The sequence below is a fragment of the Tigriopus californicus genome, chromosome 6 (assembly GCF_007210705.1).
Source record: "Tigriopus californicus strain San Diego chromosome 6, Tcal_SD_v2.1, whole genome shotgun sequence".
Taxonomy (NCBI): Eukaryota; Metazoa; Arthropoda; class Copepoda; order Harpacticoida; family Harpacticidae; genus Tigriopus; species Tigriopus californicus.
In genome coordinates, this window is record NC_081445.1 from 11,179,463 (window position 1) to 11,243,600 (window position 64,138).

Below are 64,138 nucleotides of genomic sequence, written 5' to 3' on the forward strand. Positions count from 1 at the left end.
AATTGAGAGAGTGGATCGAATCCCCTTGACTTTCCCCTTGGAAAAAGGAACCAAGATGCTCAAAATTTGACCACAAAGTTTACCTGATAAGAGTTTTCCATTTCTCATGAGTAGTGTTCTTAAACTAATGCAAAAACAATTTATTTGCATCCTGAACCTTTATTTGCATTATTTGCATTGTTGGTACGTTTTCACAGTTTTATGCATTTTAGGCTTTTTTGACTGCTATTGTTTGGGCCAAAACTTTGCATTTTCGTTATTTTGATGGGAAATTGGCACCCCTAGGGTATGCCTGCACTTGACAATTCAGGGTCCCACCTGCCATCTCTTTCCTAGGACAACAACGATTGTACAACACACTGGAAAATGTTGAATGAGCATATTTTATCAAACAAAACCGCATAAACAGCAGCCCAGTGAGACTTTCAAAGAATGGCATTGGCTGAAGTTGACTTAAAATAACAACAAGTAGGTTTCCTTTGGTATAAAAAATCGTGATCTCCGGGAGTGACTTGAATGTTCCTTCCATGATGTGATCTCAGTACCTATGCCGGACCTCATGACACCAGCCATCCAAACTTGACGTGTCCTTACTGGCTTTTGATTACTTAGGGGGACAAGTCAAAGCTGTCTGTCGTATTGACAACACCTGTGATTTTTATGAAAGTTTTTTTTTGTATTACTTTTCAGAGCATGTTGTTAGAAAATATGTGTCCAGCTTAACAAATTGCTCAAGATATCTTAGCATGCCATAACAATATAAAGCATCTTTGAAGTTGATTTGCATCCTTACTTGCATCCTGGGCTTGCTTTTTTGCATCTTTATTATATTAAGGGCCTTTTTATGCATAATTTTGAGAAACTTACTCATGAGACTGCTTGTAAGCCTTCTAGGAACCAGAGACGTGTTAAACATGTCAGATTGACAAAAGTTTGAACCCCTATTGGCCTTCATTCAATAGATGAAAGATTTGAAATCCAACCTTGACCACTCCTGTGCTTTAGCCTTGCATACAATTTGACTCTCGAATCGTTGATTGGTTTGATTTTGCAAATCAATATATGCTTTCAATTTTGAAATACCGTTCCAAAACTCATTCATAATTGTCAAACTTCATATTTGTATTTCAATCACTTCACGTTTTATCAAATGAAACGTCAAGTTTTTAGAGGGACATCAGCTTTTTGGCACCCTGTACCTGCACGACTAATTCATTCAAATTTGTTCGCTTTTTCGCTTTTCAAAGGTGTTCTCAGGCAATACATTTCTAAACTTATCCAAGCATATTGTTAGTAATTCACCGAAGTTGTGGAAATATCCTATGCTTTCATCTAAAATCTAGAAACACCTACCTGCAACAACCAATCAATATCTAAGAGAGAAACCAAAATTGTCTCAGTCTTTCACTAATCTTGTCATTGTGCATTTTAGACCACTCAATCGAACAGTTTGAATAGTGACAGACATCAAAGCCAGAGAAGCGTACTCTACAACGCATTCATATATGCCACTTGGAACTATCCAATGATAAAGGAATTTTGGGCTTCCCACCTTGAAATCGAGGAACTTTGATCCATTCAAGATCTTGATCGAGCCTACAAGAATCGTCGAACGCAACCGAGAGATCCTATTTACATCCCAAATCCCAGATTACTGTTGAAGTATCAGACATGCTATATCGTAGAAAAAGAGGTCAAAGCATTTCCTGAGGCTTAACGCAATCCAAACAAGATTACATATCGTTCTAGAGAATGGCCCATGGAAGATGGGATTGCTTGGAACCGAAGTGGGAACAAGGCGCTTATCCACCGAATCCCTGCCAAATGTCAGTAATGTTCGATTCGATGGGCAAAGCCATTCCCCAAAGTGGAACAAGATGGCATTTGGTTTCAGCACAATTAGCTGGGTAAAGTGGAAAGGTTGACACTTGAGGAAATCTGGAACTCCCATCAGCTCGACATATGTACAATATGGTAATACAGGGTCGTCCCAAATTAGCATCCCAAGCAGAGCACACAGGTACTCAAAACATCTTTTTTTTACAGCACACCTTTGTTGATATTGCCATGATAATATTCTGACGAAGTCTTTTACTTATTCCTTGACACTTTATGAAAATTTAATAAATAATTATTTGCATAAAGTGGCGACCCGAATTGACAAAATATTGAAGATTGTAATATATTTTTCGATACTCTTACACAGAACCAGGCTTAGTTATAAATTTAGTCAAGATATATGGCTAAAAAAGGAGTTATTGTACCCCAAGGGGCTATTCGAAAAAGGCCGCAATCTTAGGTGTCGTGGGTTCAAATCCCGGTGACAGTTTCCTAGTTCGAGAGGGATTTTGGGTTCGATTCTCCTCACCGAACTTTTTCACAAAGGAATTCTTCGACATTAACTATATTAGTGACGGAAAACCAATCTGATGTGGATTTTGGCACTGCCTATCAGAAAAAAATGGACGATATGATGGCTGGCTTCGCTGGCCGGGGGAGTCTCTCACTTGCGTCCCCAACACCCACCAATCAAAAAAGCAATGGGAGAATGCTACTTCTAGGCTACCGTGTACAGTGTGTAATTTGTGCAACGTGGTACAGGGTATGGAAAAAGTTGTTTGTGCTGTTTCTGAGCGAGTAATATTTAGGGGAACATTTTCAATCGTTATATCCTCGAACAATTTCTGAGGTAAGCGAGAATCTTCAAACTTTTTTTTTGTTCATGGAATTTTTCAGAAGTATTATTTCAATAACCTTACGTCTTGTAGCTTTTAGTTTTAAGAAGATTTGTTCGTGCTTTTGCTGTTACACTATTTTCAAACCTTTGGCCACCATGCGACCAAAATAAGTGGAAAAAAATGATTTGGTACTATTTCTGTAGTACTCCGCACAATCAGCAAAGGTAAAATTACTAAGTATGTGAATTACTTACTACGCATGTTCGCAAAAAAGTAGTACCTATTCCGTTTTGTCTGTTTTTTTTCAAAAGGGCAAACCCTGTAATGTTAATCTCTCTGCGTTAAACAACAATTCTCATTCCAAAGGAAGCCAAATTACATTGTCCATCGAGTACTTATTTGGAACTTGTATTTTGTAAAGTAACCAATAAAAAGGCCGGAAGTGATCTTTCTCCCAATAAACGTCTTGAGAAAAAATCCCAAACGGGGCTTTCAAACCAACTATGGCCCCTATTCAAGCAACCTTTCTCTTGTGCGTAAGCCATGGAGGCCATTCACAACTCCTGCAACAGCACTTTTTTTGAATGGCCCATGCTGCGAAGAATGTTCCGAACTCTTGGTGAAGGTTCACGTTTTTACGGGACACGCGGCACGAGATCTTGACGAGAAGCCAAGTCATAGAGTGCTCCTGCGCCCAATTGTGGGCCACTAAGTCGAATAAAGACATCTACAGTACATAGAGTCTGCTCGCTCGTATGTGTATGTGTGCTTCTCAAAGTGAGTCTAGATGTGACGCAGTGGGACGGATCTCGCTCAAGAGGATGTGGTCCATAAAACTGCTTGGGACGCGTCGAAAGCCAATCTGGGACGAAAGGGGGATCGTATGACCTTTTCATGACCAAACAAGGTCGGAACGAATCTTCACCTGCAGAGAATAGAAGCTTCGTATCAAAAGTTTATTGGATGTTGGAGAACTATAAGATTTGCACCGGCTGCGAATCATGTTCTTCTCTCAGATGCGATGGAAAATGCAGGAAGTAAGGTCAAATTCAAATAATAAATTCGAGTGGAAATATCGATTTTATCTGTTTCATTCCACATTGAAGTTAGCTTGGGTAAGAAGGAAGAATGGCAGGCAATAACATTTTGCGTTTAGAATATCACACTGAGGATGAAATCAATCACTAAATTTAAGCGAAGGAAATAAAAGTATTGTCCAGAAGAAGAGTTTTTATAAGTTTTTTTTTGTTTAAAATTATTGATCTGATGGGAGAACCGCTTTGTATTTTGATGATATACGGTGGTATTTATGATTAGAGGGTGCAAAAATGCGGAAAATAGCAACAAACGAAGGGATCCAGAAATCGGGCCATCTTTGATATGAAAACTGGTTGTGAAAACAGGGTGTGAAGGTCAAAAGATCACCAAAAAGACCCCATTCCATGCGGCTAACGGGAAACATTTTTGGCACCCTTCCTCTTCAGGGCGGTATTCTCAATTTGTAATTGGTCTTGAAGTGCTGACTTAAATACAAGCCCCTACTTGAAGTGCATCTAACAGAAAAAAGCGGTATCCTTGATTCGAACTTGAGCTTATGAATTTGAATTTGAAATGCAGACTAAAACACGGTATTGTCGACTCAAGGTGCAGCTATCAAATGCTAAAGGTGCTTAATATAGAAAGATCAGCAAAGGTCAGCTGATTCTCCTTCACTCTGATTAGACGATATTTTTTCTCGAGTTCCTTGTTCTTATTGGTCAAAGGTTTTCAACGGCTGCCGTTACGTATAGTTCTTTTAAACAAAGATCCCCATCACTTCTTGAGTTGAGGTAAAATTGGGAACCCTGCAAAAAGACTCCAGCGCAAGAGCTGTTTCGATTTTGACATTTGACTCTCCGAATCTCGAACACCACGCAAACAGCTCAAAATAATAATCACGCTGAAGAACCTTAGCAGGGCTCCCAATTTTACCTCAAGTGAATGAGTGATGATGCTTTTTGTTTAAGAGAACTATTCATAACGGCAGCCATTGACAACCCTTGGCCAATAAGAATAAGGGACCCAAGAGAAAAATCGTCTGATCAGAGAGAAGGAGAATCAGCTGACCTTTGCTGATCCTTCTATAGGGCTGGTCATGTGAACGCGTTCACGAACAAGTGATGTTATTCCTTGGAGTAAAATCAAAGACAACCTACCCAGTCAAACTGCACTGTGCATGCATTGAATTTTGACTTTTTTTTTTCATTTTGCCTGCTGGTCTAAGCAAACAGCATTGGGATATTGAGCCACTTTGATAATGCGTTCACCGATCAACACCAGACATGTACATTTTGTATCACTGCTCACTCAAAATCACTCAATGATTGAAAATTCAGTGAGCAAATGGTGCGACTTGACTGTGATGTTTGTCTTAGTTCTCCCTCCCAAAAATGCCCAAAATCAGGGTGTCAGACCGCATTTTTTTATTGAATTTCGTTCACTTGACATGCCCTATATTAAGCATCTTTATCAAGTGCGAACTTCAAAGAGCCGTATTCCTATTCACCCTTAATTCAACTGACAAGTGCAATCTTTCAAGATTGATCGGACCAGCCTTGGGAATAGGGAATGACGTTATAACATGCTCAAATGTGGATGAAAGTTGGGTTAAACAAGAAATTGAACTCACAGGGAACTAAAACCCAATTCAATTTGACATACAAGAAGGCATCTGGGCTCAAAACGATTTGTTTGACTGTTTCTTCAAGTTAATTCTTATCCCTGAAATTGGCCATGCTGCAGGAAAATGAGGACTTTGTTGCCGTTTTAGTCAAAATGCATGCACCAAGTTCAGCTTGGCCAGGGACAACTTAAAAAACTTTGAGAATATGGCTTCAAGACTAATCTTCATCAAGTCTAACTTTGGTGCTTAAGACTGAACTTTAATCCTGCTTCAAGTGCGAATTGAGAATACGGGCCCAGACTTCAACATCTTGGACATTTCCATAGAGCCCATTCTTGGGAGGAAGGTTGGGGTCAAACCGTCCTCCATAGGGTATGCCAAGTGAATGAAATTTAAGGAAAAATGTGGTCCAGAACCCTGATACTGGGCATTTTGGGAGGGAGAACTAAGACGAATATCTCAATCTCAGTCAACTCACACCATCCGCCTATTGAAATTTCAAAAATCAATTATTTTAAGTGAGCTGTGTTACAAAACCCAAGAAAATTAACATGTTTTGCGTAATTTGGTGAACGCACTATCAAATTGGCTCAATACCACAATGCTATTTGCTTAGAGAAGTAGATAAAATGAGATAAATGTCAAAATTCAGTGGATGGACAGTACGGTTTGACTGGGCATGTTGTCTTTGATTTTACTCCATAGAATAACGTCGGCTGTTCGTGAACGGGTTCACTTGACAAGTCCTATTGTCGGTCCCCTCATACTAACGTTAGAGGCTGATTTGGCCGAACTCGATCCCGACAGCATCCGTCCACCTTGCCAATCAGTTAATGGAAGACTTGATGCTGCTGTGAGAGCCACCAAGTCCAGTCAACAAGATGTGTGTCCTCGTCTGCAGAATTGCAGAATGCTATGGCGTTCCAAGTTGAAATGATCATTCCCAGCCTTTCATGCCATTTCGTTTCGCAAAGGGGGCTCATCTTTGTTTTCATCCAATTCTAGGATATGTCTGAAGTCCTTAGGACCTCACTTGAACGGAGTCAGCACGAATGGTAATGGCGATTCCCTCACTCATGAACCACTGGAATATGGACAGGGATGCTAGGGTCGAGAATCAACATTCTTGGACGCACGTCAATGCATTGCGTTGTCCTTCAACTGAGATTAACTGCAGGTTGCGACAATTACGCGTACGTATCGTAATATTCAGCTTGATCAAACGATTTGATGAAAAGTAAAGCGCTCTCAAAACGCAGTAGTACATAACGAGGCACGCAATGAATGAAGAGCCCTCTTCTTGTAATCAATTGTCAGAAGATTGCTGATTCATTCATTTTGAATAACGTTGACCAACGAACTTTAAAGGGGCATAACGTTAATCCAATTGTTCGATCACGCTAAAAACTAAGATATGTAATTGTAACGACCTATGGTCCGTCTGATTTGAAGGACAAAGAAATGCGTTGACTCACTTCCAAAATGTTTATTGCTTGGAATGTTTCCTTCTGGAACACTTTCTAATAATATTCGAGAGGGCAATGAGAATATCACTTCCAAAGGTAAAAATATTGTCATGGTAAAGCCTTTTAATTCCACTCTGAGCAATAAGTTCAAAATTTGTCCCAACGGATCATCTTTCAGGACATCTTATCTTGAGACTTTGAATATAAATGTTCAAATTTAGAGTATTGTGTGCCCTCTCAGCCATAGCAAGCCATGTTTTGTATTTTGAGAGATCTTGGCAGATATTTCAAGCTATGAAAATTCAAGGAGAAACACTTGATTCATTGAATGACTTTCTTCGACGGGTCTGATATGATCTTGGAGGAGTGCAAAGTTGAGCTTTGACGGTGCTCAAGTTTTGAGGACGATTGCAAGATCACGTTTTTACCATTCATGAAATGCACCTCGCATGTCTTTAAAAGTGGCGGAATGAGTCTTTTGTCCATTAAGACTTTTTTAGGACCCGATGAGTCCGGTCTCGAGCCCTCAGCTGGATTTGAGTCCAGAAAAAGACTCGTATTGCTTTTCATTAAATCAAACAAGACTAATGCAATCACTGGTCAAAGGCAATTTTCAGGACTCGACTCCTTTCTTAAAGAAATTTCTTCATATTTGAATTAAAAAAACTCGAGTGCGAGTCTGGCCTCGCCATAAAACCTGGTCTTTAAGCAGCTTGTCCATGTTAACATCTTGATCTGTAAGCACGTTGGTCCCCAGTAGAGTAAACTTCCGACCATGCCTAGTCAACCCCCAAAGTCGAAGCATGAGTACCCTCAAGAGAGATGCCCACAGTTTTGGCAATCTTGATTTGTAGTCCAGAAGCCAAGAGAAACGCTTCAAATATGTCAATTGATGAGATTATCGATTGTCATTGTAATATCCTCCGCATCTATGCATATCTAAAACATGATGGTCACTAACGGGGAGGGCCTTGATGGCTTGTTTAGGTATGTGACATAACATAGAGCCTTCGGGAAATCGACCCCAAGGAGAAGGGAATTGATTTGTCTTCTGTTAACAAACTTAAAGACATCTTGAACATTGTTCAGAGAATCGCTAACATAACGGTTCTTTTTGGCCTGGACGGATAATTCTGGAGATCACCGGCTTCCGCTTATTGGTAATGTAGGTCGGAGATTCAGCCTATACCATTTTTTGGAAATTACGTGATCCTTCTCAGATTTTGGAATGAGGACAATTTACCCACCAGGTACGTACGGAGGGTCTTAAAAACGTGTTTTTTTGCAATTGTATCACAATCTGGGAAGGTGATCGATCTCTTCAGGACTGACTCTTTTATTATCTATGATGTATATATTTTTATTGCCCTTTCCTTGTAATCCTTGCAAGTGTGTCCGTAATGATTGTGAATGTTTCGTCTCAATTTCTCTTCTTCACCGATTGGTTGGCACTCTTCGTTTAACATGACTCCAATAAAGTATGTTTTCTTTGCTTTCTAAGAGGCGGAAATAGCGTGATGGTTTCTCACCATACAGATTAAATGTAGTTTTTCATCGTATTTGGGCCCTTTCGTAATTTATATTATACACTGGCTCTAATTTCACTTTTATGGAGGTTATAGTGAAGTTAGGGCAAGCTCTGGCAGGCTCGTTTGTTTGCTGGCATTGGAGTTTACCAAAACGTCCAAGTTATTTTTAAATGGCGACCATAGCGTACATATTATGACCATGTTTTGTCTTTGGCATTTGGTTTTCTACATAGAAGATCGGATTTTTTCTTCTAATCTTAGGGGCAGATAGAATAACTATCAGCATTATCTTGGCGATGAGTACTTCCCAGAAAGTGGAATCATTTACAACAGATAACGCATTTTGTTGGAAGGAGATATGTTTGCTTCTGAAAGATATATTTTCCTTATTTTGATCTAGATAACATCCCTGAACATCTTCTACGAGACAGTTAATGGTGGTTAAAAGTGGCTGTACTGAAGAATTGGCTAAGCTGAATCAAAAAGAACAGATCAACAAACACGATTCTCTTACTCTCCCTTTTTTGCCATACTCACCTGCTATGTGGACTTCAATTTTAGAAAGATGAAACTCCATTGGTTTTTTTAAATGCAGTTATAATGCTTCAACACGGAAGCACACATTGGCCTAACCCTTTTCTGTTTTATGACGAGATAACTCATCTATTCATGAACCACCACTTGGCCATGCAACATGGCGCAGTCAGTAGGATCAACTGATGCCCTCTGTTGATGCTCTCCTGTCATAGGGATTCAGCAGGAGGCTATCCCCATGAGCAGGATTGAGCATGAGGCTCTTGCCATGAGCGGATTGGGCAGATTTACCACTGGTACGGTTTTGAATTGCCTGCTGGGGGCCATTGGATGGATCAGCTGATACACTGGATGGTCGGGGCAATGCCCTGGATGGTTGAAGCAATACCTGGGATGGTCAGGGCGATACCATGAATGGTTAGAGCCCACCACGTTAGAAGAAAGCCCACCACAATAGATGAAAGCCTGCCACAACGGACAAAAGTTCCTCACAAATAATGAAATCCGCCACAACAGAAAAAACCCCTCCTCACTTGACGAGAGCCAACCACTGCAAACGAGAGCCCACCACAATGGATGAAGCCCGCAACAACAGAAAAAACCCTCCGCACTTTGACGAGAGCCCACCACAACGGACAAAAGTCCGCCACAACGGAAGAAAACCCACCGAGCTTGACGAGAGCCCAACATACCAGACAGGAGCCCACCACAACAGATGAAAGCCTGCCACAACGGAGGAAAGTCTGCCACAAGGAATAAAGTCCGCCACAACAGAAGGAACCCACCGAGCTTGACGAGAGCCCACCATCCCAGACGGGAGCCCACCACAACGGATGAAAGTCTGCCACAACGGACAAAAGTCTGCCACAAAGAATGAAAGTCTGCCACAACAGAAAAACCCTCCGCACTTGACGAGAGCCAACCACAAGGGATGAAAACCCGCCACAATGGAAGAAAGTCTGCCACAAAGAATGAAAGTCCGCCAAAACAAAAGAAAACCCACCGCGCTTGACGAGAGCCCACCACTCCAAACGAGAGCCCACCACAATGGATGAAGCCCGTAACAACAAAAAAACCCTCCGCACTTGACGAGAGCCAACCCCAAGAGATGAAAGCCCGCCACAATGGAAGAAAGTCTGCACAAAGAATGAAAGTCCGCCACAACGGAAGAAAACCCAGCGAGCTTGACGAGAGCCCACCATCCCAGACGGGAGCCCACCACAACGGATGAAAGCCTGCCACAAAGAATGAAAGTCTGCCACAAACGGAAGAAAACTATTAATTTGATCAAAGTCCGATTGAAGAACGTGATCAAATATTGGAAATCCAACAAGAATTGTTTGTATTCAGGGGAGCACTGGTTGAACTTCAGTCACATGTGTGTGCAAGCAATTATCATTTGGTAATGTAGGATACTTTTAAACTGAAGGTCTTGGTCGTAATAGACGGATGGCCGGCAGGAACATTTTTGAACACAAACTTGAGAGAGAAATTCTAACTAGTTGATTGTTGTTCCTCGATCTCCAAGGGCGTCCAGTAATGCCGCTTTGAGTACATTGAGGTCAAAAAAAACGAGCTATCACAATTGTGACTGATCCAGAAATGATGTAAAGAATAAATCATTTTCAACCCATGGTGATCAAAATATTATGATTCAAGTTACAATTCCAGGCAATATGCCTAGCAAATAACTCATGTCAACTTTTCTCATTTGCCACTTGAAAGGACAGCTTGGAGGATGTTTTAAATGGCGGGTCTGAAAAATAAGCTGAATAGGGATAGCTTGAGGAAGTCTATCTTCCATTGGAAAATAGTAACTTTTTAAACATGAATTAAGCCCAAAAATGAACAGTGACACAATTCCAGCTTACTATCTTCTAATAGCCCCGGTCTTGCTTATTCATTACGAAATACCATTTTGCTCCCCTCTTCCATTTTTCTAAATTAATGGATTTGGGCACCGTGTTCTATCAATCGGATTTTTGCCTTCTGGTTGTTTTCTTTCACGTGGGTAGGGGGGCCTTATTTTCAAAGTCAGACAGCCCAAACGAAATGGGAAAGACGCACGCTAGATTGCTAAATAAACTATTGGTAACATGCCATAAAAGCAATTTATTTTTTCGGACTATGTGAGCTTTGGGTCATTAATTATGCTATATGCTTAAAATTTTAATAGAATTTGCCAAAGACAAGTCAAGCACATTATAATTAAAAAAACAGAAATCGGCCCAATTGGCCCTATATTTTGTGGAGGCTAACTGACAAAGCGCCCTCTGGAGTGCAGAACGCAAAACACATTTTGTATAGCCCATAAAGTGATGTTCCAAGTCCACGACTACGTTAAGATCTCCTTGAATTTTGACGTCTTGAATCTCACGATCATCTTTAAACTTGTCAGTCTCGATATTGACGGCGAAGAAATACTGTCCTGTGCCTTGGTGTTACATGAAGAATTTCATTCTTTTCAAGAAATGCAGTTGAATGATCTGTCTGATGGAGTGCGCTGTCATTATTTGATACCTTCCAAGTGTCAAACTCTCATAGTAGATTCATAGGAGGTAATTCTAAAGACTGAATGTCGGACGACCGACCACTCGGCTGGCTAAAAAATACAATAAATAGTTTGCAATGAATTACCAGGAGACCTCCATTGCATTGCTACCAACAATTTATCTTTGGTGTGCAATCGTCCAAAGGGATCTTTTATCTTTTTTAACAGCAAGAAGATTTCACGGATCACACATCCTTTGGTCGGATGTTCTTTGAACTCTTCCAACAAGATTCGTGGTATGGTGTGCTTCAATCTCAAAGTTTTATTGGTGGCATTTTGGACCAGGTCCTTCCTTCACGCCTCTCGCCAACCCAAACCTATCACAATTGCACCGGGTTTTCTATCCATTGTTGTCTTTCCAATTCTGTTCCCTCCCATTAACTTTGGCGTGGGTTCAAGGTAAAAATCGCCTAGGGGTTTCTTTCAGATGCTCGCAAAAGTTTGGCTCGTTGTCTTTGTTGGTTTAATTGGGTGTTAGTGGGAGTCCTAAGAGGGTTGGACTTCCCTTTACTTCCATGATGGATCTTCCAAAAAATCAATCGTGAGAATCTAATGTCACTTCCATCGACCTTGGATGGCTATAAACTTGTCAAATTTTATTGGCCTTTATCGGGGATATTCCGTGGCTCAAGGTCTTCTTGCTTTTGATGTCCATCGTTTTGGTGGCAAGCCTCAGAAATTCCGCAAGTTGTGTTTTTTTCTTTTATTGGTTGTTTCTAGTTCTTAGAATGATTGGCTTATCCTAGATGTCTCTTGAGTTTGGTCTCTCTTGTTTTGAACACCGTTGAGTTCTTTTTTCTCTTCAGTTTCATGAGGCATGGAGTTCAGACAAGTGACCAGTGATCGTCTCAATTCAACTTGTGGGTTAGAACCAGTATTTCACCCCAAAATAGCTTTTATAATAGAGCCTGATTTGAAGACTAAAATTGATTGTTTAGACAATATTTGTACCATAGTAAAGCCCCGTTATAGTGAAATTTTTGGGATGCAGCAAAATTTTCATTATAACGAGGTTCCACTTTTTGAGGTCGAAAAAGGTGCACAGATGTTGAAATAAGATTGGAAATTGTCAGCCTCTTTGTTTTAATTATCAACATCATTATCAACATTAAAATCTTATAACAGGGTTCTGAGATTATTTTTTTTTCTTATAACGGGGTCGCTATAAACAGTATTTACATGGTTACGAGTCGGTTTAACAAAAAAATTTCATTGTAACGGGGTTTTTACTACAACGGTGTTAACTATAGCTGGGTTCCATTGTATTAGAAATTCAAAGGCACAATTTGATACCTGACCCCGACTTCAACGTTTTTCTTTTAACTTTGAATTTGGGAGACATAAAAACACATTATTGTTGGGCAGATTTTATGGGTTATTATTTGATCTGTTCAAAATATGGAGTCAAATTTGTTTTGACAAATCAACAAGCTCAAGATCTTTGGTATAGCTTTGGTTGAATTATTTGTGTCAAAACTATAACCACACACTTTAGAATTAAAGTAAAAAGCGGTTAGAATTTGAAATTATTGTACGTTGTCCATTTCATGTGCGTTTAAAAGAGTCAATTACACAAAGTCAATTCCTAAGCTGGGAACAAAGTTCGGGTCAAAAGATTTGCCTCAAATACATTGTTTATCAAAGCATTGAACTATTTTTTTAGCCACCACAGATTTCACATGTTTCTTATTCTAAAACCGATTTTTGCATTCCTTTTTACGACCTGTTTTCTGTCCTTGGTTGTCTACTTATGTATTGAAAAGTTTTCTACACTTCTCTTCCATCTTCTTGACACTTACTGCGCCTTTGATTGTTGGCTACGGTACATGAAATTGGAATGGCGATGAAAAAGTTATTTTACTTTCTGGATCTCGCTTGGCCATTGGCAGAACTCCTGCACTCTATCTAAAAATGCATTGGTCCATGGATACTCTCTTTCATCCATTTGATGTCCACTATCTGTATTTGGCGAGGATTGGATCATGGCTAATGATCTGCACAATATACTCCTGGACCGAATTCAGGTTGTTTTCATCTGGGTGATGAGTAAAGGGCGGATTTGTAAGTGATTCATTTTAACGATAAGAATTATTCTTGTTTGATGCAAATTTACGATTTATTGAAAAAAAGCAATGAAAGACTAGATGCTCAATTACGTGGCAGATGAGGGCCAATTCTCCATTTCATGCTGCAACTGTGCTTGCAACTTCAAGCACAGGTTCTATTTTCATAGTCTACGGTATATTTACTGGACATGCTTGTATCAAGTTGCCTTTAAAATATCAAGTTTTTAAAAAACACATTGTGTCCGGCTCTAGCAATGTTAAGCAGAAACCTCACTCCGAACAAAATTATCTCATCATGTTCTGGTGGCTTCCCTGTTATAAGGGATCAATTTCCCGCGGTTTGCAAAGAGCTTTAGTTGGCATCTTACCAAACATTTTATGGTAGTAATTTCGTCTAGCGTTCACCTCCAATACAAAAGGCTTATTTCCAAGGATGGTCATGCCTGGCCGCCAAAATCCGGGCAAAATTGATATGAAATGAACTTTTTGTTAAGGTGAGGAGAAAATATGTTACCTTGGACACTACAGTACTCGTACTGAATTTTTGAACTCAACTGAAATGAGGAATATACCTGATCCTTTATCCAAATAAAACGCCACCAAAACGTTCATGGGAACATCAAATCCACTGCAAAAAGCTACAAAATCGAACACAAAACTTGTTGTGGCAATTTTCAACAAATCTGGCAAGAATTTTCACTTTTAAAGTCTGCCATGTAAATTGATGGAAAGCTTTACTTTTTTAGGGAGACTACTCCTGGCTGACAATAAACCATGGTACAATAGAGATACACTTGAGATAAGAAAATACCTAATGTCATTTGCCAAATGTTAACCCCATGCGGTTTTTTAACTTAACAGTGAAATTCCAAATATGATTGATACCACAAAACTGAGATATAATAGATGATGTTTACAAAAGACTCGAGTTCAGAATCGTCAACAAAAAATATTCATTTTTTCTTAGAATTTCGCAAGATGAGTCTTTTTTACTAGAACGGACCAGTAAAAGGCTCGAGTCCATTGCTGGACTCGGCACCATAGGTTCTCCAATTCGCAGTATAAACTATTGGCAAAGTACCTAGACAAAATGCGTAAATATATAATTTTTGTAACTTTTGGAGTTACCTGCTTGGAATTAGCCATGTGAATATGCTTAAAACGATTTCTGACATGCCTTAAAGTGTAATTACTCTTTTATGCCAATTAAGTGCTTTTTGTCAATCAAATGATTGCTACAAACACAGTCGGTCAATATTTTTTCAAAGAAATATTGCTTGCAGAAGCGTGTATCCTAATAGTTAATATCAACATATCATTGTAGGAGTATTTTTCTTTATTAAATTACGTTAACTTGTACAGTGTCACTGATAAAGGTGGAATCATGCCCCTTTTTGTCTCATGACAAATGCTTCCAGCAGCTAACGTCACACTGTACGCACAGGAAAAATATTAGAAATGAGTTTTCGTCAATTGCGTCAGAGACGATACCGCTACAGTTGGGCAACCAAGCCTTAGAATATGATTGACTTACCAGTTACCAAAAACGTGAAGCCATTGAAATTGGTTTGTTTCTTTTCTTTCAAGGAAGAAGATTGGTGAATTATTCATGAACTTGAGATGTCCTTTAGCTTTAGGCTTTCTGAGAAATGATCTTTTACGAAAACAACACCACTGTAAGCTTGACCTAATCAACCAGAAAATAAAAGAAATGTGATATTCTTCACACATTCTTTCTGCAGTAGTAAATAGAGCTCCTGACCTTGAGTTCTGTATTCTAAAGAATTCTGATGTCATTATTAGAAAATCGGGTGGGTTAAGAACGTGATCTTATGCATGATTGATGATAGTGCATTAAATGGAATGGACAAATAAAACTTTTAGCTTTGTTTGGCATGTTATATATTTGGAAAAGAAGAGCGTTACGAGACTTAAAAAAACGAGTACGTTCTTGATTCACTTTAAAACAAAGAAGCAAACATGTAAATGATACTAGTGGTGAACCGAAGTTAAATCAAAAAGTGTTTAAAGCCTTACTCTTTCCATCTAATAGATTGATGAAATATCTAAACAAGTCAAAAACCGTTAAAAGATGTAATATGATGGAATGTAGACAGAGTTTCCCGTTCACTTTATTTGTTTCATATCGATAATACATAATTCTTCTTTCTTTCGAGTGGTTCAAAATTTCGCTTTGAAAACTTGTAAAAGATATCATAAGGGTGCCCATAGGGTAACTTAACTCTTATATTAATCTTTGTAGGCACAAACGTTGGTTCAAATGCGGTTGATTAAGACATGGTAGTCCCATACATGAGTTGTTTTTGGACGAAATTGAAGGTTCAAAATTTCCTCATATTGGGCGCTGAACTCACTCGTAAAATGACGTCATCATTGGGAACCCTACGTTTGTATAGGGGATGTCAAGTAAAGGAAATTCAAGGAAAATGTGGTCTGGCACCCTGATTTTGGACATTTTGGGGAGAGAGAACTAAGACAAACATTACAGTCAAGTCGCACCATTCGCCCATTGAATTTTCAATAATCGAGTGTTTTTGAGCGAGTTGTGTTACAAATCCCTACTAAATGATCATGTTTGGTGTTAATCAGTGAACGCACTATCAAAATTGTTTTGGAGATGGTTGTAGCGCAATTGATTAACGCGCGACCGAGCTATGCTCGGGTTCATAGGTTCGATCCTAGGTCTCCCCTCCCCCCTGCAGTGGATCATCGCCTCGAATGGCGGACCCTGAACCCTAAATAGGACAATATATATGTAAAATTGAACAGATTGTAAAAACTATTGTGATCCAATGAGAAAAATAATCTCGCAATAAAGACTTACAAAAATTGGCTCAATACCACAATGCTAATTGCCATGACAAGCATGTAAAATGGAAAAAATGTCAAAATCCAATGCATGCACAGTGCGGTTTGGCTGGGCACGTTGTCTTAGATTTTACTCCATGGAATAACGTCAGCTGTCCATGAACGCGTTTACTTGACTAGCCCTATACTTTCTGAAATACCCTTCACTGGACCATTCACCCACGGTGTTCAAAAAGCCCTATCAAGATTCCAGGGAAATTTCCAAACAAATCTTTGCATATTTCTATTTCAGAATTATAGGGAAAACTTTGAATTTATTTCTTTGTGAAATTCTAGCCTACATAAAAAACTCACATGCTTAACAACATTATAAAAGTTGAAATGTTCAAAAAACTATTCAATGCAAATTGTGAACACACTTAGTTAGCACTTGATTATACATTACGATATAATCTGCTACACCAATGCTTAGTTACATGGAATATAGTGGTTCAGATTTCATTATTTGTGGGCCCTACATTGTCCCAGTTATATCTTGATTCAATTTCCCAAAGAATTAGCATTTGTTTTCAATATGGAAAAAAATGAATCTTCCTTTTTCTTGCATGATTTCAAATTGACACAAAATGTTATACAATCACATCTCAAACCTTTAAAAATAGGTTTTTGAAAAAATATCCTTTTTAAATCCAAAGAACACTTCATTGAACACTTGTCAAAATTTTTCAAAATTGAATAAAGCCACAAAAAAGTTATATTCAATTAGTTTCAACAAAGTCTTCAGTAAAGGACTAAGTATATAACATTGTCTGTTGTATGTATTGTCTTCAGAATTCAATGGAATGGGTAACTAATAGTACTCATAATGATAGTAACACACATTTTAGAATATTACACTTTTAGTGTGTTTTAAGTGACATTAAATAGCATTTTGAGATTTTGTGAGACTATGCCTGAAAAAAGAAAAAGATGATAAAAGGATCAAAAGTGTAACAAAAAGGGCAAATAAAAAAAGCAGGGATATTCAAATCTATTTTCCTAAGTAGTACGAATTTGAAAGCACCTTCTTAAAAAAACGAATGTTGACTCAATTTTGGACCAAATTGACTGAACTTTCTTTGAATTAGGTCAAGAAGTGCTTCCCCTTACTTTTTTTCTTAGTTTCCTAACAGTAGATCTGCAACATTGATTTAGTTTTTACATTGATCTTACTGAAGTAAAGTTGAGATTGTTCTTATGAAGAAGAGAAGATAGTTAGCCTGGAGGAGGTACGGAAAGTGTCTTTGTTGCGTTTCTTGGGCAAGCTTAACTACCTCAGCCCCCTGCTTAACTTGTCTCTTTGAGCTTGAAACTGGCTCTTTTCATTCCCTTGTTTATCAACCAAAAATACTTTTGGTCAGCACAATTTAAAAACTGACGTCAATTGTTCTTAATTCAGCTTATCATATCATTATTTTGGCGGCAGTCTTTAGTTTCAAATTTTGAAACCAAATCTAACGCCCAGAAAGTTCTGATTGCAACCAAACAGTTTTAGGCCAAATGTTCAAAAAATGTGCAGGTAAAGTTGAAAAGTGCAAATGTGAAAAAAAGTGGGCCTTTTGTGACAGAAATTATTTTTACATAAGTTACAGGTCCCTAGTCATCACACCGATAGATTGGGCAATTTTGCTCCTCTTGTATTCAAAGAATTCACCACTTGCGGCAACACAATGAATAAGACGATCACAAAACCGTGCACACACCGTCTTTACAGGTGGCGACATTGGAGCCCAGCCCTGCGCCTGACCTCGTTGTCGTACAATAGGACATGTCGAAGATCGAATGTCTTCTAGCGAGGTTTTGTAGATCTATGCGTTACCTCCTAATCAGATGCACTAATCAGATACTGCGAGAGTGTTCAATGTGCTCAATGAATTCCATCTTCATGTTCAGGTGCTTGATTAGGAGGTAACGCAAAACTGAAACGTCTTCTAGCGAGGTTTCAGAGAGCTTTCCACTCCACTACTACCGTACTCCATGAATAGGATAGGACATCCTTGGATAGGATCACACGATCAGTTTGTTGGTCTTTTTTGTACCCCTTTGCGCCTACGCGCAATCTTTCGGATAAGTAGGGATGTGTCAAACGTAAAAATAACACCGCTTCTTCAACCAACAATTACGCTTCTGTATCAAAGTGAGCTAAAAGTTTCATCTTTTTATCGTTTCTAGCACAATGCTTTGTTGCTTTTTATGTGACAGCTCCACAATTGTAATTGACACATGCCACAGCCAAACCCGTGTCACATCCCTACGAAAGCCAAAAGGGGGCGCTCAAGTGCAAAGGGGTAAACAACGACCCCCGTGAGCATGTCCTATTGGTTAATGCCATAGAAAACCATAACTAGAATGCATAAGCTCAACAGGAGCTGTACCTGATGAGCATGTTTTCAGGTCAGCTGGCGCTGGTGGAAAATGGACGAAGATATTTCGTGAAATAGGTCCTGGTGAAAACAAGCTTTTGCTTACCCAGAACCTGAGGAATTACATGCTCATGAAATTTTTGATGTATCAAGATGCTAACGCAATGATAAAATTCCGACATTATTTAATCATGATCAAAGTGTTCCTGAAATAAATCTATCTATCTATCTATCTATCTATCTAAATCTTGCTTCAGGCAAGTTGAGCTATTCTCATGAAACGTTTGTTATTCCTCTTTAATCTTAATTTCTTTTGAATCTTTTAAATATACAGATAGAAAGAGCGGTAGAATGATAAAGACATGCTTTTTGGGGCATAATACATGTAACATGTCAAAAAAAGATTTGGACATTAGTGGAGCAAATCACGTACTCTATTGATTCCCTTGTTTAGCAACGCATGTCGAAAGTGTAACAAAATGTATCTGAAATTGCAATGCAATGATGAGGCATTAGGAATTTTGTTTCAATCTCCCAACAATGTGCTTGAATGGGGGCAACATGATTGCACCTTTACGTAATCAAGGTCATTCCGACAACTCTGGAGGTCAGCCTGAACCCAGGGTTGTTCCTTGGGTTTAAGTTAAGTATTTCCACCACACGATGAAAACTTTAACTTGAGCCTCATTTTAACCCCTTCAAAATTTGGTTTTTAAAAATGTGGTCGGACAACTTACTCAAACCCGTTTTATGAAGCGTGCTTGACGAGAGTAATTGCTTGACAAGGAGTCGTATTAGTGGTTTCTACTCTGAAATTGGACGAGCCGTCAACGATTCAAATTTGTACCATAGTTGTCCTAAGTAACTTGACTACGAATGAAACATTTTGCCCACCAGCTACAGCTGAGACGAAAACAAGCGATCGCAGCGCCTTTGATCAATCTCTATATGAAGTTATCTATGGTTAATGTCTTGCTCAGTACAACGCTACAAATGCTATGATCGAGCGAATTAAGATGGGGGCTGAATGGGGGCAAAAATGATTTGGGGCAAAAATTGATTCCATAAAGTTCTAAAAACTCTGAAGTGATACAGACTGTGTTTGCGGGCGCAGAGTCTTTTTGCAAGGCGTATTGGGCCCAATTCCGAGCCGCAACAATATCCAGCATCCACGGTATGATGGTCTTCCGCAAGGTTTGGATGTATTTACCAGTAGTGAGCCGAAAACCCTCAAAGTAGAACATGACGGTCGCCGGGTGCTTTATTTTTGTCACATATGGTTTCCTCTTGGTTTCTTCCTTATCTGGGAGCCACTGTTCTTCGCCCTCACACGGATCGGTTGTTCTGGCCATTGTATGCAGCATCCACAAAAAAGTTTTTACGAAAACCACGATTTCGTCTCTCTTACCCATTATATTTGATTTATGATTGACAAGAAGCCTTACACATTATGGCAATTTCAATCATACCCCGGGCAAAGACCCTGAGCGGAAAACAGGTGATATAAAAAGGCGCCAAATTTTAAATATGGCTCCTGCAACAAGTATCGCATGACTTTTGGACCACCCTGAATAACTAAAGTTAACTTTGCCGTTCCGCTAGCAAGTCTATAAATCATTCTCAAAAAGTTAGCACGTTTGATAAACTATCACGAGTTTGCACCCACCTATACACTGGGATTAATTATGCCCTACTAAAAGTTCTTTTTCTCGACAAACAATCAAAACATAATGCTTCACAGTCCACTTTTTTGGGTTTATTTGGTTTGTTTTCTCACGGGCTTTTCTACTTGTTACAGAGAATATAATCCCCAGTACTATTAAAGTGAAAAGTTATAATTCGTCAATTCATTACCTTTTAAACTTTATATAATATTTAGTCTACCAACGAATTTGATTTGGTGGACCGAGCTAGTCCTTGAATGTAGGGTGGATTTGGAATGCTATTTAAAAATTTAAATAAGTGTGACTTAAAAGATGCTACCGAATCAATAAGGCCTTCGTATTTCCTACGAATATTAAAGGGAATCAAATTGTGCAATGAACACGTTCGAAAAAGAATAGAGGTGAGTTGACTTCATTGTTTGAACTAGCATAGATCAGGGACTTCTAAAGGTTCTATTCCAGACTTCTAATTCTAGAAGTCTGTGCCTAGATTCTCGAGGGCATGGAAATGTTATTCATTCGACTGAAGATAGAGTGAGTACAATACAGTTTTCGATCTTCTTGGGAATGGGCTTGTGGCACGCTTTATTTGTCTACTTCATCTTTCAACGAGAAAGCCTCGAATGTTTCTTGAATGAAATTGAAGTCGGGCAAACTGTGCGAAAAGGCTAGAAAATGGAAAGAGGTCTGTACGTGCCTTTCAAACTTCGCAATTGCAAAAAGAATAAGGTCACGAATCACGGCTATTTTTCAAGAAGAAAATGTGCTTTGTCGCCCTTCGCGTCACTCCTCAAAGTGATCGTGAAGAAAGCCTAGTGCTCAATTGGTCAGTGAAGCTATTTGTCGTTTCGATGTTTTAGGATGTTTGGATACTTTCGATGTAATTATAATTGAAATTTCAATCAGACTAAAAAAGCAATTACTAATAGTGATTATTACATTGGTGCTCAAAGTAAGCATAGTTGGAATTAATAACGTGTCAGGGAAATACTCGTGTCTTGGAAAATTACATTTTGCTCGAAAACGCCATGGCGGCTTGGGTTTTCTTTCGGTTATGCACAATATTTCGTATTTTCTGCTTCCAACTATCCACTCTATTATTATTTCAAAGTTGAAAATGCGCAAAATTAGTTAGCAGTACATTGAAAACTTTTCCCTTGAACTCCAAGGTTTTGAATATGCACTTCCGCTTCCATAAATGTGGGTCTCGATTCCTGGCGGTAAAAAACTGAACTAGATATACCTTTTGAATAAGCTCAAAGCTTAGCTTAATAGGTCAAATGTATTAGGTTGGTTCCTTCGACCTTCAAGGTGCGACCTTTTTTAAGACCCTTTCAATTAACGTTTATTGTTGCTACCACTCGAAAACACAATTTGTAAGAAAGAGTATGGGCATAAAAAACACCATATGATCTAAAGAAGGTCCAAGATTACCGCGAATCGGTCCCCTACGGTTATCTTGATAAACAGGGTGACAACTATATGTTGAGACTGCTTCAGAAATCTTAAAATGTATTTGAGTCCTAGAAAGGCAGGGTCAGGTTTGACACTTGATTAAGCATTTCTTATCTCACTTCTGTACCCTCTTGGGCTAAAGATGGGAGCCCTAGCTGAGATCCTTTAGACAAAAAGCTGCTTTTGTGCTTCAAAACACACCACTACTGAAGAGTTGAGATAAGGGTTAATATGTCAACCATTTCCTGAGCATGAAATTCCTCAGGTTCTGGAAAAGCAAAAGCTTGTCTTCACGAGGACCTGGGCAAGACATAGTGAACATGATGGTCAATAATGTTACAGTGACCCAGTGGCAACATGGGAACATTAATTGTAAGAATATAAAAAGCACTGAAGATTCAAATGAGAACATACAGGTTCAGATTATGAAGAAAGAAGGGACAAGAAAAAGAAGGAAGAAGAGCATGAAGAGAGAAAGTAAAGTCAAGCCCAAAGATTATTTGCGCATGTCTGGGAGAAGACAGTAAGGCCATTTTGTGTTCCATACACAATTCAAATGAACTTTTCTGTTTACTCCAATTTAGAAAGGAAGGTAAAGAGGTCCATTCCTTTTAGTGCTAGGGCAAGTCCGGCAAAAGTTGGACTTGTTTGAGTCCTCTGATTTTTTTTATTTTTTGGCAAGGCTCGCCCAGTCCAAGAGTTTGGTCAAGCAAAAAGACCCATCTTGGGAAATTTAAATAAAAGATCAATATTTTATTAACGAAGGAGTAAGAACTTGAGCCCTTTCCAACCAACTCGAGTCCGGCCAATTGCTCCAAAATCCAGTAAAAGACTCAGGTCTAGTTGGACTCGAATCTGGACTTGCCCCATCACTAATTCCTATTATCAGCGACCCCAAGATAACATTTTTGACAAAAAAGGACAATCTTGCCATGGAATACCATGTCTACCACCTCTGCCAGCCCCCATAAACATGTGAAATTTTAAGTGGCGGCAAAAGCTGGATCTATCATGTAGGACTTCATAAAAGTTATGGTTCAAGCTCTTCTGACCATCTTGATTAAACCTATCATTGCTGAAATCCAATATTCAAGGGCGCATTGTCGTTTGAAAGTGCTCTCATACATAGTTGTCACCCTGTACGGGGCTTTAAGTATGTCAAATGAACAATGGCGATCTAGTGTATATTGAATAGGTATTAAACAAGATCATCAATGGCTTTCCATTGATTTAGGATGTTGTATGGCAAGTCATGACAATATCAAGATGACCCTGCCATTGGTTTCCAAAATTTGGTATCTTCACAGCAATTAATAAATTGCTTGTTTCCATCACATCATTTGGTATATATGTGACAAAAAAGATTTGACGAATTTCCAAAGATTGGGTCAAAATTCATTTGCTCTTAAAGCTGTGCTAAGTATTGGGAACTATACAGTTAAAAAGACAAATATGTCCACAAGAGTTTGTGCACCTTATTAATTTGGTGCCCTATTCAAGCCATTTCTGATTAGAAAAGGCGAGAACTTTTGCTCTACAAAAGGAGTGCTGCATGGTCAATGTATTCCGTTTTGAATGTGAACACCATATCTCGGCCAGGAAGCTGACTTAACACTTCACGCTCAACAATCTGGCCGTCCTTGACTCCAAGTTCAAATTTCCTTTCCGTCACCGGATCTTCAGCGAGGCAATCCCCCTTCAAACATCCAAGAACTAATGCCAAAAAAGCGAGAGGTGGAACAAAACGCCTCTCGGAGGCTCTCCTCTTTCTTTTTGAGATCTCTTGGCGGCCAGTTTTTTTCGGTCGACAAGGGACCGATCAAATCCTGTGTTCCATGGGGTTCGCTCTCAGTCACCAATGATTGTGCAAGGATTCGACGGGCCTACTCAAACAAACATCAATGAGCAGAGATTGCTGTGAAAGTGAACGAAAATGACAAGTGACTACATTAAGAACATCACCGTTCTTTTGAATTGGTGAGCTGTTTCTTTTTTTATTTATGGGGGAACATTTTGGCAAACTAAAATACGTAAAGAATTTTGTAAATTGAGAGTGTGGTCGAGGTTGGAAAGTTTCAGTTGTATGAAGTGATCACGCTGCTTTTTTTGTAAATTGGATTTAGGTTGTGGAGGAAGTGCAAAACATACCGTAGAGTTAAATCGTATTCTTAATTTTTCATCAATAGATGGCGAAGAGCAGAGTTTAAATTATCTAAATATGCTCACACAAAGAAAAATTCATATTTCAACCCTGTTTATCATCTAATTTCGAATTCGCATAAGCCTGGCTATGATTTAATGACGGTTTGGAATCTTGTGTTAAGTCACAAAGTGAGGGCCAAAATTGGGCCAAACTGTTATAAACATTTATTTTTCGCCACATTGTGGGAATGTTATGGATGGCATGTGTCCACTTAAAACTGCACAGAGATTACAATCAGCTACTTTTATTGTAAGATTGTGAGGTGATACCTCAGTAAAATGCCTGGAGCGCCATCTAGGTACAGTGCCTTGGCATGCAATCACGATAATATTCCAAGTGTTTTCCTTACCTAGTGAATAACTCTGCAAACACCGTGAATGAGGCAAATACCAAGTTGTGTCTCTGAAAGGCATTATCGATGGAAATGCGTTCTTGAGAGGGATCATAAAATCCCTTATTGTTAATGAATATGAAGATATATTTCCACAGTTTGGCATTTTTCAACAGCAGTCGGTCTCAAAATCAATGCATTAAAAGCCTTCCTTAGCACATGCAGCTCATATATAGTAATCGACACAATATTGATTGTCTACTACTCATTCATTGCTTATATAAGAAATAAAACTAAAAAAGGAAACGTGGAACTTTTTAAGCGGTTGAGTTTGACGCATGAAATGAGTTCTTAAATGACTATTATCAAGGTTATGATTTATGGTCTTTCTCACGTTGAAGTGAAAATATAGTTGAGGGATCATGCTGTACGGACTTCCACCCTTGCAACGGTGGTGATATTAAAATTTATCCTGGACATTTTATCAGTGCCGAATCACTTACGATGAATGACTTTTAGACTGATGGTTTGATGTGCAAAAGAGCTGAAAAGAGACCACTTAGCTTGTTGAGCAGCTTTATTGGCTAGTTGAATTTCTGGGGGTTTTGCAGGTAGTCCTTAAAGATAACCGTGTAAAAGTTGATCCGCAGCTGTTTTTCAACGAAAAATGGAGTTCATGAAGATGTAGATTAACTTTGAACTCAAGCCTACCGTATGCGATCACTAACAATACTTCAAAGTCAATGCCCAAGGTCCAACCTTAGGTATATAATTCTCCGGCAAATCTAAAAAAAAAACTTCAAAAGCCTTCAAATCTTGAATATTTGAAGACAATTCTAAGCATAGTCGAGGTTTTGTTAAGTTAAAATTGGTCGACTTGATGCAATTAGATTAGACAAGAATTATCCTTGATTACCAGCATACATTTGCTTTGTCATCTATTCCAATTTGGCTGCTTGTTGAAGCGAATAGTAATCTGATATTGGACCAAGATGTTAGTGCGGGTTTTTGAAAATTCAATTTAATCACGGTGTGAGATGGCAGTGATGTTTGTCTAAATTCTCCCTCCACAAAACGCCAAAATCAGGGTGGCGGACTTCATTCTTCCTCGAATTTCTTTTACTTTACATGCCTAATGGTGTTTTGCTATGGAGCATGCCATAACTTTGGGTACTTAATGGCCACTGGAATGGGTTGAGAAGGATTTTTTTGGAGAGGCAAATCGAAATTAAATAATAAATTAGATAGTCGCAATCAGCCGGGCTGCGCCTAATCATCATCTCACCAATCCAATGAAGCAATATTTGATCATTATAAAGTTATTCAGACCATAAAATCAAATTCATACTCGATTTCCCTCGAATAAGGAAAGTTTTGAATCGTTTTGCTGAATTCTTACTGTTTTTTTAATAGGCAGTGTATTTTCCTTCCTTTTCACGAAAAAGGTCCGCGCATGTCAATGATCTTATTAAATCTAACAAAAAAGGTTGTCCCCTCCCCAAGCATAACAAGTGGGATATATTCTTTCACTAAAATTCAATTTTAACTATTCTAAATTCTCCGTTTTTTGATATCGTCGTTTTCTAAGTGACAATTTTCCCACAGGTCGCTTCCATCATGCAAGCCTTTTTCCTCATTTTACGTCCCACCAAAAAATACCAAGGAGCAAAGCTCTTTGCGAAAAAACTCTAAAAGGTCAAGAACCCCGACATTTGAGAAAAACCTTGCCTTTACGAAGATGACATTAGACCCTATTCTGGCAAAGAAAAAAGTAACTACTTTTCCGCACAAATAGAGTTCCAAAAGTTTCGCCATAGTGGGACGGTGGGTCAACTGATAAGATTTCTAGTACACAAAGCCTAGAATTGTAAAAGTTTCCTTCATGGGGGCATGAAATGGAATTTAAGTGTGTAAGTTCAGAAGATGCATTTCCTATTTCATTTTCGGCGTTTATTGCAATCTGATCTTTAATGGGAAATTGGAATATAGGACCTCTGCTAAAGCAACACCAAAACTAATGGAAAAGAATCAAGTTTGCTTGAATTGGCAATGAATGGATGTCGGTTTTGAGCATTATATGTACATAGGTGTGAGTGGAACACATGCTATAGACTAAGAAACCAGCAATAAATTGTAATTATGTGTTGTTGTGGAGTTGAACCTGAACATTTCATTTGAAACAGATATTTGACCCTTACATGGAATTAGTTCTCTTTTGAATGTTTTCAAAGAACAGATTTAAGCAAGGAAAGTCATCTTGAAATGATTATTGATGAGTAAAATAATTCGAATTTCCGCCCTTTAGGTTCCTTGGATGTAGGGTTGATTGGATTAAAGAAAACGTCTAGATGCGATTTAAAACCTGATAATGGGTTGTCTAGACATGGACGCCTTGGCAAAGGTTGTAAAAAGTGCTTTTTAATTTGGGATTAGATTCAAAACTAAATATATAAAAACAAAAAAAATATAATAGACATTGTAGCGAGTTACCAACCATTAATTTTGAGAGAAATTTGACTTGCTAAGCTAGCTAATAACGCTATGAAAATTACGTACTGTGCAAGCATAATTTGGAGAATTTCAAGAAAAGCAAAATTTACATTCGATTTTTTGAAACATATTTTTACAAATTCATCATCTGAAGATCCAATTTTTTCCAAGTTGACAAGAACATTGCAATTGTGTATTGTTTTGTCAGTTTTGAAAGTTGCTATAATTCTGAATTTAAAAGAGAAATTGAGTTTCATGCCCTCTATTCATCTTTAGGGCGTGCTTTTTCTACTCACTAGCTTAATATCGACAATGAGTCAGGGTTTCTATGACATTTGTTTCCACCTTCAGGGAAATGACTCTAGGTATATTATTGAGAATGTCTTAGTGCTATTATTCTGATCCATTAATCCCTTTTTGAAGGCACCACCATTGTTCCGAACACATAAAAGCAATAAGTTAAAACCAGAATCTTACATTCCCACGTCTCAAAAATAAGACACAGATGGGGTTTCTCAAGTTTACTTGGCTGAAATGAGCAGCCTTAAGATTACTTACCATCTCAGATTCCGTCAGTCTTCGAAATTGATCGATCCCCTGAAGGCAACGTTTAGGAAAAAAATGGCTTTGAAGTCTTAGAGCTGAAACGTAAAAATCAAAATTCAGGAGCGTGGTTGAACTTTTCGGATTGCGAAAAAGGAGGGTACTTTTGTTCTTTCCATTAGAGACGCGCTCGTAAAATGTTTTGAGATCAAGTTAGAGTCCGGCAAAAGACCAGCTGAAGAAGAAGTTCAAGTTATCGTTTTTTGATCCCCATAACCATTTGTTAAAATTGCATTTGTTTAGGGAAGTTACAAGCTGGCGATCATAATTTACAGTAGAGATGGAAGAGTGCCAAGAACAACCAAAGTGAGAGGGAAGCAGGGTTGGTAAAATGGCATGGCATAAATTCGACGTTGAATAACGGATGAGTACAATTATGCAATCGAGAACAGTAACTCATTTCTTTCATTGTAAATCGAAATTTGACAAAATGAATTCCGTTCAAAAGGCTAGAGCCAATTTCTTCAATTCAAATAAAAGACTATTGTCAAAAGGCAAATATGGTTTATGCTCTGTACTTCAGAGGCCACTTTACCAATGCAACTATAGGACCAATTCCTCTTTTTTGAATTATAATACGTTTGAGTTGTATTTGGCTAATTCTATCAAAATCTTATGTATGATTAGTAACCCAAGCCACATAATGTCCGGAAAAGAAATTGCGCTTATGGCATGTTACAAGTAGTTTATTTAGCAATCTACTAATCCTCTTTGCCTCTTTGCTTCTTTGCTTGGGATGTCTGATGTCTGAAATAAGGGCCCCTATGCCTCCTGTTAAATCCGTGTTCTTTTCTAGTTCGTTAAAGTTGCTAGCTTTGTATGTATGGCACGTCAAGCAAATTTTCTCCCACATCTTGAATTGCATTCCTTCATTGGTTTAGGTTGCATTTGAAGGGGTGATTATTTTTCCTTTAGTATTGTGGACAACCAGTACTAGGGATAGGTTACAAGTTCTTTTCACTGGCATGTCGGTTTCGCTGCAGCCTTGAATATCATGATTAGAATCTTCGTCAGTATGAATAGACACTTGTGGAACAATTTTGAATGTTACTTTTAATCCAAAGTTGCTCCTTAAAAGATGAACAACGTAAAAAAAGATTTAACTTGGATTGTTATGAAATAAAGAAATTAATGGAGAATAGAACTTCAATGCTTTTATGTTTCTTAATGCGTCGTTTATAAAGTTCAAAAGTCAAATTTTGAGGTAAAATAATCGAAAAATATTTTAAAAGAATATTGTAATTCATTTTTGATGTCGTATGTATAACAAAAAAATGGTGAACTACTTTTGATTCCGTCTGAGCTTTCAAAAATTGTTGAACAACCTCTCCAGTTTCGGCTTTTTTGCTACAGTACTAATTTTTTGGTCCAGGTGGATGCAATTAGTGGGGGTATGCACTAAATCCCGTAGGCCCATAAGGATGCAGCAAAGAGCCTTATTTAACCAGTCGCAACTCAAGGTCAAACTCAGAGAAAATGGAATGTTTTTTTAAACTTTCTCTTAGTGACCGACTACGTACTGCAGATATTTCTTTCTATTTCCCATGATGTATTGTCATGTGTAAAAGAACATGACAAATACATTGCACACATTGACTTAGAAGCCATAAAAAAATGATGGAATACGAAGCATAAATAGTTTAGTCGTTAGGAAATCCTGATTGTGGGCAATATAGTTTTGCCAACCCTGTAAATCTACTGCATTGTTTTTGGCTCAAAACGTTCCAGAATAAATCTTGGCTATTACTCGACTTTTGATATTGACAAGCAATGTTCAAACAGGGATTAAGATGCCAATCTTACCAGATCTACCCTCGAAATATCCGATTACAACAAAAGTGACAGAGAAGCATCAAATCGAATTTTCTACTTGAAAGCATCAATGACGGATGTTGTTTCTTGCCAACACTTAATTTTGCTTTACAGTTTAAGACATTAATATGAATCCTGAGTCCTGCGATTCAGCAGTAGTGAAAATGGGTCCGACTATCCGGTTGGTAACGAGAACCATATCAATGGGATTTTGTACTTTCCTGATCTTTTAATCCATCTCATCTCTTGGAAATTGGGACCAATTATTGCTTTGACTGATCATGTAGGAATAGTTTTTTCACCAATAAACGATTATTCAATGCGTTTGTGTCGCAACAAATGAATTGAAAGCCTTTTAAAGACGCTGGATCGTTTGTACTTTGATGCTCTTGACTGAATACACATAATTGTAAATGGTTTTCCACAACTCATTTTCTTCATTCTCATCCCGAGTCAATTAGATTTTGACATAGTACTTTAGTTATCTGGTTGTAGCCCACTGTACCCTTTGGGTTGGTAACTAAACTGAATAAGGCTCTTATGATCCTACAACAACAAACTTTCTCTGGCATTTGTCAAGGCCAAATGGGGAATAAAGGTCAAGAGGCGAATCTCTCAGTCAGTAATGAGTCAAAAAGACTTGATATATTAATATTAACTTGCAATGAACCCTGATGAACAAAGCCTTTCAGTAATTATGAGCTACACTGATATTGAGTTTAAGTGAAATGACCTTTGGCAGATGTGGAATTAAATGCCAATTCCAAAATTCGCCAACTCGAGCATTTCTGGATTTGTACCCTGTAACCTTTTTGTGCACATGGATGGTTGCCGTGGAAAGTTTCATTGATTTGCTTGGGAGTCAAGTCAAGTATACATGGAATGGTTTCAGCCACAACAACATCAAGAGAAAGTACACTTTCACGTGGTTTGAACTTTGAAGTATCTGATATCATCGTGAAAAATGTACCAAAGTTTTGACATTTTTAAGCCTTGGTTGGGCGTTATGTTTCAAACAGAAGGCTTCCCTCAAGAGTTGCTTCAAAAACCAACCTCTTTTGACCTTGATATTTGACTCTGGTCCAATTCAAGAGATCACTTAGAGTGTTTCAGAGGAAGCTTAAATCGGCCATGTGTAATTCGCTCGATATTATGGGCCACTATGGAGGTGGAAAGTAAAAAAAAACTATATACATTAAAAACCAAAAGTAATTTACCGTAAATTTTGATTTTGAAAAAGCAACCTTCATTTCTTTCGATGCTTTTCAGGATAAGAATATTTTGGGGGTCGATTATGCGAATTGTATCATTTTGGCCAAAAACCAAATGGTCCTTGGAAATACCAGTGCAATATTGTATTTTCTGGGCTTCGATAATCGTGAATGCCAAACATTTTACAGACTTCAATGAGAGAGAAGAAGAATGCCCTTTCAAAACTAAAACCAACTCAAAGCAATACGTTGAAAGACATATGGATAATCTTGACAAGTTTGAGCACTGAACAACCTTTTTGTAAAGTCCAAACTTAAGCTACGACCTTCAGGTTTTGGCAATAATGAAGTTAGCTTTGCAGTCAAACTTGTGAATCTAACATAAAAACAACATTACTTCTCTAGAACGATTTGCATTACTTCTTGCAAGGGTGCATATTTCTGCAAAATCAGCATCAGAGGCCCCCCTCTCCATGGTCAATGAGATGACTTTTCTCTTTACAATTGTTTGAGTCCACTCTATTTTATATCATGCAAAAATATATACATTTTCAAATCCTATCTTTCATTTTTTAAGTTCAATAATTAACTCACTTTTTCATTTTTTCACCATGTAAAAAGGTGTTCTCTTCAAAAATTGATCATGTTAAAATCCCATCCCCAGCAATTGTCCAAAAGCCCAAATTAAACTGCTTCACTTTTTGCGATAACATTATTGGTACTCACTAAATATCACTCCATAAATCAGATTAAATAATAAGCAATCCATGAGATGATCTTTCATTTAATACGGAGATACGAAAAATTCCTTTCCTTGACCTTTTTCAAGGTGCTTTTTGTCTCTAATTCACACCCACATAATCACTCGGGTTCTTGGCTTAGACACGGCTTTCCTGAAAATTTTGTCTTCAGTTCCCTCGATACCAAAAACCCGGAATCAAGTTATAAGCACAAAACCCTACGCATATAGTTTCATACAAAATTGGACCCATTTTAGGTATTGGGGGATTGGAGTTTACCGGCCTTTTCTAACCGCTACAAAAAATGTGATCCACGGCAGCTTAGATGTAAAATTTTAAAATTCGTTCCCACCTTATAATTTATAAATGATATTTGCTCTCCCAACGAGTTTGAGTTGGCAGACCGGTCAAGCCCTTTAATGTAGGATTGATCTAAAATCCTTATCCAAAAGATGATTCTCATTGTACTTCATGATTCGGTTTCATTTTTTCTAACTTTGCCGCATCACGAAAAGAGATTTTAAGAGCCATTCTAACTCTAAAAGATGCTTAATTGCGGGTTGTCACTCTTAACCTTTCGCTCAATCGAGATGGGAGGAGACCCTTAAGCTATTGCCATTCCATCTCAAAGTTGTTTCGGATAAGATTCCAAGATATACCATTCATAAACGTCTTGGAGTGAGCTTCACAGGAAAAAGTCCCCAATTACAGTGCATTTATACTGTTAAACAACACGTTCACAGTACAATACTGTACATAGGCTAAAACACGTGGAGACGGTAGCGTGACCTTGGTTCCCGGTTCAATGATTAAACACGCAATGCACGTCAACGCTTTAAGCAATTCATTATTTTTGAATAGAGTTATGGCAGACATTGGTACATAGCATCGTTAAGATGGGGTTTTATTGCTTTATATTGGTTTTTGGTCGGAGACAGAATTCTTGATATAGACAAATATATCTTATTTCAGGAATACTTTGATCATGATGAGATATTGTCCGCATCTAGGTTCTGTGGGTTTACATCTTAATATATCAACTCTTTCATGGGCATGTAATTCCTCAGGTTGGGTAGCAAAAACTTTTTTTCACCAGGACCTGGGCAAAATATAGCAGACATTGATGGTCAATAATGTTAGAGAGACCACCCTGACGAGGGTTGGAAGAAGACAAAATGAGTTGAAAATTCGAAGGAAAACATACAAGTTCGAATTATGAAGAAAGAAGGGGCGAGACAATATTTGGTGAACGGTTCTTTTTTTTCAATTGTTTCATAGTTTAAAACTTCGATGGTAAATCCAGGCGTTATTTTTAGTGTTTAGTGCCTGATATTTTTAGCGAGAAAACTCTTAGGCTTTAAATTCAAAGTCACAAAAGGCGGTTGTTTGAATAAACAAGTTACGTAACGTCCTAATGGGAAAAATGAGCATCTTTTTGGGTATCAAAATGATCCTTATGCTGCATTAAAAACTGAAGTGTGTATTCTGACCATCAGAGGGTGCTTCCCTAACTAGTCTCCATATTTATTATTAATGCATATTAGCTGCCTTTTATTTTTCATAATCTATTCAATTGTCATATGAAGTTAGTGTTCTCGGTTGCAAAATGCAAAAAAAAGGTTTATTTAGGCTCTGCAATTTGGATCAAAGATTACTTTTTGATCGTGAAGATAAAGTTTTGAACTAGTTTTTCATATTCAATCGGTTTCTCCAATCTCCTACTGACATAGATAAAAAAACAGTTTCCTCAATGACTCCCTTGGGTGCTCAAGATCCAATCTCCAATTTTCAATTTCAATTATGACGAATTCATCTCCATGGTCTCAAATGGAGTTTTGCACTCAATTAGATTGATTCCCCTGAAATCGAATCTCATAGAGGCTCTGTTCTGCTTTCCAGAGTTTGGAATGGCTTTGGGCGATTTACCCAAGACTCTTGAGGCCGTGATCATGTCAACCACATTTTCGAGCACTTCAGAGGGAACCACGCTTTCTCCGCACGAGGAACCGAGCAAATGCCCAACTGAAATCCAATATGACGGTAAGCAAAACACCACAAAAAAGACACACGCTCGGTCTCCTGACAGGAGGTTGAATAATTTACCACTAAGTCAAGGCCGACCTTGAAGGCCAAAGAATGGCGTCTTGGAGCTTTGGAACTCGAGCGAGGACCCTTGAGTGTTTGAGCCAGTTCCAAGAATCACCTCCTTCACTTATAAAATAACGAAAATGTGCAGGGATCGGGAGGTGCTTGGGTTAAATAATGGCTTGGGTCCATTACATATGCACGCCACCCAAAAAATGCATTTAGCACGGTGTTGTTCAAATATGGTAGGAATTTTCGGCCCTTTTTTTCCTTGAGAACTTTTATCATTAAAGCACGAATAGCAGAGGTGAGAATGGGGAATGAGGAGCGAGAATCGATGAGGAGTGATCCAATCAAGCCCACCAATGGACCATTCATAATGCATCCGTTCGTTTCAGATCCCAGCTTCTGTCCCTCTGTCTACGATGGATTTGTTTGCTGGCCAGCCACTCCAGCTGGCCAAAACGTGGCCCTTCCGTGTCCGAAGGGGGTTCCCGGATTAGTGGAAAACAGTGAGATCTCATTATTGCCAATCAAACTTTCCGACATAATATGATAATCTGACATGAGAGCGAAACGTGTATTCTGATCATTCAAACTGAAGCAGACGTGGGAATTGGATCATTTGATAAGTTTCAAATACTCGGTTTACATGTTCCAATCAGGCTCCTTAACTTACATAAGGATTAGGTCAGATTGTCTCGAGAGGTCATCTCGATATTTATTGATGTTATATCACAAACGAGACGGGTCTTTATTTTAATGAACGAAATGAACACCAAATACATAAAATCCAGGGATCATTCAGCTTGAAGGTTCACAAAAAGTTCAAGATTGGAATTGATGACATTTTATTCTCCAATAGCTTTGGGCAACAGATAATCTATTGTAGAAGTCCAGCTCTCATTGACTTCGCTTATGAATCTTATCTTCACTTTCTTTCACAACGATCTATACTGCTTTCATATTGAGTGTTAGGATTATAGTACATTCAATTGTAACTCTCTGATGTTGAGAAAAAAATACCATTTTGAAAATCATAAAAAGCTTAAAGGTGAGCTCAACAAATTAAAAGATTGTTCCCATTTTGTTAAGACGTAAGATATTCCTTTGTCCTAGATTAGGTAATTTATCATTCTCTTTCTCTCATGTCATAAAACACTTGTACTGCACTCATATTTATTATGTATACGTAGCTGGCTCTATCTTTTGTATAGTCAAGTTCAAGGCTTAAGATATTAATGATTCGATGGTTTAGCAAAGCAAAATGTAGTACTAAAAGTTTCTTTCTATTAGCCCACACTTGAAGTAACAAAAATGCCAAAATGAGCTGATTCAAAGAACCTTCAGCTTTCGTAGCAACACTGATTAAACGTTTTAATGAAATCAAAAGTTCAATTTAAAGGAAACGCTGTGATTCAAAATAATCAATTCATGACAATGGTCCCGTCATGTTCTGAGGCCTAAAGGTCACTTAATGGAGCAAGAAGGCCTTGCATCTTTTCAAAGGTTTTTCAAAATGGACAGTATTGTCGTAGGCTCAAAGGCCTTGGAAATTCACAAGTGACTCTTTTTTTTGTATCAAGGACAAATATGTGAAGGTCGCCTTTTGAAATATCACGAGATATTTGAAAGAGTTTGGGACTTCAACATCAACTCTCAATGTTGATTTAAAGTTCAAATCTGACATCCTTGCCCTTTTTCAACAGTGTGTAACTTTGAATTAAAATGATTGTTGATATCGAGGAAAATTGACTAATTCAAAACAAGATATGCAAAATGAAACCATAAACTTGACCACAATTACTCAAGATAATAAAGATATAAGGACAAACAAAGGTTTTGAGTTTCACTTTAGATCTTTCCGTGCTTATCAAAAAAATAAAGGAAATGTTTGGGAACTCGGAATTTACCCGGCAAAAATTATCCTTTTTGACTTAATTGTGTATGATTGATGCTTTTGTAATTTGCCATTTCTAATAATTGAAGGAGCTTTAAAATCTTGAAATTAGATTTAAAAATCCTCTCTTAAATATAACTTTGAAGTTGCAACACCAAATCATTCATCATGTCGTAATGATTCTCTATTTGTAAATTTACACAATGCGGTAGATTAAGTGGACCAATTACCATACATAGAAACTGATTGTTCTTCAAGCGAGCAAGATATGTCTTACATACCTTTTAAAAATATCAAAAAGCTCAAATTAGTTTCTGTGAATTCCATCTGAATTTCAAATACCATACCATGCCTAATCGGAATTGAGCTTGTAAATGTCTAATCATAGGGGGTGTCGCGTGTTCCAGATTTCGTTTCGAGGCATTGCTTGAACAATGGGAGATGGTTCAGCTGCAAATCTGCTTCTCCGGATCAACTTAATACCACTTCTTCGCTCATTGCGGACAACGACACCGGGTGGACCAACTTCAGCTCCTGTCTCACTGAGTCCACTCGAAAGCTCATGAAAGACTTAAACTATGAGGCTGGATGTCCGAAGGATAACCTGCAAGACGATAGCGAGGTAAGACCATAGAATAGAAATCCTAAGAAAGGAGGAGTGACTGTCATATCGTCTATAAGGGCCTTACGTTGCATGAAATATGGCTTATGTTCTGGACTTCAGAGGGTGCTTTGTGAGTCAGCCTTTATCAAAAAGAGCCGATTAGGCAGATTTCTCTTTCTTGAATTATAATGCGTTTGTGTTGCTATAGGCTAATTGTATCAAAATCTTGTTTTTAATTAGTGACCCAGGTCACATAATGTCCGGAAAATAAATTGCTTTCATGGTTTGTTACAAGTAATTTATGTAGCAATTCACCGTGCCTCTTTCCATTTTGTTTGAGCAGTCTGACATTGCAGATATGGGCCCTTATTGAGCATTTGAAGTGATGAAACCATTTACACTGTAAATGGAATCCTGAATGATCCTAGATGAGACTATTCAAATGCAGTAATGGGTATCCTTTAAAAAAATGATTTGCCACCCAACCTTAACAATGATACAACTTATTACCCAGTCCATTTTGGGCAAAAAGCTCTCTATCTATCTCTATGGTTAAAATATAATATTCCCTGGGGAGTGTAATTGTTAGCATCATATTGATCCTGCGTTTGTGGGCGTGGTTATGATAATTCAAAGTTTCCTTGATAAATATTTGGGAACACAATCATACCAAAGACGTCTCTTTTGGTGGAAAGTTATGCTAGTCATTACAAAAGATCTCCGACTTGACTTTTCCTTGGTGTGCTTCACATCACTTCTCCAATTACTGTCTGTGTTAACCTTGAAATGTAAGTGAGCTTTGATTGAACAGAGAAAATAAACATTTAGTGACTTAAATAGATCAAGAGTTACACTCAGAGCAATTGGTTGGTCTGCTGATTTAAACATATCAGAGGCTGATTGCAAAAGTCCATATTGCCAATACATAACTGTACATAACTGTACATAACTGTAATGTAGACTGACTTTGGGTTTGTTCACTGGAATTGAAATCTTTCCATATTGGTACTCAAAACGCATACTTTTAAAGATGAGCTTGCCCAGGATCAACATTGAATCTAAATAAGTTTTCACAAGTGGGCGGGTGGGCATACTTTTGCAATCATTGTGTATATGAGAAAAAGCAAAAATAGATTTTGATTGAAGCTTGTTCTAACCAAGAACTTGATACTTTTTTCTAGTTAATGTGAAATTGCGTGAGTGTAAGCTCAACAAGTTTTGGAAATGTGAAGTTGTTTTCCACTTCAATTCAGCACTGATAAGCAGATTACAAATGAGTTCAAGAGCTTTAGATGGAAAGAACCTTGTAAAAATTGCAAACCAATCATAAACCAAGCAATAACAAATCTAATAGCAATTCAAACTTGATATTTTTGTTCAGCAGGTTTCTTTGCTTTCCAGATAATGTTTTTTCAGCCATCAAAACTCATTTCAAATACAAATTAGAACGCATCTGTAGACCACTTTTCATCACTAAAATATCATTCCCCCTCACTTTTTGATTGGGGTTGGCACTATGAATTTGATGAGATGAGTCACCTTGGGCTCCTTACTTTGTGGCGAAACAAAGAGGACAAAATAGGCCCGACCCCATCTCAATTGCTATTGCTTCCCTATGTGGTCTTGTTTTAAGATGATTCTATGGCCTTATCGCTGATCAATCTTATTCCTTCCTTGTGCTCTATTGCCCTGTTCATCGAAAATCCCAGAGCTGCTGACTTTCATTCTGGAGCCACCACTTGTATTTGCTCGATTTGTCGGTGAATCCCAATGCCTCTCAGGACCGTTAGGTTCGATCAATCCACTCTGAAAAAACTGTACTTAAGAAAGAGGGTTCAATTGCGTTCCAAAATGGGTAGACTACATTTCTAACGCATGTTAACTTGTAGAGTCATTTACATTGTTCGATTTTTATTTGTGTTTGATGCAGTATTATGTCAGGTGAGGAATCTTCTTTTCATTACATGCTGCTTAAATGTACGTTTGCGCAAAAATTCAAAGTATTTCTAAGATTCGTGGGCAGAATAAAAAAGCAAATTACTTGCCAAGAACAAGAATGTCAATTACCATTTCTGAAAATGTGGGGAATGCGCGTTACCACATGAATTTTAAAAGATGTCTCGAAATGCACGAATGGTTTTAAACCTAATGTAGCAGAAGCATCCCCAAAAAATGCTTTCAGATATGTGATTCAATTCTTAATTCAATTGGATCCACATTACTTCTAATTGTCATTTTTACAACCTTGATCAATTTGTTAGCGTTAAGCCAATTCAAAAGGCTAACTAATATTCAAGTAAAAAGTCATTTCTCGCTGAAAAGGATGTTTTTCCGTATGCAAACCTTCTGTTTGAAGGTTTAGTATCAATTGCGCAATTTGAACAAAATCAAGAAATATTTGCTTCTAACATGACTAAATGTTCATTAATCGTAGTAACTCTAGTTGCGTTGCTAGAAATTTCAATCTCTGTAGAAAGACAGACCATTTCAAATGGCATGTAAATCTGCTCCTCTATAGCTTCGTTCTCAGTGTGTTGAGTCTTCCATCGCTAAATGTAATGCTTACTGGATGCACTTGAGAGGCGGAAAGCGATTCGTGGCCTGAATATCATTTCCGGCAAATCCCACTCACTTCCCTATTTTTGACCATCCGCAAAGCGGATTTTACGATCCGAATAATCCATTGGTGCAACGGACCATTTTCCAACAGGAAAATGGATCCGAGAAGAAACGGCAAAAAGATGAATGCTTCCTGTTTGATTCCGGGATATCCAGTGGGTTTGAATTACCTTGAGTGCCTATATCAATGCCATTTATTGCCCGAGGTTTTAGGAAAAAAAAAACGTTTCGATAAAAAAGAATCCGCGCCAACTTTTACAAATGTCCAAAAGTTTCGGCTAAGTCTAATTGATCCCATTTGTTCCTGTGAACTTTGAAACATACCATCTAGTTTCACGTCTACAGAAGGTCAACAAAGACAACAACTTTTCCCAACGATCGATGCTACATTCTTCGGTCTAGTGACACGTTTTTTGGATTACCTTTCCGTATTTTGAGCATCAATTGGTCCAAGGAAATTGATCGTCGTCAGTGGATCAATCCCTTAAGGCAGCAGGTTTATTGACACACGACAACGTCAATGTTCCCCCAAGAAATATCTAAAGGACCCGATCTATGTAACAGCTCTGGCTGGCGTTTCCTTGGACGATTGAGTGATGGATGTTCGGCAATTTTGGGCCTCAGCTTGCATGCCTAATGAGAGCTCCTCTTAATTGACTTGGCCGAGAACCATAAGCACGAAATGGATCCTCTACTTCAAAGAGATTCTTCCTTTCAATCGGTAGATTGAGTCAAGGTCGGTGGAACAGAAGAAAATTGTCCGACAAAACATGTTTACTATGGCCTTGAGACTGTGGAATGTCATGCAATGTCAACCCTATATTTGGACATTGAGATCGAGGACCCTTCAAAAGGTCAGAAGCGATGGAATGAAAGAGGCTTTAGCAATTGTTTTCAATGCTTGAGAGAGACGAACATGTGGGATGTTGTACAGTGTGTGCTCTGGGGTCTTTAGGGTGGATAACGTATTGTCCGTTAATGGGAGCGGTAGGTGTGTGAATGGTAGGATTAGAATAACGTTGACGTAGATTCAACATATGGAGGTAAACAGTCTCTTAAAAGCACCTGCTACCAGGAACACCTTCCAGAATTGGGGAGAAATGATTTGGAGTTACCTCATGGGGCTGTATGCATTAGTCTTTTACTCGATTTTGGAGAAATTGGCCCGATTCGAGTCTTTTAGAAAGGGGTTGAGTCCTGATTCGTCAAAAATGTTTAATTTTGCAAGACGAGTCTTTTTGTTAAAACTGACGTTAATAAAAGACTCGAGTCAGGCAAAAGTTCAACCCCCCACTTTAAGACATATTTTTCTCTAATGATGATCCGACCGTCAAAATAACAACTGAATTAGACAAATGTTTTTCCAAATCAAGCAGGGCAACAGGCTAAACTAACAACCTTGTGATCTTACTCTGATGGATATCTGAGTACAATAGTAACCTTTTATATGCATTAAAGTATGGTTGAATGCATTTATTATTTATGATTTATGCACGGCAAGCAGAGTTAACTAAAAACAAAAAGCTGTAAGCTTAGGATCAAACTAACAAAAAAATTTAATATTAAGAGCTTGAATATGTAAAAAACAAGAGAAAATGAACCAGGGAGAAGCAAACATTCCAATTGAAGAAGGGTGTGGATATTTATACGATAAAGAAAGGCAGTGGATGAACTCAATATTCAGGAATTGGTACAAAATAATCATCAAAGCATTTGCAAAGTGCTTAAAATTTTTGTTCAACAGTTCTGAAGACCAGACCAAGTAAAAGATCTGGATAATAATATTCATCAGAATTTTCATATTGGCTAGCTATGTCCATTGAAAGGTGTGCTAGTATCTAAATGCACATCTTTTGAATTTTTTGAAGAATAAATCCCAAATCATAAATTAACCCAAAAATATTTTTACAAAATTTTGTATGAAATATATGTAAAACGCGTGATACGGCGAATTTTGCTTCAAATAACCCCACAAGTTATTTCAACCGAATCTCGACATGACCAATCCAATTCTACCCAAGTCTGTTTATTTGCCCAAATCACGAGCGTCAGTGCAGTTCAGCTGCTCCTTGAGCAGATTTCCCACGACTATCTGTTCCTTTTCTAGACGTGAAGCATTATTGAGTCTAGGCAAGAATCGATGCGAGATGGCCCTCGAAAGTAGCTGTGTACGTGCTATGCGTAATTGGAGTCATTTCCTTATCGACTGATCATCAAAGCAAAACACGAACTGCCACAGCAAAGCTCACTTTCCAAACTTCAAATGAGGAAGATTACTTTCATTCAATAACAAAAGAACATCAACAATGACACACTTGAATGCCCTAATGAGACTGGCTTTTCACGTCTCAGAATTCACTTTCTATCCAGTCCAACCAGAGCAACCATTGGTAGCAAAGATGGCCTTGTTCGTCAATTCCATTCCAAGATGAAGGCCACGTTTTCAGTCTAGCATCCCGATCGTTGGACCAGGTCTGTGGCGTGCTCCAATGGTCGTTGGCACCAAGGAATAACCAAAAGGTTAGGCACGAGGAACAATGATCGGAATGCATTCATCATCCTCAACATGGACTGCCAGAGGCACAATGGTGCTTCGAGGATTGCGCAGTAGCCTTTGGAACATGAATCTTGGGACTTGGAGCCGATTTTGATGACAATCTATTCAATTGAGCGTACATCGATTCCATTATTAGATCTCGAAGTGTGTGAGAGGAAGAAGATACCTAGAGAAGGGGAGAAACTTTTCTGACCTGAGAAAAAGTTTGGGATCAGATTGCTGACCTTGTAATGTGTAGGGTTCTCTTATGACGCACTTATGTACGTGCTTCTCTGACTAAAGATCAACAAGACATTGGGTTTTAAATACTGGGGAAAAAATAGCTCATGGGTGATATCAGTCAAAGAGAATACGAAAGGACCGTTTTCCTCCCCTATCTGGGCAACATTATTATTAGACGATTGCGAGAGGTTATGTACGTAATAGTTTGATAGCTATTCATTTGGTCTGAATGAAGTGCAAGGGATGTGATTCACCATAGAGCTCTACAATGATAGCAAACAATAATAGTAAAAAGTCTCTTAAAGACTATTTATATCGCATAGTTGTATACATCCTGTGCATAATTTAGAAGTGTCCTTTTGAAATCAAATCCACTTCGCTATGTTTAATTAAGTGACATTTGTTCGTCAATAGGGAAATTAGATTAAGCATGATTTGTTGAGAGAAAACTTATTTTTCAGTACCTTCGCATAGGCCTTGAAATCTGGATTTGATTTCCATTTATGCTTTTGGATCCAGGATGTGGAAACAAGTTCAGCTGAAGATTCGTTTAGTTAAATAGTTAGGGATAACTTTATCCATGTTCTTTTCAGATACTGACCGGTATATAATCAGTCGCCGAAATGTAATCTCAAGTTACAATCCTTTTGAAATCAGTGAATATTGGATACGTGTTATTGACTCTCAAAATGTAAAAAAATATCGAAAATGGTTGAATATGTCAAAAAAAATGTCAAAATGTTCAGAGTAATAGTATACTTGACTAGACATTAGAATTACATTGAGAGTGTCTAGAATTTGTTCCGCTCACAACAAGAGAGTGAAGAGAGAAAGAGCAGACAGAACATAAATAAATAAAAGTATAAATAAAAGTACGTAGGTGATGAAATTCTTAGTTATTGCCAAGTAGGCGATGGTAACTAACTCTGTATCTGCCCTTCAGTGAGTTATCCGGTGACATCCTTTTTGATCATTACTAGTCCTCTTTGACAAATAGATTTATTTTCCTATCGCAAAATGACGCCTAAGAGTATCTATTTTCCTCCCAAAAGCATCGATAACTGTTGCGAAGAGTCAGCTGATGTGAAACATGTTCCATATATGTCCTCTGAAATATTGCATAAAACTCCGAAAAAGTTTAAAAAGATGTATATTTCCTTGTCCTAAGCAGCAAAAATGTTTCAAAATTTTTTTTTTTCGAAGAGAAAAATTCTCGACACCCAATAATTAATTAAACCAAGTATTGCGTTTCTCGGTTGATTATTTGTTCCTTATTTTAGTTTCCTATTTGCTCTTACTCGCATCAAATTTTCTGTAAATCAATTCTCCAGTATCGCCTTTTAAGTGTTGGAGTAGAGAAACCAATAAACAATATAGTCGAGCTGCACAAAAAACGGGGTCGTTTACTTTTAAATTTTTACAATAAAGTGATTGATAAGGCCAACAAGAAGGAGTGGTATCGAGCTTATCTTGAATAGCTTTTAGATCTATTCACCACTTGATTGGATGCATTCTCAAGTCGTAGCTATCACACAAACATGCTCCATTAATCTAATAATTGAATTGCTCCTCTCTCTTAAAGACGATGAGTCTCCATACAAAAACATTCAAACCAACTAAAACATACGAACATTCACGATCTTTTGTTTTTCAGAACAAGATCCTGATCGCCAAATTCAGCCGTGTTCTCGAGGTCATGGGATATTCACTTTCATTCCTGGTCCTCTTCTTCGCGCTAATAACGTTCTGTTATTTTCGGTAAGCATTCAAATTTGTCCTTATAAAATCTTAGTGTGCATTGATACAAACCCTGAAATGTAGCTATCTGACTAGTGTGCCGTTGTTGTTAGGACTCTTCAGAAACCCATATATTGTACGTCAGTTATTGCTGAAGCTGAATAAGTGAAGGCACAATAGTCGTTGATTGGGATAGAGATTTGTCAAGGATGCAGTGGGCTCGGAAAAGAAACCACCCACATACAAGCGAGCATCACCTACTCACAAATCAATGCCACCGTCAAAGAGACATGTTTTCTTGAGAAATGACCTTTAAACAACGAGATTAATCGCCATCGAAATTGAAGTTTTCTTCATTTTTGGATTTTATTTCTTCTTGGAAGGGATGGTATGAACCCACGTGTTGAACACATGGTTCGTTTATGGAGACCTCGAGGTCGTTGCTCCACTTTGTTTTGGGTACTTATGTCATCTTCGTTTTGAGGTCAATTTTCTGGTGGTGAGAAGCCAAGAGCGTCTTGAGTCCGGATCAAAAAGAGACATTGATTTTTATATTTTTTTTTGCCATGTTTACTTGCTGTCGACAAGTAATCGGCTCAAATTTATTTCTTCCTGTGTAGTGAAGGGGAAAACAAACACCTGATTAGAGTAGCAAACGCGCAAACCTACACTATGCATAGATTAACTCGATTAATCGGCTTATTTGGGCAGGCTATATTCTGATATTGACCCGAAATAGCATGACATCTTTATCACACAAACACCCGTTTTTTGCAAAATTTGGTGGGTCACGCTGCAAGTTGGCTATAATCATGGTGACAGAAATTAATTGATCAAATTTATATTCCCATCTGATCTGAAGATGAGAGGAAACTAATCTGATAAGTTCAACTGATCAGGAAAAAAGTTCTGAATTGAGTTAAGAACGTTAGATAAATTTGGGTAATCAGCATAATCTGTCATATGTCAATACAAGCTAACAATTAGTTACACCGGGCTAAAGTAAAAAAAAGGGTTGGAAAAGTAAATTAAAACATGTTCTAACCCAATTGCATCCAAATCTTTAATTTTCTCAGTTTGGTTACGCTTAGTACGTTGGATTAATTCAAATTTGTTGCCATGCTGACATATGGAGAACTATCGTTCACTATTTCATATATTTGCTTCAATCAAAAATCGTTGAAGAATGAGCCAAAGCGTTGAATTAACATTTCCAATTGGTCCATTCATTCTTATTCTTCATATAATCAGCTTCAAGAAAACATGACCATTTTTGAATCAGACGTTCGATTGAGTTGAAAATAAAGATGTGCATTCTTTGCAACATAACGGATGGCCGCGTGTTTTACCCAAATGTTCAATGACTTAAATTGGGGCATGATTTAGTACCCATTTCAAACTAAAATCAAGTTATGAATAAGGATCGGAAAGATGGGATAGTGAGCTCACATTAAGTTTAATATATATGTCAGTTGATTACTTGCAAAATAAAAAGGTAATCATAACTAATTTTATTACCTTCAGTTGTAATATTTTGCATGTCGACCACAACAATCCGAACATGAACAAATCAAACTCAAAATTATTCTTTATTTTCCCAACTTGATCATAACTTTAATGAAACGGTTTTGGGAGAATTATACGGAGGAAAATAATTGTTTCAAACTTATAGCGTCGCTGTAATCGATTGGCTTATAATTGATAGTATCAAATGAACAAGTAAAATGTTTTTCATAAATGCGTACGTCTTTTCATTATTTAGAGCTAGATAGTGTCTCGTCCTTTTCAAATGTCCCTCCTTCAATCAAGTTACGTTCGTTCTACTGATGGGATCAAATAAATAATCACGGGAGGTTGCGACTAGGGCTACCAATTTACATTTTCAGCGGCATGTGGCACAACTAGCGGAATATTGGAAACCCGTTAGTTAGCCCCAAAAAGTAACCCTGATTTTTCTTCGATCAAACCAGGGTTGCTTTTGGGATCAAACCTAGTCTTTTACGTTACGTTGGAAACGGCTAGTGCTTTGACTTTCCTAGCTTTCTAGCAATCCTGATTTTGAAAATTTATTTGATCCCGTTACTAGTTAATTACATAGTAAGATTATGTAATCTTACATAAGATTTGGTCTTGCCTCGACTTGATGGCAAAATTAGAAATGCTGGCAAAAAGATAAAAGCTGAGGCAGCTTATATTTGGCGTTTGTGTTTATTGCAATTTCACACAAGCGTTCAAACCCATGAATTCAAGCAGAATTGGCATCCGCTTTACAAATCAAATAGACAACACGATTTTACATTTAATATAAAATGGCCATTGTCTCCTACAGAATTGTGATTTCATTCAGAACTCCACTGAGCATTTTGCTCAACAACTCTTCGAAAAATTTCTTTTGTTGCCCCGCTCGAGTGAAAGTGAATAATAATCACAACTTCACATTGGATCCAAACAACCTTTATCGTCAAGTATAGGTCAAGGCAAACAGGCCATTTGAGGTTTTTTTCACCACCAAGGTTATTGTTTGACACGAGCATGCACGCACGTCTAAGACTGTTTCTTTAACAAGACATGCTTTTATCGGGTCTGTAACGAGGCATGATTGAAGAAACACCGATCCAAATGCCATCTCTTGACATCGAGTTTCCACTGGAAGTTTTATCTTATGTGTAAAACAGGACGCAATCGGAGGAGGGTTTTACCGTCGCTTGCTTGGTTTTGTGATTCTCTTTAAGGTCATAGGTGCAGAAGTAATGACTTTGAAGTACGACACAAACTCCAATGACTCTGCATAATATTGTCCACGGAAATGCCCAGGGAAAAGGCTTATCTGCTTCAATCAGGGTTAGTTTAATGACTCTTGTTAGAGCCCAGCGATGCGATGGTAACTCAGATTGGCCTCAGCCATTGTAATAAAAGGTGAAGGGCCCATTTCAAGTCCAATGTGTTTAGTCATCGTAAAAATGTGGAGAGAGATGAAATGCTTACCAACGATATTTGTTTTCACTTCTCAAAAGATCTCCTGTAGAGCTCTAAGAAGAGGATTGACAGTTGTGTTGAATAGAAGAATAACATGCTTTGTATCAGACTAATTGAGCCCGTGAAAACCAAAAACCAATGTGAAAATGTTTTATTGAGCTAAACTTAAAACACATTTTCTTTGGAATATAAGAGCTTGCCAAAAAACAGAAAAAAACATTGACTGGCTGGAACAGGAAATGACAGTTTTTATAACTCTCAACTTTGTGGTTAGATGGCAGGTCAAGGAGGTTAGTATGGAGCGCCCTCTGTGGTCAAACTATCTTAACTTCTGTTTATCTTGAAAAGGAATGCACAACCGTACAAGTTATTGATCGGAAATAGGAAATGCGCGCCACTTCTTCCTTTTCAAATACTTTCGGCAACAACAACAGCTACCTTTCACTTTTTCAATAAAGCTAGGAAACTTATCCCCAGGGCCACTACAATTTGAAATCATGTGAACTTCCATACTTGCGGAGTTTTTGCCTCCCAAGTTATTCCCCTTGATGTCACAGAGCCGGGGGTCTTTTTGAATGTCAAACTGATTAATTCTTTTGGGATTGGAAACTTCGCAGAATGGCTAGGTATTGCACTAACTCTTCGAAGAAACGGGTTTCTCTCTCAAACCAACGTTTGATTTGTACAAACCATAAACGTGTGTGTCAAACCCATTGCCAGCACAAACGAACTCGACATCTTGGATCTTCAATGCAATGTGTCTACTGGTTTGGATTCTAAGTATGTGGCCCAATCCAGTTTGCTTCAGCCTTCAAGCAAGAGTAATGGTCTCATACTGAAAGTCTCCAGTGGGTCCTCCTTTGAACGCCCACAGTAAATGGATTCATCACCACAAGGACCACGTGGTGCTATGGACTAGGAGGGCATGCAACATGGCATCGCACATTGAAGCCTCCAATGATGTCGAGGTCCTGGGCTAGAATTGTGTTAGTGATAGGGAAAAGGCATGGAACCAAACATGGTCGATTTGGTATTCCGTAAGACAATGTAAATAACTTCAGAGATTATTCTTGATCTACCTCCGTTTCCCAATAATCTCAAGCTTCGTGCATTAATAAAAAGGGTTTCTCGTCAACATTACGAAGGAAAGGATTGACGTGTGCTTTTGTTGTGGTGCTATAACCTTAATATCTCATGAATTTCAAGAGTATAAGGATGAAGCAATAGTTAGCTCTGGTTCCCTCAGTATGGAGACCTTTTCGGCATCAATGGAACAAGACATTAGATAATGATGCCTTTGGAGGCATCGTGATTTCTGAACAAAAAACCTTTGTTATCGGAAATCACACTGAACTGAGACCAATAAGGAAAAAAATGTTTGGGTTGTCAAGATCCTTGAATGTGTCAACGTAAAAATAAGACGCTTCATTGTCAGGAATTCAAAAGCAGTTTGTGGTCCATTGAATAGAAGACAAATTGAGTTTGTACCTTTCATTTACAGGAAGCTTCGTAAGCATAGGGTGACGAGGATACACATGAACCTGTTCGCTTCGATGATCCTGCAATGTTTCATCCGACTTATCATCTATATTGACCAATTTGTTGTCCGAGAAGATGGATTCACCATCACGGCGGCGTCCAATGTGTCAATGAAAGGCATCGATAATACGGTAAGGTTTAGTCATGCAGAGCTCTGGTTCCCATCAGCACTCCAAGCGGGCAAACTTGGAACTAAGAAAATCCTTTGAAAAGGCGATTTGCATTTTTTAATGTGGGAACAGAGAATAGCAGCTTGGTCTTTCAGCACTTGATTTTTTGAGTCAAAAACTCCATGGATCTCGATTATTATTAAGCATATAAGACTCCAAGAATCAACAACTGAACAAGAAACAGATCGTGGCATAGACCATGGATATCTATGCATAGATCAAGCCGATTCTGTAACTTGGTTACTATTCTTCTTTGAAAGCCTGATGTCCAATCTCGTTTGGTCCTTACGCAAAAAATGGTTTATTTACTTCAATGAGCAAACCTCCCTCAAAATTAGGGAAGATAATGGCGATTCGTGTTAATTGGTTGATATGTAGTCTTTCAGGGGTTCTGCATGATTGCACAAATAACACACTGTGTGACAAACCTGTACGTTGGTAGAATGTCATATGACATGGGGGAAAGTTAAAATAGCCTGTATTGTTTACATGAAAACTACATATTCAATCTTGTAATTTGCCCGAAGATTTTGGCAATGTCTTCCAATACGATTAATGCACGTAAAAAACTAATGAGGAAAAATTGGTCTAATATACTGTAAGCCTACATGGGGCCAAGAAAGTGCTCTATTACGCGAGGGAAAAAAACCGTATTTTTGCTCAGCGTGAGGACCCAACAAGTTTTAAATTGCAAAATGCCTGAGGGAAGAGAGAAGAAAAAGAGGAATATTAAATTTTGGCCGTGAATGGAAAAGATCTGCGAGGCTTGTGAGCATCGATGTTCAGCTTTCGAATATCGTTTGAAATGAACTGAGGGCATTGCTAAGACGGCAAAATATTGGCATCCATTTTTTTCCTTATAAAATGTTGATTGAAAGTCGACCTTGCTGGAACACATTATTTTTGAAAGGGTTGCACGTTGGGAATGGGATACATTACGTTTCTGCAGAACTGGAAAATGCAAGGTGTTTCCAGTTGATATTTGCTCTAGCATTACTATAACTGTTTTTTGCATCAGCACATCTACCATGGCATATTTCCTTGCATTGATATCAAAACCAAGTTGCCCTTGTTAATGGCTCAATTCAAAAATGAGCTATAAGTTTGCCTTGCTACAGCGCTTTTGACTCGAATGTAAGGATCATGATAAATGCCATTTTTCGATCAATAGAAGGAATGTGTCAAGCATCGTCGAATTACAATCTCTGAAAGTACAATTATGAATTTTCCCTATAAAAGTACAGCTTCCAAAACTGAAACTTCCAAGCACAAAGTTCAACAACAAAAAGTTCCAACGGCAAAAAGTTTCGAAGCAAAACACCCAAAATTATGAAGAGGAAGGCTTCGAAAAGGAACAATTTCGTGTAAACGAACAGCACTTATAATAGTCAAGTGGCAACGATTAATATTTTTCAATGAAGAAATGTGTCTTTTTTTACTTAGTTGTTTTCCCTTGGCTTATTGGTTTTTTATTATGCCCCAAAATTTGATAAGTATTGGTGTGTGGCACGTGGTTATTTTGGTTCTACTCTGCGTTCTGTACATGCTAATTGATGTGGTTACGTTGAAGCATTTGGAAATGAATTAAGTATTCTCGCTCTGACTCGGCTGGAGTAAACAATCCTTTATTTAGAATTCTTAGTCTTAGGAACGCGCCTTTGGACAAACGCTACAAGTGCTCCCATACAAAATGTAATGTAAAGAATAACTACATAAAGAACTACCTTGAATAACAATATTGAATAGAAGAGTGAATGAATTCATCCATCAGTTTAAGTTGAATGAATTAAAAGGTTTTTTTTATTGAATCGACGTACTCGTGGCACTTTATCAATGTTCCTCCCACACTAATCCATATATTCAAGAAAAACATGCCGAAATAGTGGATTGCAATATGTGAAATAAAATTAAACGGACTTTGAGCGGAGATTAAGCACATATCTGCTACCCAGGATCATTAGTTTTGCTCGAAAGCTATGCAAATTTTTCAAACAATGATGCTTCTATCAGAGAACCCTCCTGATATCCTGATAGCTGTCAATTGGTCCATTTGTTGATTTTAAAAAACTTTTCTTCTTCTCTCTTTGGATGACCTAGCCTTTCCTATGCCAAACTTTCTACACGCTCATTGAATACGGCAAGACGGCCATGTTTTTGTGGATGTTCATTGAAGGAGTTATCCTTTATCACATGACCACGGTGGCTTATTCCAGAGGACCGGCTAATCAAAATGTCTTCTACTTCTGTGGTTGGCGTAAGTTCATCATCATTTTTGCATATTTCTCTTCCCAATTGGCCTCTACGATGAGCTGCATTTTTTATTCAATTGTCCTTATCTGTTCTTGGATGACAATTTCTGTGGAGTTGTTTCGTCAGACGATAAGGATTTTGTCAACCTACGCAACGACCGTTTTGACATTGGTATCATTCTAAGCATGACTTTTTTGAAGCCCATCTTATGAAAGTAAATATGATTAAAGCTTTCTTGGCCTCACAAAGTTCGTTCGTCTTTGAATCGACCCCACGGAAGTATTTGAGAAGGAAGGCCAATTAGTGCGGACTTTATTTCCCCAGGGAATGGCGTCTCTCATCTCATTGGTGCCATTTCCTTTTACATCCTTTTCCCTTCATGTGGTTAAGATTGTGATAGGATTATGTCATGCCTAATTATTCGTGATTATTTACAGTGATACCAATCCCTTTGACCTTGATTTGGGCCTTCACAGCCTTCGACAAGAGCGACGGGTCTCATTGTGGCCAGGGATACTCGCTTCAATCAAACTATTGGATTTTTGAAGGACCTCGTGTGTTTTTCATCTTGGTATGTTAAGTATTCGTTCAAATTGTTTCTTGGCATAAAGCGATTGATTGTTATAACTATCCTACTGCAAATGAAGGAAGGAGAGAGTGGTCATTTATGAAAATCGTTTTTCATGCATTTAATTTTTACTCTCCTCAACGTAAAGGAAAATAAATGCCGCTGTTGGAATGTTTTTCATGGCTCTCTAGTCACGTTGATTTGAAGGAACTCTTGAGTCACAACTGAACAGACAGTGGATTTTTCCCACCTAAATTTGGCTTTAAACTGATTTGAATGAAAATTAGATCTTGAAAATCTGTCATTTCAAAATAAAACTGCATCTTGAATGGATGTAACATTTTTCTCATGGGATTTGCTCAAACTTGGCCTTTAAGAACAAATCTTTTAGCTTTTCATGACATTGTGTTGAATGAGAAGCTTGTGCAACCGCTCATTCTGTCTTTAGAACTTGACGGCGTAAAAACAGGTGCCTTCACTATTTTGATTTTCTTCAAGCATCATTTTTCCTAGCTGAGTGAAAAGCAAGTGACAGCCATTAAGTAAATAAAAATATATTACTTCTTTCATTCGTGGGTGGGTGTGGGCTTAACATTTAAGAACTGAATTGAAAATAAATCAATGTGCATTTTAGAAATGGAAATATGATTGATTTTGTCAATTTGGTCTAATTAATTGATGTTTGAAACAATACCAACCGTTCCTTGAAAAGAACTATAGCAATCCCATATATCCAATTTCTGGCTTTACAATTATAGGTCATACCATCTCCTAATACATTTCAACTTACATTTATTTGTATCGATAAGCACTGCATTCCAAAATTATGATTTCTTTCAGTCCCTTTTTCCTTTGATATACCAAGAAATCGTATCGTTGCGTTTTAGTTAGTGCCACACGGTACCATTAAATCAAACGCCTAAAATGTTGCTTATTTCGGAGACCATGGAAAACATCTTGGTCCTATTGAGTTTCAAGGATGATAATTTTCATAATTCAATGAAGCCCTGACGTCGCCGTACTTGATTCAATTTTATTGCTTTTTTATATTGCGCCATTTTGTCAATATTTCAAAGGCTTACTTTTCACACCCAAATGTGAAATATGGGTCCATTTTTGTGGCCTTGTCGGAAACGCGAAGTTGGACCTTTGTGCCCAAAACATCCAATATGTGTTTGAACTTCAAAAAATGAGAGGTAGAGTGAAATGAAATATTCTATTCATGATTCCAGCTCAATGTTCTTATCATTATGAATGTCTCCAGAGTGCTGTTCATGCACCTCCAAGGCAACGAGGAATCAACTGATGTCAATCAAATAAGGTAATAGTCTAGATAATCCGATGCAAAGGCCACCTTTTGGTATTCAATATGGTATAGCTTTGTTTGTTCAAAAACTAGGTCAATCGGGATTTTATAGAAACTTTCGGATCCTTCCTTGTCAACTAATGTAAGCGTGGGGCTATTAAGAAAATGAATCCCACTGTGGTTGGCATTATCGCTTTAGAATTAAACTATTTGTCTTCAACTAAACTGTTTTGAGCACAAACTGGAAGGTCAAATTCCGTTTAGCCTTTTTTTTTTTTTGGTTTGGTTTTTCACGGGCTTTTCTAACCGCTACAGGAATGTAATCCCCAGTACTATTAAAATGAAAGATTATAATTCGTCTATTTATTACCTTTCAATTTTTTATATGATATTTGGTCTACCAACGAATTTGAGTTGGCAGACCGAGCTAATCCTTGAATGTAGGGTTGATCTGGAATACTATCTAAAAATTTGTCCAAGTCTGACTTGAAAGATGCTACCGGATCAACAAGGCCTACGTATTCCCTACGAATATCAGAGGGAAGCAAATTAAACAATGAAGGAGCCCGAGAAAGAAGAGATGTGGACTTCATTGTTCGAACTAGCCTGGATTCTCGAAGACTTGAAGGTGCTCTCAAAACGCACATTAAGCCTCTACGGTACTAGAATTGACCCTAAACCCTGGTTGGGACAAAGCTCATGGATACTTTTGAAAACGTACAATATCAGATACCTTTCGTACCTTCTCCGAGTACTGTACAATCCCAACCGTTCTAACCTTTCCCAATACGAGAGCTCTCTCATTCCTGTGATGTTCCTAGTGAAACATCTTTGGACTTGCTCGACCTTTTGCAAACCTGCTGAACTCATTGGAGCCCAAATGGGTGAGGCGTATTCAAGATGTGGCTGGACAATCGACTTGTACATAGTTAGCATCGTGATGCTATCTCTGGACTTAAACGTGCGATATATCCAACCACACATTTGAAAAGCCTTACCCACCTTCAGCTGGATATGCTCATCGAACTTTCCATTATTTTGGAGGACTACACCTAGATCTTTCATAGATGAGACCTGCTCAATATCTTTACCTCCATTATCTACGAGTGGAGTATTTAAAGGAGTTGACCCAAATGTCATTGAGCGGAATTTCATTCCGTTCAGGGCCATATTACTCTCAGTTACCCAAGAGTAGATTCGATTTAAGTCCTTTGCAAGGCTACCTGGAATCTTGGCCATTCCTACCAGAAACTAACTTTGTATCGTCAGCATAAGAAGAGAGACTGGCAGTGATACTAAGCTTTTGAAGCGGGGCAACGAATATTATAAACAAGAGGGGCCCTAAGATCGAACCCCTGGGGAACACCTGACTTGACATCATGTATGTCACTAAGGGATCCCTCAACCTTAACCAATTGCTTCCTACCAGAAATGAAACTTTTTAACCAATAGAGAACCCTGCCTTGGATCCCAATTTCATGGAGCCTTTTAACTAAAAGCCCATGATCTACCTTGTCAAAGGCCTTGGCAAAGTCGAGATAAACTACATCAACTGATTCATGACTCTCTAGTCCCTCAATAACCCGCTCAATATGTTCAATCAGTTGGGTAACCGTGCTAAAATGTGCTCGGACACCCATGCTGGCTAGGAGGAAGGACTTCATGAATATCAAGAAATTCAACAAGTTTGAACTTCATGATCTTCTCAAACACCTTCGCAATATTCGAAGTGAGAGAAATCGGCCTGTAATTACTGGGGAGCGACTTATCTCCCCCTTTAAAAATTGGAACAACATGAGCTAACTTTAGTGAAGATGGAAACTTGCCCTGATCCAAGATGCAGCGCATCAAGTACGAGAAAACGGAGCGAGAACCTGTGAGCATCTCATCAGAAACTGAGATGTCACACCATCAGGACCAGGAGAGCTGGAAAGCCTCAAGTCCCTTATGGCCTCTAAGGCATCTTGATCTGTGACTACAAGATCATCTAAACGCTCAGCTTGACTAACCACGTCAATCTCAACAGACTCATCTTCAGAGCAATGAGCTGTTGCTTCCGAACTCAGTGGGGTTGAAAACACACTGGAGAACTGATCTCCAAGCATGTTAGCCATAGTCTCTACATTGCTAATGGCTGCCTCATCAACCTCAAAAGGCCCAACAGAGTGTTTCATTTTCCTCTTAGAGTTCGCATAAGAGAAAAATGCCTTCGGATTCGACCTGACCTCCTGAACCACCTTACTCTCAGTTTGTAACTGGTCATATTCGATGGAGGCCTTAATCTTACCCTGAACTACGTCCAACTTTTTTTGGAGACTAGCCACAATGACTGGATTCGAAGTGCTCTTCAGCCTTTTTGCTAGTTTGCAACTCTTTTTGAACAAAGTCTTCCTATATTTTGGAATTTTTGTCCGTGTACCACCTTTCGGAACACATTCAGAGATTGCTAAACTGGAGCAAACTTCCTTAAAAACTGAAACTAACTTATCAAAGGCTGCATCTATGGACGATTCCTGTTTCAGAATTGAAATCAGGTCAAGTTCTTCTAATCTTTCTATAATCAACGGCCAATGTTCATCTTTGAACTTGAACTTAGCCAAACCGACCTTTTTGGCCGGTTTTACTCTAGAGCACGCCGGCTTTTGAGTAATGGTCGACCCTATCTCAAGAACATGATGATCTGGCAGATTAGTAGGTGTCACATGGACATACTGGATCAGATCAGGGTCATTGGAAAAGACCAAGTCGAGAACGCTATTCTCTCTAGTGGCTACACCAACGTGCTGGGAGAAATTGCGCAAGATCGCGAATTCTTCCAGCTTTTCGAACAACTGAGATGTCGATTTCGAAATGGGAATATACCCATCAGGACTAACCTCCCACTCTACAACGCTAGCCGGAAAATTAAAGTCCCCTACAAAGAAAACCTTCGAGCAAACTGCCAGATCCAACTCATTTCCAGTGAATTGGAGAGCTGACGTAAAAGAGCTTACTGAACAAGAAGGGGGTCTATACATTGTAACAATAGACAAATCAAGACCTCGAAGATGACAAACTAAGACCTCAACTTCTCCATTCGACATTTGTACATGACTAATGTGCAAATCATGCCTAACATATAGGCATACGCCCCCATGTGGGAATATGGATTATCAGGGCGTATCCTATCACAACGAACTAAGTTGAAACCAACTATGGTTAGTTCTTCATCTAAGACCCCTGGCCGAAGCCAGGTTTCTGTTATAGAGATGAATGCAATCTCTCTCTCAACGGCTAGTTCTTCTAAGATCTTAACTTTTGTGCTGTCTTTTTTAGAAATCAGACAATGCACGTTCAAATATAGCCCCTTTACGGGCCTCTCTTTTGACGGACCAAGTTCACAAGATCTTGGACCATCCTCTCCAACCGTAAAAAATCCCTCTTATCAACAAAGCTACGTTCTACTGGAGGCAATGCATGAGCTAATGGGGATGGTTGGGTTTGAGGAATGGGTTGGGCAGCTACATTTGAATAGGAACGTATTTTGGGAATAGGGGTGGGGCAAGGAATATTAGGGAGGAGAGTTTTTATAGGAATAGGGGTGGATTGGGTATTTGAAGGAAGAGGAGGGAATTGGGAGAGAGGGTGGGGGTAGAAGGAGAGGGAGGAGGAAGCTAAATGGGTTAAGGAAGGGGGTGGGGTGGGATTAGGTTTAGGAATAGGGTCAGCTCTAAAACTACGGAACTGAGCTATCCTATTTCTCGGCTTTCTTTGCGTCCCTTCAACATGGACGGAGGTACACCGTACATTAAAGCATGTCTTAAGTCTCATGGACTGACGGCACATGTACGGGTGAAAAAAAGGACAATCTACCTTTGAACATCCCTTCTTACTATTGTACTTCTCAAGGCCGAACTTGAGAAGTTTTTGACACCATTTAGGGTGGTCAAACTGACAGCCTTTTCCTTCTTCAGGACAAGGCTGCTTTCGATAAACAGGACAGACTATTTTCTCTACAACTGTCTTTTCCTGCGCTTTTTCAGAAGGAGATACTACTTCAACTTCTACGTTGGTCAAATTAGTCGACTTCTCAACTACTGGGTGAGCCTGTTCTTCAAGCAGCACCCTGGTTTCATTAACCAAGCAACTAAAGCCTCTATAATAAACGGCTTATTGACTATGGAAGGATCCTTTCCAACTAAGACCAGGTCCAAAACATTGTCTAGCCTCTTTGCTGACTTTTCCTAAAATAGCTTCCATCATGAATGCAGGAGGAACTATCTATTAGTAACAAAATCAACAGGCCAAGAAAAGAGAAGAAAAGAACTAAAAAAGCTGTGCAATCTTGTCCTGAGATACAGGACAACAGAGCAAAATAGGAATGAAATACTTCACATCAAACTAACATACAAATCAAAGATGGAGATAGTAAACAAGAAGTGAGTGACAGAGAAAAGCAAGGAATCAAGAACATATGTAAACTAGGACATCAACAAGAAAACACAGAAATAAACTCAACTAACTGGTCGAACACAAAATAAATCAATACAGTAATGAACAATAAATTCTAACTCTAAAGGACCAATACAATCAAACTGAAGAACTACACATAACGATTTGGAACTAGAAAAACTACACTACAAATTGCGAGAAAGAAACTGCTAAAGCTAGACATAAACATAAATGAGCAATAAACTTATTAGGTTTTAAAGTAATTACGTCTTACCAAAGAGCCGTGAAAAACCAAACCTAATTGAGTGAATGAATGGCAATTCCCGTTCATTCACCCACACACAAACACCACGAACACTACACGTGCACAGCAACCAAGGAGCAACAGAGGAAGTCACACCTTGGTTCGAAATTCCTGGGAGATAAGAACGAGAGCAAACTAAATGCGTCTGTTCTCAGCGAGCTCCAAAACAGGAATGAAAATACTAGCTTGCTAGCTTACTATACTTGTAAATACTAGCGTTGGGGCAAATCCGGACTCGAGTCCGAGTGCACTCGAGTCCTTTACTCGAATGTGGAGGCATTGGCCAGACTCGAGTCTTTTAGAAAGGATTCGAGTCAGGACTCGTCAAAAATCAATTACTGACTTTTTTCGTTAGACGAGTCTTTTTGCGTCACCTGACTCTAGTGAAAGGCTCGAGTCCTACAAAAGTTAAAAAATCGGAGCACTCGCCCCAGCACTAGTTAATACCGTACCGGTTAATTTTTTGCAGCTTTTTCTGAACATTTATGAATCTTGAAGTGTCTAAGAATGCATTATTTGATGAAGAAGCTGGTTCAAATAGAGGTGTTTTTTTCAATGGTGGTAATACAAGTGGAATCTTACCTCCAATTCTTTTGAACCTAGTCAGCTAACACCTTGGAAAAGTATGTTACCGATGTCACAAACCGAGGAAAATAGAATGCATACCCCTCAAATCAGACGCCTTCACTAGATAAGGAGAAGGTTTTTCTCTCGACGACCTAGTTTGCTTTTGTTGATTCTATTTTGCTTCTAACGAGTATCATGTCCTAAGGAAGTTCCACAATACACTTTCTCCAATATTGTGGTCGTCAGAAGGCCGGCTATACAAAATGGTTTCAAGTAGACTTGTGTTCGCTTAGGCGTATTTGTTATGGAGATGAGGAGAGTTGATTGATGGGGATCTGTCTCTAATTGACGGCCAAATGACTGAACTTGCTTCTGGACCAGCGTGTCGAGATCAATTTGCTCCTACAGATGCGAGCTTTCCGATCTTTGCGTTTATAAAAGAGGCTTATGTCGGATCCCCGCTCTTTAAGTCTAAATCAAACACGTTCTCCGTTTCAGAAAATCACTTAAATCCTTGTTGTTCCTACTTCCGCTCCTGGGAATTACCAATGTCCTTCATCATTTGTGGCCGAATCCATTAAGAGGATCGTGGATCTCATTCGCCATTTGGAGTATCCTCACTCACTTCCTCTACTCTTTTCAAGGCATCTTTGTGGCCTGTGTTTACTTTCTATTTGATAAAAAGGTGAGTCGACAAGAAAATGGATCGATATATTATCTACGTCGCTATGGACATCTTCAAACATGGACAGCAACTTCAACTTTAAATGAAAAGCATTGTTCAATTATCAACGACACAAAAGTGCTGCAATCTTCTTTCAATAAAGCCAGTTACTCGAATTCTCTAAATCTACATTGATAATTTTTTAATAAATAATTAGATTAAACAATATTGGAGATATTTACAAATGTAAAAATATCTTCAAGAGGAGGGGAGGTGACATGGACAAGCCCTATAAATTCTTTTGCACTTCAACTTGATATTCTTTATGAGAAAATTCTCTGTACTAGTTTCCGTTTCGCTTGTTTTTAAAGAGCAAATTAATAAGTTGCATTGCGTAATCGTTTTAGAAGTCAATTCTTATGAAATTGGAAATCAAAATTGGAATTAATGTTACATATTTTAGTAATATGAATAGCAGATGTTGATTTTTGGCCTCACCGTCCATGTTTGGAGAGGTTCCGCTAGTAGTGCATAAATGTGCAGGAAAATTCCGTCTGTCGAAGATCAAAGCCACCTTTTACGTTAAGTCAATACCTTGGGAGGATGTCAAAAAGAATTGACCCCCTTGTTTTAAGCACTCACTGTCGTTCTTTTTCGTTTTTGCAAGTCTGTTTCATCGTGAACATACAAATACTAATCTATTCCATTTTGAATAGACATTAATCAAAGTAATTCAAAGACGTATTAGACTAGGTTACTGAACGCGTTGAACTCAATGTCAATCAATTTGTGTACCTTTCAGCCATCCATCCTGAAGGAAACTCGTTTATATTGAGCATTTGATGGAACTCTTCATTTCATCATGATCATCCCTGAGTTTCTTCCCTAAAAATGAATGGCATTTAATTGAATCGCTTTTGAATATTTCAATGCTCCTGGTGGAACATTGTAGTGAGATAAGGAGTGAATATAATTCAATACAAGTACTACAAGCATTTTCATCTTCAATGATGATGACTATTGTTCAATGTAATGAAAGTTTCAAGAGGTAGGCAATCGCTACAAATCAAGTGAAACATACTCTTTTGGTGTTAAACAACAATTTCTCATACTTAGAACAAATGACTCAACCTCTGATTAATGGGTCCGAGGAGATGATTCCCCTGTTTCTGAACTATTGCTCATTTTAGCTTATTAGGCTTTCCTATTATCTTCAGAAGATAACAATATTCGTAAACTTAGGGACGATAATTCATCTCATCAAGGTCCCGTATTAGTACACTTAGAAAGCCTAATAATCAATTGTTATGAGTGGGTTGTTCATCATATTTGCTAGGTCGAATTTTTTGCTATATTTTCCGCATAACACAGCTTTCTTTGTGAAATCTGTTTGGAAGAATTACACTCGTAACAAATGCTGAAATTCAGTGGTTGATGTTGGTATGCAAATTGCTGTTTTGATTGCTGGAATAAGTATGTAAAGAATGGCTTTTATGTGGGTACGTGTTTTTTGCGAAATTCCATTGATTTTCCTTTTTGAACTTCCAGACTGCCAAGTTTTTGTTTTTCAAAATGTGTCTTGTAAACTAATGACGCTAGGCAGGCGCCTTTATAATCTTAGATTATCTGTTACATCATTAAACGCTTTGAGCTAGATGGTCTCTATCAAGATGTCAAAATTTCACTTGCTTGATGCACTTGGGTAGTATGCCAACTTAGATGTTTGCAACCGATTTGTACGCCTTCAAAGTCAAAAGCTCGTCAAGGTAACGTCACAAACAAATGGCTCCAATTCGTCAAGTTTTTTTCATAGAAGAACTTGTCGTGCTATAACAAAATGACTAACTGACGTCCTTTTAAAACTACGAAGGCCACATGCGTTTCTAGTACAATCGATAGAAACGAGTTAAATCTGAAACTTCTCTATGTAGGTAGACGTTTATATTGAGATGAAAAAAGCGATTGATCGACTGAAACATATCTTATGGTCCACAAAATCGATACCCACGATGCCAGGTCTTTAAATCTGCGAGTAGAATTTATTACAAAACACCGAAAAAAACTTTCAAAATACACAAACCTTTCTCGCCGAGAGCAAAGTGTGCAATAACACCTAATCATCTCTTTCTAGGTCAAGTCAACGTTGTACACGTTCTGGATCTTGAAGGTAACTTTGCGAGATCGTGCCGGATCTCATTCCATGGTGGCTCCTGACCGTCGACCCAACTTCAGTGAAGCGCACAATCCGGCTGCCACTCCCGGTACGACCGTGGGCGTGGTGATGAATGCACCCATATCCGCCCATCAGAATGGCAAATCTCGGGAAAAGAGCCATTTGGAAGGGGATCTGATCCCCATGAAAACCAGCACTGTGACCTCACTAAAGACCAATGCCAAGGGCAGCAAAAGCTCGCCTAAGCGTCGGGCAACCATTTTGAGGACGGTTGAGCCTCGGGTGAAGAAGCGATCCTCCATCACCACGTTGAAGCCACCGGCTCGAATGCTGAGCTCGTTTCGGGTTTGAAAGTGGAGCTAAAGCCCAAGGGACTCGAAACCATGGATTTGGTTGGGCGAAAGCAATGCAATAGACACTCGAAGTATCCATTTTGAGCTGAATCTTCTCATTGGACTCTTTGTAGTGGCAGATGCAGACCCAGTGGTTGTATGAGAATCCATCGAACGAAGGCTCTGGACGAAATCGCCCACTTGGCCAGGAATAAAGGCTGATGGCCTTGTGGTGTGATGCCCGTGATTCCCTCCTGTTAAAGTATCCATGTACCTAAATGATGTCTAAATAAATTCGGAGATTGGACGTGCCCAGTATTGGTAATCTTGACTCGATATCGGTAAGGATAACGTGAGTTTTGTGCTTTTAACTCCAAAACTTGGGGTTTTACACTAGTTTTAGAGGGCAGCAATTAACGGTAAAAAGTAATGGATAGAAAATCCGGACGGAAATGTTTCAATCCATAGAAATTAGAGGAAGTTAAAGAAATGGAAGAAATCCTTAGAATACAAAAAAAAATTGGCCAAGATTTATAAAAAAGCAGTATTCATTCTAAATTTCCTTCTTACACTGCTGTCGGTACTCGGCAGACAAATATGATTCTTCAAAAGGGATGTTTTAGATAAAGGATGGCCCATGTCAACTGTCCTTGGCCTTATTTCTAATTTAAGCCCGCCAAAACAAATTTCTAATTTTCCGCAAGTGCCTTCTCTTCCAGTTGAGGAATGATTAATCCGGAAAAGTAAGGACAACCAAGTCACTGCGATTGACAAAAATATGTTCCAATATCTTAGCGGAAATTGAACGTACCGTTTGTGATAGAGATAAATCGAGATTATAAAAAAGTGGAACAAAGAGATTCTTCTTGATCAAAAACTTCTTTGTTACATTGGATATGGTTGGTTTTATATTGACCCAACTTTGGTATTGTTTCTAGTACTTTTTGAGTTATAGTACTTTGTAAAAAGACATTTATGTGGGCCACCTTTTACAGGAAAAGGGCATGAAATTTTTGATGTAGATCATGCAACATTTAAAGCTTTAAATTAAGTCAAAAATTCATCTTTTAGGTTAATCCTACTTACGAAAAGAATGTTTTTCATAACCTTATATCCTGTTTCAAGTTTTCATTGTAACATATAAAGAAAGCCAAGAATTTTGGACATGTTCAATTTAGTGATTGGACCAAATCAAATTTCAAATTCGAGGTTGCCAGAAAACCTGGTAAGTGAAAGCAACAGCCGATTCCATCGTAACGTAAAAATTTAAAGTTAAAAACAACCCTGGTTTGACGGAAGAAAAGTCAGGGTTACTTTTTGAGGCTAACTAACGGGTTTACGACATTCCACGAGTGATGTCATATGCCATTGAAAATGGAAATTGGCAGTCCTAGATGTAACCTCCCGCGATTGTTAATTTGGTCCCCCATTGCTAGTTCAATTGTAATTTATACTATCTTTATTAGCTGGGGTAATGGTAGAGCATCTGCTATCCAAATTATGAATTCTGATTCGATCCGAGGCTGGTCGTGTCAAAGCTTCTTTGCAGCAATCAAATTACAACATGGATTGCTGCTTTAACATCTTACAGCGGACATTTCGCAATATTTAATAAGTAATAATTCAAGGTCGGGAAAATAACTTGCTGTACCGTTGAGGGTAAATTCCAGATGGATGTCAGAACTAGTTTTCCTTACAGTAGCAACTCTTCACTTTAACTTGTGTGCACAGAAAACTACTCGCATTCAAAGCTCTAAGTTTGCTCCTCGACGGCAAAAAAAGTTATTTTTCCTGACTCTAGTAATAACAAATGTTGGCTGTGACGAATAGCCCTCAATTAGGATATCCATTATCATTTGGCAAGCCGAGCGAGAGAGCTGCCATCTGACTTCTTTACATACAAACCAAAGAAATGCATCAAGTATTAAAAAAAATCCCTTTTAGAGCAAGTACTGTTAAAACATTTTGCTTTAAAATTAAGCACGTTATCGGAGCCTCTACTGTTTTGATAACATTGTTTATTGTTTTGTCACGACTCTGACACCAAATTGGGTGCATTGCTGGAGTATCGGTAGGTTTAAAAAAGAAAGAAGAAGCCGCATATGGGCTTCGAACATAATAAGACCGGAAACAATGAGATGAGTACAACACGATGCAAACATCAGATCACACCTGAGCAATCAGTAGACCTCGTTTGAACCCTCTCATAGTGGGCATATTTCTTATTTCCACGGGACCAGAGTTCCCAGAAAGCAAAAAGATGCCCTTCTCGAATGAAGACCACGTGGAGGGACACGGAGATCACTATTTGCCTCTAGTTGACTTTTGAGACATAGTGCTTATCACCTCGAACTCGGATAGGCATTCCATGCCGGATTTTGAGCAATTGATTGGCTACTGTACCGAAGAAAGATACCATTGAAGTAGAGCCCTCTACATTGCAGTACTTGTTGGTTAGCATCTATCACCGGAATTTGAACCCACGACACCTTGGGAGTATATTCTTGCTTTGCTTGCCCTCCACCTTCGACCAGATTGTATTCATTCAATGATTAAAAAAATAATGAATGCATGAAAAGATTTAGTTTTGAGAGCACCGCCAGCTCCTCCAAACTTGATCTCTTCCTTCTTGCAAAGGCTAATACATACTTACTAGTGCTGGGGCGAGTTCGGGACTCGAGTCCGAGTGCACTAGAGTCTTTTACTTGATTTTGGAAGAATCGGCCGGACTCGTCAAAAAGAATATTGATTTCTTCCTCAAATTTCGCAAGACGAGTCTTTTTTATTGACCTGACTCGACTAGAAGACTCGAGTCCGGCAAAAAGTCAAAAAATCAGAGAACTCGCCCCAGCACTAATACTGACACATACCAGAGTATAGCGACCTAAACATCTTTTAGTCTGAGATGATTTGCTTGAGTTTTCCCTCTGTCCCAGGCATCAGCTCGAAAAGGCTTTTTCCTCGCCAAGAGCTTGGCACGAAGTTTTTAGAGACTGTCACTGTAAGACTGTCCTGTAAACAAATTGTGCTTGTACGTAAAACATGGTGCTCGTAGAAAGAGGCTGTGGAAGGCTAACGATCAAAAAATGCATATGCACTAAAAAATTCTTGCTTCTCAGGATCTCAACCCTAAAGATTTCAGACAAATCGACGGAAAAACGGAAAGATATGTGGAGTTGTTCCCACACATTTTTGTTCTGCACATGGCCAGATCCTACAGATTATGTAGATCATGGAGTAAGTTATGGTGCGATGCCCAAATATTTCGGCTGGCTTCTTCGAAAAAACTTTGCTCAACTTAACGACCTCTGAGAGGCTAAAGGGAGAAATCAAGTCACTTTCATAGATAGTTTTCACAAATCCAACCCCTAAATGACAAAATCTTATTCCAAAATCCTTGGTTTTAGGTTATTTCATGGTTGTACAACCTAGAGGGCTAGTCGCTCTAGTTCAACCCAAGACGATTTGACTCTTCCCGCTGAAAACGTCGGACAGGGAACAGCTGATACTTTTAACAACACTTGGCTCAGCGTAAGGGAAAGAAATTCCTTCGTATTAGTAAAGTAAAAATGAGGATCAATCTCAGACATTGACATTTAACATATAACATTGACTATGGGGAACTCGAATTCCAACCAAAATGGCGTGGTGTCAGACATTTTAAATTCACATCCCATCATCGTATTTTCGGCCACGTATTGCACCTATTGTAAGATCGCGAAAAGGGTTTTTGACGAAATGGGCACGGAATATAATGCCATTGAATTAAACTCCGAGCCAAATGGCAAAGAGATTATGAAAGACCTTAGCACCAATTACACCAAAGGACAAAGGACGGTAAGTAAACAAAATTTCAAATCCTTGTCTTGATGTAAAACATATTGTTCCGGATAAAATTAGGTTCCCCA

At 38.4% G+C, this 64,138-nt stretch overlaps 2 protein-coding genes across 2 annotated transcripts in view; both read left to right on the forward strand.

Moving 5' to 3' along the window:
- Nucleotides 1-23,284: 23,284 nt before the first annotated feature.
- Nucleotides 23,285-60,542, forward strand: LOC131882060 (PDF receptor-like). The gene is made up of 11 exons (XM_059229093.1): nt 23,285-23,813; nt 33,126-33,266; nt 33,710-33,823; nt 35,619-35,833; nt 42,868-42,971; nt 47,428-47,596; nt 49,733-49,889; nt 50,323-50,456; nt 51,686-51,774; nt 57,560-57,746; nt 59,857-60,542. Exons 2-11 carry the CDS (start codon nt 33,134-33,136, stop codon nt 60,247-60,249), a joined length of 1,695 nt encoding a protein of 564 aa, XP_059085076.1. The 5' UTR covers nt 23,285-23,813; nt 33,126-33,133; the 3' UTR covers nt 60,250-60,542.
- Nucleotides 60,543-63,845: 3,303 nt separating this feature from the next.
- LOC131881520 (uncharacterized) overlaps nt 63,846-64,138 on the forward strand; it is a 544-nt gene continuing 251 nt past the window's right edge. Inside the window, exon 1 of the mRNA XM_059228407.1 lies at nt 63,846-64,067. Coding sequence (XP_059084390.1) covers nt 63,846-64,067 — 222 coding nt within the window. The remainder of the gene's footprint in view (nt 64,068-64,138) is intronic.

Coding starts and splice junctions, on each gene's coding strand:
- LOC131882060 (XM_059229093.1), top strand. CDS start 33,134: ATGGCTTTGGGCGATTTACCCAAGACTCTTGAGGCCGTGATCATGTCA. Junction 47,597..49,732: donor TGAAAGGCATCGATAATACG/GTAAGGTTTAGT, acceptor TGGATGACCTAG/CCTTTCCTATGCCAAACTTT. Junction 57,747..59,856: donor ACTTTCTATTTGATAAAAAG/GTGAGTCGACAA, acceptor ATCTCTTTCTAG/GTCAAGTCAACGTTGTACAC.